Source organism: Diadema antillarum, unplaced genomic scaffold (genome assembly GCF_040938485.1).
Source record: "Diadema antillarum isolate AM-2024a unplaced genomic scaffold, OU_Dant_1.0 scf00000060, whole genome shotgun sequence".
Classification (NCBI taxonomy): Eukaryota; Metazoa; Echinodermata; class Echinoidea; order Diadematoida; family Diadematidae; genus Diadema; species Diadema antillarum.
In genome coordinates this window covers 1-72,089 of record NW_027270949.1, presented here as the reverse complement: position 1 = coordinate 72,089, position 72,089 = coordinate 1, and the positions used below count along the sequence as shown (strand labels likewise).

At 38.9% G+C, this 72,089-nt stretch overlaps 1 protein-coding gene across 1 annotated transcript; it reads left to right on the top strand.

Annotated features, from left to right (window-relative positions):
* The first annotated feature begins 23,604 nt into the window (after positions 1–23,604).
* LOC139716002 (retinol dehydrogenase 10-B-like) lies at positions 23,605–63,637 on the top strand. Its single transcript, XM_071627560.1, has 6 exons — positions 23,605–23,707; positions 41,958–42,364; positions 50,731–50,966; positions 53,571–53,815; positions 61,189–61,314; positions 63,550–63,637. Exons 2-6 carry the CDS (start codon positions 42,136–42,138, stop codon positions 63,635–63,637), a joined length of 924 nt encoding a protein of 307 aa, XP_071483661.1. The 5' UTR covers positions 23,605–23,707; positions 41,958–42,135.
* Positions 63,638–72,089: the final 8,452 nt, after the last annotated feature.

Genomic DNA, 72,089 nt, shown 5'->3' with positions numbered 1-72,089 from the left:
ACAAACAAATCACCAACCGACAACATGCATTATGATAGGCAACCTTGTATGCTGGATACTCGTGGTATTATAGGTGCATATAACTCTCAGCAAATCTCCACGCCCTATATGTGCGTCGGATCGCTCAGCAACTAACCCAAGCCACACACACTATACCATGACTACGTCATAGCTTGTCGCTAAGTATAGATCTCGCAAATCAGCTGGTATTCTCCGCTTGATCACGGCAAAAGCATAAACAACATCACCAACAACTGAAACACTCAGACCTTCACCGTAGGAAGTTAAAGGCGCCATTTTTCCGCCGAAGTCGGTCCGGGAGGATCAGCTATTTTACCATGTATCGATGGTAGACACACCACATACGCACATGTTATTCTTTACAATGTTTGTCGTTCTTCCCGTTGATCATTTCCGCAATCAAATGTCAAAAGACATCGTCGTGGTAATGGCAATTCCTCAGCTACAAACTAAAGTAACGATCATGATATGTTTTTGATTTATTTTATGTAACAAAATAGCGGGGGTAATATCATAGGGAAGTATTGACATTTGGGATAACTGACCTTAAGGGAGAAGTAAAATGTCTAATTGTGTGGTTTGGGTTTTTCGGTTTGTTTGTTTGGTTATTTAAACTTCATATCCACATAGTTGATTGGAGCTTTTGCTCTTGAGAACAAAATAATCAGGTGCTCTTTTTTGCGCTTTATAGCGATACGATTGATAACAAATCGACACAGATTCCAAAGAACACTGCAATGCTCAGATGCTTGGGACGAAAGCTCAAGGAGAGTTAAGTGGCTTTGCACTATCTGATTACAGGTCTAGTATAGGTTTAACTTTTGTCATGCGAAAAAACCCATGAGATGTTTGTAAACAAATACAAAGCTTAGATTTTTCATAGAGAGTGACGAATAAAGTGTGATAGATTTAACAGCTAATCATGTTAAGCTAATCTTGCACTATTTGTCGTTTTTTAATACAAACATTTCCACCAAGGTAGCGACCCCCAGCAAAGTTTCTGCTTGTTCTTATACACCCGACGTAATGTGGATTACTGAGTTTTGTGCGATGATGGAAGTCAACTTTTAAGTAGCCTACGTACACGACCGGTGTAAGAATATTCACAGACAAAGAACGATATCCAAGAACCACACACATGCATAATATCTAACTTCATTTAGGTCTGTGTGTTATGCATCTATCTACACGATTACCTGTATCTATAGGCCTATATCTATCTATCTATCTATCCATTATCTATCTATCTGTCTATCTATCTATCTACCTATCTAGCTTTGTATCTATATTATCTATCCATCTATCTATCTATTTGTCTATCTATCTATCTGTCTATCTATATATCTATATATCTACCTATCTTTCTAGATCTATATCTTTATCTATCTATCTCTCTATCTATCTATCTATCTATCTATCTATTGATCGATCTATCTATCTATCTATCTATCTATCTATCTATCTATCTATCTATATACATGTAATAGGTAGGCCTACATAATTTGTGAATAATGAGCAGCGTGGTAATTTCCAATACATCACACCAGCCAAGGTTTAGATCTGCTCTGTTTCTATAACAATTAATGATTATCTCTATATAAACACAGATGATTCGCCACTGGTTACATTGTAATTGTTGCAGGGAAACTTTCAGATCGATTACATCATCCTATACCATGATATACGTACTATGGCCCGAGAAGTAGGACAAAGATTGAAGGACGAATGCACGCAGTACATTATCTCACAAAATCGTAATGTCTGATAAATACTACAGCAAGTGTGTTCAGTTTGGTTTAATTCTTTGACGTCTATTGGACAGATGCCCAGTATGATTATGTGAAGGTCGCATTTGTGCCCTAAGAATAAATATTTGTACCTGGGAATCCAAGCTTCAGCTTATTTATTATCGGACAGTTTTTTGAACTTTGAATACCTATGCTTATCAACTCGAGATTGGACCGAAATCAAACTAGCAACTTAGGGAAGAAAAGATCAGAGGCCATGTTTAACTCAATCAGAAAATGTCGTCGTTTTGTCGTTCACCTTTCTGAGGCGTTTACTTCCTGACAACAAACTATGTAGCTTGCAATGTATACACACAGTCGTAATACATGAAAATGGCCAAAGTGTTTTCGAAAAAAAATGCCTGGAAAATGACTACATTCTTTTCTCAAACTTGAAATATACTATGAAGACCGTTCAGTACTCGTACTCATGAAAAAGAGTGAATTTCGGTCGCTCTCATCTGCTCAATGCGTAAACATATAGCGTGAGAGTGGGAAAAAAAAAGCAAAATCAGTTGCATGATTTTATATAGGCCTACATCCAGGGTCTAGTCTTGACACCATTTTGAATGTGAAAACTATAATAATAGTTGTTGCCCAACGTCACGTGACGAGCAGTCGCCACCATAGACTGTTTCTGTAATTCATTACAATTTATGGATGTTTCTTCTCCTACAGCCTATTTACAGTAGCGAATCATTTCTTTCACTCGCTCCCTCCATTAAGTTCCTCTGGCAGGAATTTACATAGTTGTTGCTAGTTCGGGCAAGCCTCCGGTAAGCTTTGTGGTTGTCAAGGGCAACTTTGAGAACAGAACATGCATAACATCGAATACATTTAATACAGAACCGATCTAGGTCCTATTGGGTAGCGTCTTCTCCGACATCATTGTCGCTATCAATGTTTTCCTCATGATCAAGTTGTGACTCCTACAATAATAATAATTGCATTTATGTGGCTCTTCATACTGGTGTTCCTAAGCGCACTGGTGCTATTCATACAAAAAAAAACCCTAGAAAACACAATAACATTAGCAAAACTAGCATAGCAGTAACAAACGAAGAAGAGAAAAAGAACATGTAATACAGTAATACAATAATTAATAACATTTTGTCAATGGACAATGCGATTGAATTCCGTGTGTACGTGGCTCTATACTTAGTAACAACGTCAGACATGTTGCATAACGTTATGAGCAAAACATGCTTGTTATGCGGGTATTTGCCAGTATAGTTCAATACACTCGCTTGTCATGGCGACTGGGTTTATTATTCCTGTGTGTAGTATTCCTATTTCCGACACAACCATGGGGTGATCTTGACCTACGAGACTACACTCGGCGGCGACTGTCCTCCAAGTTCTTTGTGACGTCATGATTGTGCAGGGTTCTGCGCAGAATGTGTGAGAGCGTTTGTCACCGGTAACAATAATGACGAAACTTTCCGTTTATCCAGTTTTTATTGCTTTTTTTTTTTTTCATTTCGTTCCGGTTTTTATCTGAGCGGTGACACGCATTGCGGTAGATTTTGTGTACGGCCTGAGACTCATATAGATCCTGAGATAGAATTCCTTCAAGTGTTAACATTCTTGGACTCTCTTAAAATATTTCACATATAAAATTGTATAACAATTCCCTTGACCCAGGCGTAATAAAACGGGTCCCCGCATGACCAAGCAGACTGTGATCAAAATAATAACAACGATTTACAGGACAAAATTGACAAGCACATTACACGCACCGGAAAAGCTTCCCTGGTAGGTTTATAGGACCACACAATAAAACTTTATCACTAGTCATAGTATCACGATTATCCCTATCATGACTGCAACGTGCTCATTACTAATTTTCCGACAAAGTTATGTCCAGGGTTTGAGGATTTGATTATCTATGAAATGGTTCGTCGATGACGTCTCTGACTACTGTCTTTTAGTAGCAGAGTCGTCCTTACGAGTGGTCAAAATGGAACGTAAGCCTTTACGGTACTGCTTTCCTTTGGAAGCAGTGATTTTAAAGATGTTCAAGCTATCAAATGTGATGCACACACAGAGAAATTACGGTTCTAATTTGCACCCTAGAGGGTGCATATCGTTGTAACACCAGCGGCTCCATTTAGGGTTCTATTTTTGGGGGTGCTTATGTAGCACCCTATATTTAACACCATATATGGTGCATATTTGCACCCCTCCATTGGGTTCCCTTTCTGCACCCAATAGGGTTCATATCGTTGTAACACCAGCGGCTCCATTTAGGGTTCTATTTTTTGGGGTGCATATTTGCACCCCTCCATTGGGTTCCCTTTCTGCACCCAATAGGGTTCATATCGTTGTAACACCAGCGGCTCCATTTAGGGTTCTATTTTTTGGGGTGCATATTTGCACCCCTCCATTGGGTTCCCTTTCTGCACCCCTTAGGGTGAACAAAAATTCAGGTGCAAATTTGCACCCTTTCTGGTTCATATCGTTGTAACACCAGCGGCTCCATTTAGGGTTCTATTTTTGGGGGTTCTTATTTAGCACCCTATATTCAACACCCAAAAAGGTGCAAATATAGGCCTCTATACAGGGTTCCTCTTCTGCACCTCATACCTGCACCCATTATGGTTCATATTGTTATTGTTGTAATTTTGCACCCTATGGGGTGATAAAGTCACCGCAATATAGGATGCAATACAATTTGCACACGTCTCTATATAGGGTTACCTTTCTGCACCCCATATGGTGAAAATTATAACCTTTTTGTTAAAACCAAAATAATTATATACTGGATGCCTTCACTAACTTCACAAACAATTACCTAAGGTCTACTGGATGCCTTCACTGACTTCACAATTAACTAAGGTAACACTCCAGACATGAAGCAAAATAGCATGCATACAGTAGATTTACACACAGTTTCTCAGTCAATTAAATCCACAATCTTTCGAAAACTGAAGTCAGAGACTTCAATTCAACAACAAATAGAACATAAACATGATGAATACAGTGCATACTTACATATAGATTATTAACATTTTAATATATGTCTCATGGAAGAGGGACAAGTTAACAGCGATTTTCTTTTTCATGGTTTACTTTAAAGTGAACATGAAATATACATTGTATTTCTACAAATTCTAATACGAGATGCATATTTTGTCATAAAAAGGGCAATGTAAATCAAAAATGTATGAAATTTGGTCAGTGCATTGAATAAGAAAAATAATATTCGTTCTTTCCATCACATGATTACCTTTTCTTCTTTTAAAGGAAGTTACCACATTGACAAAAAGCACTAATTCTTTTTATTCAAAAAATCCCTGAAGCTTGCGCAGAGTAATAGTAAACTATGTGACAAATATCTTTCACATTGTCCTTCTACTTCTAGAATGGATCATAGATATGCACCTTGAATTTACCGGTACATCTTACGGTAATCAAAAGCACCTTTATGACGCTCTTAGACATTAACAGCGATATGTCAACTCTGATTTCTGGTACACAAGTTATTGCCAAAACAATGAAGGGTATGGCAAAGTTCTGTCATATATATTTGAAACTCACTACTTGTACTGACATATTCCATCCAATTCCAAGATTGAGAGCTTGCAAATGTGCCCCATTGTACAATTAGTATATTTCACATTTTGTTTTTCATATATAATTACACCAATGATAAGAAAGGTGAAAAAAGAATAAAAAAATGAAGAATGCACATCTAAATTTGGTTACTTTTTTATGCACACAGCTAAAGATATGTCCCAGTTATAAATCTTGGGCAGAATAGCACATCTGAAAACACTTTTCATTGCATCAAATTAACATTAACAATTCCACAGAAAATGTTAACTCAGAAAGGGAAAATAAGGTTAACCAATCAGTGGTATTACAAACTGGACATAAAGAGGAAGGAATATGTCTTGTGAGACAAGTTTAAAAACAAATTTTTTGATACATTGTGGTTTTTTTTTTTCAAGCGATGGAAACAAGAAGCACATTGTACTCAGTACACCATAAATATAATTACACAATGTATGCAGTTTAGCCCCAACATTCAAAATATTGTAAAGAGCAGTCGATTTTTCACATTCATAAAGCAGGTATTGGTATTGGCACCATCACAAGCATAATGATCAGGAGCAAAATATATTATTATTACTATTATTATTATTATCATCATTATTATCATTATTACTATTACCATTAATATTTTACAGATTTATGATCATGCGTGAGAAATACCTCAAGTGTTGATGTATACAGTCTCACAACTCTTCCAATCATTTTAACACTTAATCTTCACCAAACCTTACACAAATATATCAGCACTTTATACAACCTACTTAAAGAAAGCTTAAAATTATAATCAGAGTTAGAGGGCAAGTCCACCTTCATATAGACCTACATGTGGATTGAGTGAATGCGCTGCAATAAGCCAGTCCGGAGATAGCTCATGTGCACAAAGGTACAAATGACCTTTCATTTTTCTCAGTTGGTTAGGCACTTCACTCAACTCAAAGTGACATAATGCAGCAGCTTGCCCACCATAGCCATTTATGGAACTCATATTCAAAGAAAGAATGAACCTAACCAGTGCAGATGAAGTGACTAGTACGGTTCGTCAATCAACACTTAGGGAATCATCTATTTTATCAAGTGCTGTTTTGAATATGTTAACAAACTTTTTTCGTGTGTTAACATTGCCAAATACCAGGCTTGCTGTCAAGTGGATGTACTGGCAGGCACCATTTATAAGGATTCCATGAATAATCCTAGCATTACAGATGCTTATCTCAGTGAAATTAAAAAAAAACAACCTGTCTCTCGGTACAAATAACCTTTTTTTTTCGCACATGCTCAAACTGGTACCCCGAACTGGCTTATACGATAAGAACACATCAGTAAAAAAATTGAAAAGCGGACATTCAATTCAAAAGTTAATAATCTTTAAATCATTTGTGCAGTCGCATGCGTAGAACAATTCAAGGAAAACCTTAAGAGAATCTCACATTTCTTTTCTCTTAGGAAAAACATGCACATTTCCTCGACAAGTCACTGACGTAAGGGCAATGATAATAGTTTCTGCCTTCTTAAAGAGTGAAGTCCAGTGTTCTTTTATATGCAAAAAAGTAGATATGATATGTTGAGTTTTCTCAGGTTTTGGAACAAACTCTATTTTTCAATCCTTATATTATACATAAAGGGTTTGTGAGAAAATCATGCTTTTGTCAAGTGTCACAAAGCTACTCCACTTATGACATTGCATTGCCAGAGATTGCCCAAAATTGACATACATTGTGTGGCTGTCTACTACAAAAAAACATCAGGCGACTTTTTTTTTTTGTTCTCTATTTAAACAATCAATTCAAAGTCTGCAGGTGTTGTTGAAGCACTGAGGCTATCGATGGTGAAGAAATATCTAAAATATGAATACAAACTAACCCCATGTTGTATAGTATGAAATATAATGGAAAGCATACTTTGAGTATTTTATATCCATTAGCAGATTCATATTTTCATCCATAATCCACCCTCCCCCCCCCCCAAAAAAAGAAGATAAAAGTGAATAGAAGTCAAGTTCTCTTAAGTTCGTTCTCTTGTATTTTTCTATTATATATTTCTTTAGAGTATTCTTGTAAATATTCAAGGCCAGTGCATTCTAAGAAAGGGAATAACCTGACAACAGTTTAAAAGACAGAATAAATAGTTATCATTATCTATGAAATTAAACATTTTCACATATATTTTGCAAAAGAAAAAATGCTAATCTTCATTTCATGGAGTGGCTTCATGCTCACCCTCGGCTAAAAACAGGGAGTTGATTACTTTCTGGATTAAAATGGAAAGATGTTTCTAGAGCCGTGGTGTTTAGCAATTCTAATGGGGGGGGGGGGGGTGGGGAGGGGGGAGATTCAATGTGACCCGTCTCAAATTTTATATGGTTTAAACATACATGACACATTATAGGAGTCTCATTATTATGCCTCCACCCTGAATGGTGCCAGAGGCATATGTTTTCAGGTTGCCTGTCTGTCTCCCGGTCTGTACGGATGTATCTACGGAAAACTTGATGGGCTTTCATCAAACCTGGTTCAGGGATACTACATGATGCTGATGATCTTATTGGCTTTTGGACTATATCTGCTAAAAGTCAAAGGAAATTTGAAAATAACTTTTTTGCTACTTCTCTAGTCAGGGAAATCGGTGTACTCGTGTGTACTGGTTGGTTGGCGCATTCAGTTGGGTACAGCAAGGTTTCATCCTCTGCTTTCACAGGAAAGCCGACTCCCAACTTCTTGTTCTCGTAGTCAAGGTATATCTGCTCCTCTGCTTCAGCAACCTGCAGCTTGGTCTCATAGCTAATCTCATCTTACGCTGCATAAGTCGAAACTCCTCGAGCTCTAGTTTTTGATGCGTTTCTATAGCAGCTGCTTCAGCTGCCAAATAGTATGCCCTTCAGGCCATCACTCTCAGAAGAACTGGCATGGCTTCCACACTGACTCAACGAGGAACCAGGATTGACATCCTGAACATCTTCCATCTCCAGCTCTGGCATCCTATATGGCTCACCAGTCTCTCGAGGTTGACCTGCATCACTCATCCAGAAGACCATTATTGAACTTGATGCATAGTGAACTCGATGATAAATAATCAATCAAACACAGGTCCCTTTGGCCCAGTATGAGACCAAGCTAAAACCATGCATCAGCATGGATCAGCAAGGTTCAACCTGTAATTGAATAAAAAAAAGCTCAACATACAATCAATATTGGAATAGGCCTACATGTATCTACCTGCTAAAGTATGGGATCAAGTGGTTGTACTTCTGAAGTGATTTACCGTTTACATTACATACCTTGTTTGTGTGACTTATTTTATGTCATGTCTAGCACATGCAACTTCTCCAGTGGATATTATCTAAATTCACATATCGTGTATCATTGCTTATGCTCTGTGACTATGGCATTGCTAATTTATAACACACATTCTAGTTTCATTGATAGACAACAAGGAGTTAAGGCCAACCTAAATTTTCTGACTTCAATCTTCATACATGTCTTAAATTCTCCTAAATGAACCAGGAACACTATTTTTCTTCATTAGGCACATCATACATGCATACATCGTTCTTTCTGTCAACTTCACAGAAACCAATATCCAACTGAGCCTCAACTCGGCTCAAACGTAATAATTCCCATTAACGAAAATGATGCGACTATATCCGGTCACCTATTTACGTACATACCTTGGTAACTGCGTCCAGCAGCCCCATACGCATAGCGTAATTACGCTATGCGTATGGGGCTGTTGGTCGTAGTTAGTACCTTGGTTGAGGCTTTCCGTATTACCGTGCACTTTCATTGACTTATTCGCTATGCTTTACTGTAGGTATGATCGCACTTCTGACATGTTAGTACACATGTACCTCGATACAACTCTTTCGCATCAGTTTTCACCACTCAGCACTCTATGAGCATAATTCACACATATCATCATCGATTACTGTGAAATATTTTCAACGGAATTACAGTACAATTATCTACTCACAACGTTTGGCTCATCAAAAAGATTAATTCATCACCCCAACCTCACGGTCGTCTGTCCATTCCAAACGAGGAACTTCAGTAGTATGCACGTACGTATACCGCGCGACCTACGGCGTGGCGTGCGCATGCAATTTTAGCTTTGCCATTGACCAAGTGCTCAACGGTCCACGCGTGCACGCATAATACGTGTACTTGTACTCGTTTGCTTTCTCTCTATGATAACGTCATTGAAATGATATTCTTGATCCCGGTGCTAGAAGAAAAAACAAATGTTTAATTCAAGTAGTAATTTTTTTGAGTTCAGTATTACTGATGACACTGTTACTCTTTAACAACGTGTAGTTATATTTTCAAATAAAAATATACGATAATATCCAAAAATAGTGTGGCATTTTAAGCAAACACCATTCAACACCCACATGTCAGCTTTCGGGAAAGACTATGGAATGGTTCCAAATTCGAACCCTTAAGACTTGGCTCCCTTTAGGGTTCGGATTTGCACCCCTACATCCATCCCGAACCCTATAAGGTGCCACGTAGTTAGATTTGCTCGTAGGGTGAAAATAAGAACCCTAATAGAACCATAATTTCTCTGTGTGCATGGTGTAGGTCAGTTGTATCACAAAACATCCTACCATACAAAAATTTTGCAATAAAGCGTAAAATATGAATAACGAGATATCACTATTTTCTTCACTAAACCATAACTGTGGACGATTTAGTCTAGAGACAATTTTAGTATAACTAGTGTTCACATTTTGTATACTATATCTTATCTAACGACACTTAACATTGATTACACTCATCAGCTTCTCTACACTGGTTGTTTCTATCCCAAACTCACATTTTAGAGCTATTTTGAAGCACTAAAGCTGGGTTTGTGTTTCATCTGAAAATATAATGTCACTGAAGCATTCACTTGTATCACGTTTTTGATAACTTAAATCTATTCATGGCAACGGAAAATTGGTTCGGTCGTCCTGTAGTACATCAAAATAAACGCTTGACGACACTGTTAACTTTAGAAATGGAATACAATAAGCGAAACCTATATATAAAAGTGATACTCAGTAGCTCATTGCACAGTGGTTTGAGAAAGGAATATCCTTGAAATTTCGCGCGCAATCGAATATTGGTTGGAAAAAGTGGAGGGGAAGCGTGAGCTGAGTTGTCAGAAAGGAATTAGCTCATTGTTTGTGAAAAGTACCCAAAGTGTGACGTACATAAGTAGCAGAACAAAAATGTTAATCCTACATTCGAAATATTTCTCTTTGTGATAAAATCGACGTTATCATTGTGGAAGTGTGTAAATCGAAGGTGTAGGAATACCTACCGATAGTCAGTAAAAGACTGCTTGAGAAAAAAAAAAAGTTTTGACAAAGGAAACTTCCTCGATTGACGCTACGAGGTCAGTCTGACAGGTGTACTGGACTAGTTCCCGCCACATGACCGAGAGACACAGCCTTGATGTCGGTTAATCAATTAAATAACAAATGATGAATCTGGCTCGGAGGTTACGAGAGGAGAGTAACGAAAGAGAGAGAGAAAGAGAGATATATATTTATTAGAGGTCTAATAATTTTTTTGAATTCATTCAGTTCATTTGTAGGATTAATGAGCCACCATTCTTGGAAACTCCTACTACACGTTGATTTTTTTTTTTTTTTTTTGGGGGGGGGGGGGTAGATTATGAAACATGCATCGCAGCATGCAGTGTAGTTCACAAGAAATTTGACCAACAGTAAAATATTGTAGGGCTTTTAATTCAACACGTTCTGTTGTTGTTGTTGCTATAATTAGTATTGCTGTCGTTGTCGTTGCTGCTGTTGTTGTCGTTGTTTTTGTTGTTTTTGTTGTTGTTTCAAAAGTCTCAATGAAAGACGCGAAGTGGACACTGCGATAGTATAGCGGTCGCCTCGGTCTGTCATATTGGTTCGTACGCCATGACATAAATTATCACATTTCTATATATGACAAAAATGTTTATCTTCCTCTTTACATTCTCATCATCGCTAATGATTGTCAGGACGTTGAAACAATGAGATGCGAATTGATAATCATAATTTCACTTTCTTAAATAGCTGTTAAACGAAGAAAGTCAGGTGAGTGAATATTGGTATGCACGCGGATTGCAGTTTGTTAATCCGTATTAACACAATCTCGTCTCATTGGCATGCGGGGGTGACGCATATCACTTGTTTCGAGAGACATCCTATGTAAGTGTAACGTCCCATGAATTTCTGTCTTGAAGGGGTTTTTCATATAAATATTAACAATAGTAATATCATGAAAGCAAGAGATTGCAGAGGGATGAAGGCTGAGATGCAAATTTTCTCTTTATTTGTCTCCCTCTACAAATGAAATTTGTAAGATCTGTAATTCAACATTCTCTTGCTTTCATTCATGCCTTGTCCCCCTTGGCCTACTTAACCTAACAATGTTGGAATTTCGAAGATCGGGTATTAGTTCCAAGTTCATCGTGTCACTGCTGCGGGCAACCAGGGATAGCCTGGTGATAGTGTCGCTGCCCGGATAGCAGTAGATGACAGGTTCGAGTCCCGTGGTTCATTCTTTCCGACACGTTTGTTAAATCACAGATCAGCAGTTGCGATCTTACAAATTTCATTTGTAGAGGGAGACAGATTGAAGAAAATCCCACCTCATTCTAGCAATATAAGTACTAGGTTGCCTTTGAGGTGAATATTCAATATCGATTCCGGAGTTCCTGCTTGTCCTCGGTCAGTGCAGTGCACTTTCGTGCTAACCAGACTCTCGTAAGCCGTTTTCTTACGTCATCGAATGAATCATTCAGAGGGTTGCGTTGTCACCTACATTTCACTTTAATTAGGCTTACGTCACTATAATTAGCCCATGAGACAGTAAAAGTGTAGCATGGGTTCATGAATAGAGGATTCCCACTCACGCACTGTCTAGACAAGAGGTATTATAATACACGGTTTTATTTCCTTTTGGTGGATCCGAACCCCAAACGGGAAGAAGAAAATAATTTTTCCTTGCATGTTTGCACAAGACTAGCAAATCAATTCATTCAAATTTTGCGCATGAAGCCTTAACAAAAAAAAGCAAGGCTTTACCCACTATGACAACGCCAGCTTGAGACAAAACAATTCAAGCAAAGGAAGTATATGAGCAGATGGAACATAGAGAAAGAATATCTCATTGGTTGGATCACTGACTTCGAATGCTTTGATAAAGTATTATAAGCTCTTGGCTAAAAAGGTAAGAAGAGCACAACTCCGGTGTTCTCTTTGAGCAAACTTATCGGAGCTCCGATCACATTATGATCAGCAAATATTGCCCCTTTTTAGAAAACAAAGAAGTAAAAATAACGGAAGATTGCAACCACAGACAGTTGGTATACACAGTCGTCACGCTCAGTTTCACAACGAACAGGTGTCCTTTTCGCCCACATCTATAGAGTCAGTCAGAATAGTATCTTAGGAAAGTGTTCACATCTTCACACGGCAGAGCGTCAGCAGGTCGAGATTAAAGAAACAACTTCAAAGATTAATTTGATGGGAATATGATATTATTTGGCTTCACATCTATAGATGTTTTGTATCATATTTACGTAAAGTGGTTACTTATTCTATCTGACGTCATGTCCTGTTATGTAATTATTTAAATGAATAGTATAGTATCGATTGAGGTGAGATTTCAACTTAAACTTTTTGCGAAATACTCAGAAACAACTGTATGACATGTTAAAAGGATACAATTCTAGGAGGAATTCAACGTTTATTTGATGAAAATCGGTTTTAAAATGGCTGAGATATCCAAAAACAAAGTACAACAAAGCGATCCTAATAAAAGATGGGTCCCACCTTTTATTAGGATCGTTTTGTTTTTGATATCTCATCCATCTTCATCACATAAACTGGAATTCCTCTTAGAATTATATGCTCTTTCATATTTCATACGAGGTTTCTCGTTACCTCAAATAATAATCATCCAAAAAAAAAAGTTGGAAACCTCAAGCCCCATCTCAACCAAAACTGGGTATACCATCCCTTTAACCAATATTCGCCAAAAACATGTCGCTGCTCTCTTCAGTCTAAGGCTACGTCCATTCAGGGAGGGGGTTCCACCTCCCTGGTTCATTCTTCATAAGATGTCCTTACATCATGCTCAGAGCAGGGAGGTGTGAGAGAGTAACTTCGTAGACAGTGTAGATATCGGCGTACTTCATAGGGGAGGGGGTCACTAGGCGGAGCTTGAAGAGCAGGGCGCTCTCAAAGTCAATACTCCGGATGATGATTGTTATGTGGCGTGTGATCGAATCGATCCTTCAGCGGGAAAAATATAGTTTGGGTGCGAGATCGACTGGCGGGTCAATACATGGTCCTTTTACAAGAGAGGTGAGACTCACACCTCCCTGCTTGCACAAAGCTCACCCTGAATGAACTTGCAGTATGTACAGCTTGTATCATTTATGGTGTTGTAGTTCAAAGGACTCCCTCTCTAGCTCTCTTTCTTCTTTCCCTGTTTCATTTGTTATGAATGAAATGATATAGGGCCTATAGGCCTACATATATCATATTACTATGTTTTATTATGATGCGTGTATTATATGTTGATAATGACAAGTGTTATTGAACATATAGTAGGCTTATATGTTCGTCTGGGTGCATGTGCATTATGTGTGTTTAATCTTTATGAGACTTTGTCCATATGTCGCTTGTCCCAGTATCAAGATCCAGGTATCCCCAAAGTTTTGTCTACCAATTACGTAACATTACATCACGTAACAAAGAAAACGTGTTACATGAAAAGCATACAGTATGTGATCGTAACAGATGGCCATCATACAACCGTCTACATTAGTCATGTTCACTGATCGAATACAATAACAACGACAAACGTTTACGCATCATTAATTTACGGTCTGTATAGGGCTATTAATGCCCTGGGGTCAATTTACTTTCATAATATTATGTTCATTGCAAAGCGTTTGACACAGATAAGGCACGTTATTGGAGAGATGTAGGTTTAATGTTTTACATTCCGCCTGGTGATGGGTGCACGCTATCACATTTTGGTCAAAGATAATGCGAGGCGCCCTATCCGATGACGTATCAGCGGGTTGGCCTCTCTATCAGAGTGAGTAATAGTGCACAGGGAAAGCACTGCAGCTGGAGTCTGTAGAACCGACAACAACAACAAAATAAAAAAAACTACCCAAAACAGGTGTTTATTAACTACAAGCGATGTTACGTGTCTGTCAGCCTCGTTGGAAGTGCTAAACGGATGCACACCAACAGCTAAAGGTGATAATAACACATCATCATGATCATGTATGAGCATCAGTATGTTATTCGTAATTATTAAGGAGAGTTTCACCTGAATATATATAGAACCACAGTGTCCGTATACACCTAGGCCTACCTGCGATGTCGAATTATTTCAGCTCAGAAACATTCAGCAAAGAAGCTCAGATTACAAGACTGAGCCAGTCACACCTAGCTGTCTGACAGGCCCCTGGTCAACTCCAAACGTTTATAACTTGAGCGCTTGATACCTCGTCTAGAAGCTACACATCATAAAGCAGCTTGATAAAAATAAAAAGTAAATAAAAATAAGTAAAGAAAAATGTTTGAATTCGCGAAAAGCTCAGCTCTTGGCGTGATTCCTACCTTACGTAGTTGTCAGTCATGAAATTCTTTCCGAATCCGAATATGATTTGGAGGATTCTCCCGCCAGAATATAATTCCACCGGCTTGCACTGGGAGCACCGCTCGTATGATCTCGCGGGTTGGTGTGTGCGGCGTGCCTGGCGCGGATTCCAGCGAATAACAAACAGTGTGAACAGTGATGACGTACCGCTGCACCTTGCTCGAGGGAAGTAAGGTCTAGTCAGCTGTAAAAACACATTTTCAAGCGCTCCGCCGGGTGTGAACGCCACGCACAATCGTCTCATACCTCTGCAATTATCCGGGGAGTATGATGCGTCGTTTGGTAGCATTACAAGCTAGATGTTGGAATTACTATTCGAAAAATCCTTCCTTACTTCTTTTGAGATAGGAAAATGCACTCCCACTGAAAAAAGGGAGAAATATCCCGATTTTGAACCATGAAAAGTTCGCAAAGTGTATGAAAGTTCCGTTACGTATGTAGGAAAAAAAAATAGTATTCAGCATATTTGCCTCAGAGGGATTTCATGACTTTTCGTCCTAAGTTGACAAAATAATTATTGTGTTATTCACTGTGTGTGTGTGTGTGTGTGTGTGTGTGTGTGTGTGTGTGTGTCTGTGTGTGTGTGTGTCTGTGTGTGTGTGTGTATCTTCTCATCTCTTCTCTTCTCTCTATCGATTCTAGACGTTTGTCTCATATTGGGAATCGCCAAGTGTTGGAGATGTTGGCATGGAGTATAATGACGTAGTCGTTTCCATAGCGACAGTTAGGGACGGAGCAGCAAGTTATGACGGTGAAGAGGCCTACTCTTCGACGATTTCGACGTGATGTTATAGGGAGCGCACCGCCCCCCCCCCCCTTCATTTTTTTTTTTGTTTAAAAAAAAGAAATAAAAAAGAAAATGATTTTTAATGATCTTTAATTTTGTAAAAGCGCCCCCTCTTTACGGAATTCCTGGATCCGACCCCCCCCCCCGGGCCGGGTATCCACCATCGACGAGCAGTACATCGATGATTGTATCCATCATGGAGTGATGGTTTCATGCATGTCGTGGGGCATAGTGCTGAGGAGTACAGACATAGGCCTAACATCAAAGTGAACAAGATTGGAGGTCGAAATTCACACACATCATTTTTGTTCCTCGTATGCACGGCGCCACTCCTAATAATCACTCACCCTTATTTCTCTGGCATAGACAGACAAATCATGCTAGTGGCCCCTTCCCATACATCTAGCTGTCAGAGCTGGCGCAAAGTTTTAAAAAATGGGGTAATTTTAGGATGCGCTCAGGCGATACATAATAATACAACAGCAACAACAACAACGTGTCAGCTCTTCATCGGTGGGTTGATCCATGCAGAACGACCATTCAATAATCTCATCAGAAATGAAGAGCTTGAAATCCAGCTTCGGAACGCTTTCTTTTTTATTTGTGCAGATATAGATTTAAGTGGATTATAATCGAATTATGTGTAAACAGAGGGGAAATTGTTCGTCTGTGTGACTGGAAAATCGGTTTCATTTCACGGTGACTTCATCCCGTCTGATTTCTGCCGGCTCCGGACATACCATGGGCTATATAACTCGAACCAAGTCCGACAGCAAATAAGTTTTCAACTTTCTTTGGGAATTAACGACAACAATGGCACGACTTGAGGAAGATGAGAGGGAGCGGCTGTGTAATAACATATTTCTGGGACACAGATCACGACCATATAATTTTTCTTTCCCTTTTATGCGCGTGATGCACGTAAACTCGAGTAATGTCTCCCTTGCGTGCTGTTGAAGTTTCACATTCCATCAAAGCATGTACCATGTCTTATGCTGCCTATATAACAACCTACCGTATGGCCGCCCCATCAGTTTCATGTTTTAAAGGGATGGTACAGTGTTGGTGGAGTTGAGAATTGGGCTTTTAACTTTCTGCAAGATATCAAGAAATTACTTATAAAATAACACTTATAAAATAGTAGAGAGCATACCATTCTATGAGGAATTCAAAGTTTATTTGATGACAACCAGTTTTGGAATGGCTGAAAAATCCAAAAACAAAGTAAAACAAAGCGATCGTAATAAAGTGTGGGTCCCACACTTTATTAGAATCGCTCTTTTTGAATATTTCAGCTATTTCAAAACCGGTTTTTATCAAATAAATGTTGATTTCCTCGTAGAATTACATGGTCTTCATATTTCATAAGAGGTTTCTCATTATCTCACCAAAGAAATGTTAGAAACCTGAAATTAGGTTTCAACCAAAACTATACCATCCCTTTAAAGCGAAGCCCTATGCGCACATTGATGTGATTCGATCGAATAGATTTCCAACAGACAGAGCTGTGAATGTGTAATTAAAATTTGACAAGAAGAAAGTTATGAAATGCATAATTTTCAAAACGATACTTCAAGTTGCAGTGATATGATTATCGGTCACATTAGGCAAATCAGATGTGGTGTTTGTGACGTCTATACCGGTATTCTTTCAGTCGCTTGCTTATGCAAATCTACATCATTTATTGGCTAAACAACTCATTTCCTTCGCATTAAATTTGTTATAGACTGGAAACGATTGAGGATAAAGGGAATGTGGTTTCCGGTTTATGAACTACAATTGTAGGAGGGAAAAAAAGCAATTTAATGAATTTTATTTTACAATAAAAAATGACGGAGATTAAAGAAAAGCATGCAATCACCGCATCAAATAATTTGACTTTGTGATTATGACGGATGACCGTTTCGGGAAAACACTCGAACCGTCAAAAAATCCTTAACTATCTCACGTTTTTTGCCAATTTGGAAAGAAAAAAGTGTTCATTCTCTTGTTGTTCCTATTTTTTCACTCTTTATCATATCAAAAGCAACCTCAGATACGGAGTGATGTGTCCCTTTAACACATACACATGTAATGTTGTATCTGTACTTCTCACTATACCAAAGAGGTACAGGTGCTAGGCAAGCATGTACCCCGTATCACCGCCAGCTACCCACGACGACAGCGAGACCGTCTCGCGTTTCAGCCTTGAACGTCCGTCCTTACGCTGGTAGCCTAAAAGGGGTCAAAGTGCAAGTGTACACAAGAATCCGGGGAATGAGCCGACTTTTGACTTACAAAAAGAAGCAAAAAAGAGTTAATCATTTCCAAGCGAAATTTCGCCCAAATGGGCCGGAGCTACGGGGAGTCTCTTACTTTTATTCAACCAGTCTTTCAAATCTTAACAAGGACCGAGGTATCGAATCGCTGCGTCCCTCGGGCGGAGTAATAATGATTTCGGAATCAAGGTGGGCCACACGAACATGTCAAAAATTGCCCCTGTAAGTGCTTTACAGAGCTGGGGAAAATCTTTCATCCGTTCTTAATGACCTATGTCGTTACCATTCAATTTGATTGTGATTTTTTTTCCTTCATTCATTATCCCATCCATTATAGAAAATACATCCGCTTGATGATAGGTTCAATATGATATGAAATATGATTCTATAACCTTATTGAGCATTACCACAAATTCATTTGGCAGCATTATCCCTGCGGCATATAGTGCAGAAAATGGGGAAGTTTGAAACAACAGATTTTTTGTCTCCTTTCAAGTGTGTCAACAAAACTGTCAAATGAGCTTCTTGTGTGTTTGTTAACCCGTTCTATGCAGAATTCTGATAACCCCATTGATTTAATACACACGCCGCCAAGTTCCCGTAGGGAATGGGTTAATAGCAACAAAATGATTTTCCCCTTTACATCCAAAATGAGTGGGGCCTATCCACATCACTGAGAGTCACGACTTTTCTATTCAATGCCTGATGAGATGAAATCAAACTCTCACAAACTTCACGTAATCTGAGTGAAGTGGCAAACTCGGATAAGAATAATGTTGAGAATGACTTCTTCTCTTTATTCGATCAATTCTTATCGGAGATCATGAATAACTATAGGATCAAAGAGGCCTCAAACATTTTTTTTTTTTTTTTTTTTTTTTTTTTGATCGGCGCGGCCATTGCTGGATAACTGAGTGAAAAGAGTGGGCTTTGTGAAGTACAGCGACAGAGGGCGCTAGAGGTAAATACATCACTGCAAAAGTTCCTTGTTGAATGACGGGGGAAACCGATTGGTAAGCCGGTTTGAAGTTGTTGATCATAACGATAGTAATTGGAGAAAATAATGCTAATAACGCCTATTCAGTGTTAGCTCTGCTCTGCAACCCCAGCATTACCAGGTACCAATCAATTCATGCACGGCGGTCGAGAGGGATTCACGGTTGAAAACATGCCGTCCAAAAATGTGAAAGTACTTTGCAGGACTAGAAGTTGGGACATCCGTTTGAAAGTCAAGTCTTATCAACGGACACCACAGATCCCCCATCATCACTAATCCACAAAATATAGATATCAAATATGGAAAATCACCAGGAGTCTGTAATGTTGGATGTAAAGATCATGTCAATTTAAATGCAATCTAATCTAGTCCTGACATCTTTGCGGGCCCAATTTAGACATTCACTTTCATTGGGGCTTCGTTCCGGACCGTCCACACAATGATCTCATACCAACAACTTTAAACCTCCAACTTAAAGGCTCGTATTTGTGTTGTCTTTGACAGCATAATTATCATAGTTATCTGTTAACTGTCATCATCAGGATGTTACGTCATTTTTATTATTGTACTGTAATAGTATTAGTACTAATGATAATAATTATGATGATTTATCATCAGTAGTATTATCATCATCAACATCATTATTATCACCAGTATCATAAATGTTATTAGCATCATCACCCTCATCACCATCACTGTTACTATTATCATAAGTACAAATATCTTTACTTTTTGTATATGATTCCTGATGTTACATCACTCTTCTAGAAGAAGTGCATTGATAACTCCCTTACACAATTCAACGGAAATCAAAACATTACGTCTAGTTCAAAAGACCGTGCAGATATGGATCTGCACGGTAATTAATGTTCATTCGACTCCTAATATTCAAATAATATTCTTTATATATTTATTTCTTTTCTTGATGTCATGGTCTTAATCATAGTTTGTTTTTATTCTTTGTATGTCGTATTGACTGGTTACCGTCTGTTCAATTGAGGTTTTGTCTGTTCGCAGGGTGAAAATCTAGGAAGGAAACAGCCCTGATTCATCCATGAATGTCGACTCTGGAAATAATTCAGACTCCTGAAACCGACCCCACCGCGCATCAAAAAATAAGGAAAGCCTCAGCGGAAGAACGTAAGATCATCGGCAGATCATCCTTGACTTTGTCAAGGTGCACCTTGGCCTTAAACTACCGAGAGAGGGAGGAAGTCCAAGGAAATCGAGACTGGGGAAAAAATTACCCGAGAGGTCAATCCGGGTTGTCGGCAGCATCACTGTTCCCATGGAAACCAGTGGCGGTAACGCGTCGCCAAGGTAAAGTACGCGTCCGCTTTTTATCTTCTCGGCCCCCATAATTCCTATCGAATTACGATGCTATCAAAACCAGTCCTTGGAGGGGGAGGGGTAGCAAGGAGTTAGGAGAGATCGAGAGAAAGAGAAGTTAATGATAGAGGGACGAATGAAGGAGGGGACGGAGGAGGGGATACTGATTCACACCTCACATTGAACGGTTCAGTTTGATTATGTCTGTCCTTTTTTTTCTCTCTCTCTCTCTCTTTTGAGCCGAACTTAATTTCCATAGAGATTTTCTAACATGTTCCTACAAGTCCTGCGTACCTAAAATCCCGTTGAAAAAGAAAAAAAAAACAGAAGAAAGGGAAGAGAAAGAGGAATGACAAACTAAAAAAAAAGAGGAAAAAGAAAGAGGAAAGAGAAGAAAGAGAAAGTTTGTTTGATTGATTGATTGATCGATTGATTGATTGATTGATTGACTGATTGATTGATTGGTTGATTGATGATTGATTGATTGGTTGATTGATTGATTGATTGATTGATTGATTGATTGATTGATTGATTGATTGATTGATTGATTGATTGATTCTATTTCCACAAGACAAAAGTTATTATGTCGGCCTACACTACTCAACGGAGAAGGTTAAGGAGGAGAAAATGTAAAGAAACAAAATATGAGGGACAGTGCAACAAGAGGGGACCGTTTCATGAAAGTTGTCGGCCCTGACAAGTTGTCAGTCTCTGACAATCATCATGGTAACAGTCAGTGACCAGAGCTTCTCAGCCAATCAAATCCACAGATTTTGCTGAAATTGTCAGAGACTCACAACTTGTCAGCGCTGACTAAATTAATGAACACCCCCAGAGCAACTAACATGCAACACAAGTATTTTTCTATAATATACTCGTCTTACTTGGAGCAAACATAGGTTAACACAGGTTAAAAGAGCAAATGATGACTCATCATACCCAGTGTGATGATATATGTCTCCTGGAAGGCCCCCACGCCACCTGCACGTGTAAACCAATTGCTCAGAATACGTCAGGGTTCAGACGACAGCATAAATAAAAGAAATTATGTTATAAAATAATGGCCCCCTTGCAAGTGAGATGAAAGAACCTAAAATAGGGAAGATTAACAGCAGCGTAAAACTAACAGCTATAACGTTCATGAATGTGCGGTATGCCTGCAATATAATTTTATCAATCACAGTTTTCTCTGTGTTATACACATATCATCGAACTGGTGGCATAAATGATTGTATATGTTACTAGTATATAGTAGCGCGAATCATTCAGTTCACCTGTTTACCTTTGAACCAGGGGAATTCAGTTTGCCTGCTGTAACGTTGCAATGTCGGGCAACTTCGAGTGAGCTTTCTAGTTATCAGAAAACCTAGAACAGTATTATAAACATACGAACTTTGCTTTCATTCATTTATTCATTTATTTTCCATTTCCAACAGAAACATATATATATATATATATATATATATATATATATATATATATGAAGAGTTTGTTCGCAAAAACCGATAAGTCCATATTTGCCGAATGGAGATATTTGCGATTAAAGGTCAAGAAAAATAAAGAGAATAATAAGAAAATATTTACTTCTTTTGACCATAACTTCAAAAATGTACCTTTTTATGTAGTGACCAATATGTCATTTAAAAGGTATTATTTGTACTTGATGACAGAGACCGTACTTCAAAATCTTCAAAAATGGACTTATCGGTTTTTGCGAACAAACTCTTCATATATATATATATATATATATATATATATATATATATATACATATATATGTATATATATATATATATATATATATATATATATATATATACATATATATATATGTATATATATATATATATCATAATATATATAAAACATATTATATATATAAAAAGAAAGAGTCTCAAGTATATATATATATATATATATATATATATTATATTAAAGAAGTTGAATGCAGAATTACTTTAGGCCTACAATGCAAGTGGACGAAATGTATAAGTTTGCAAACTATGGGAAGTATACGGAAATACAGATGGAGATTGGAAGGAATGCTGAAAAGAAAAGCTTGTATAGGGTGCGTCCCCCACCCACTTTAAAACGATGTGCTCGAAATGTATGATGTATTCATATTCTATACCCATGCTTGGTTCACAAAATATTGCCGTGACAACCACAAATCTTTCCGAAGGCTTGCCCTGCCTAGCAACAGCTGATAAACGCTATACGGTGATATCTTTCATAAGAAACTTAATTGAGGGGGCAAGTGAATGGACTGGGGGTGGGGCTGGGGGCAGAAGGGGCGGGGCAAAGGATCAATGGTACCTCCTCCTCCCCCCCCCCCCCCCTTCCCACCCACTACTGAGCTGACACGGAACCTTCAGAGAAACTAATGAATATTGTGATTTCTTTGTCAGATTTTCTTTCCAGGATTCTTTTTCTTTCTTTTTTTATAAAAATTAAGCGGAAGGGGGGGGGGGGGGGGCTTAGGCCCCTATCCCCTTGGGTTCCGCGGCCCCTGCTTACTAGGCAATAAAAAGAAGAAACACCATTAATATTACCACATTATACAGAAAAGGTGCATCGATGTAAGCAAACCAGTTTGTATTTTTCGGGTTTGCAGCGATCTCTGTAGAATCCTTTCGCAAAGCAATGATATCATTAATTTTGTGAACAATACTAGTAGACCGTTGTGTAATGGAGGCCTATTAAAATCCACGACGATGTTTCTTTTCCTACAGTCTAGGCCTATATAGTGTGTGTAGGAACGAAGCATTTCATTCACCTGTTACCTTCAGGAATTCAGTCAGTTTGCAAAGCGTTGTTGGCAACTTTTGTGAAGAAAACATTCATAGAATTTGAATAGAAATTACAGAAACAATCTACCGTACTAGTTAGTATTCGCAGGTGAAGATCAGCTAACCACGCCCCTCACCCGTGCTCGCTACCTGCGTTTTGTTGTCCCAACTAACACGGAATTAGCATAATTATCAAGTGCATACCTGATACATCTGTACCAGTTGAATATTTCACAGCAGTTCAGTCAATCAACCTGTAAGCGAATCTTCAATAATAGGGGAGGGGCTGCGAGATCAGAGTACGCACGAGACACACGCATCATCAAAACACACATGTTGACTTGTGTGTGTTTGGTACTTTTGATTGCGTGTATTGCATACCATATGCGGTTACCTCCTCAGCCTCGTTAGCTGCTGAACTTGTGTTCTGATGACAGTTGTGAATCGACACAGCAAGCTGTCTGCTCGCACAACGCATGTGAAGAAGGACCGTACCTCATCAAACATTGAAGCTAAAGCTCTGTGAGTATAAATGAAATGCTTGAAACTTTCTTAAATTTGGACACTAGTGAAAGTTATCGAATTTAGCATCATCATTGTCGTTAATCATTTGCTGCTTTGCTGGTTTCTGCTGAGCTCACTGTTAGGAGTGTTAGGTGTACACGAGCGTGTATTCGCGCCGATCCCTCGGGCTGGGCCCCGTGCGAAAACTTGCCGAAAGTGATTTCCTAACCTTGGGGCGAGCTGGGGGCGCGGGCGAGTGTTCGTCGCCTGGACTGCTGTACCTGTATGTCTTGAGGCCGGGGAAAGCCCCATATGCTGAATTTGATGTATGGTAGGTAGGCAAATCATCTACAATTCGGGGGGATTTGTTTGTATGCTTGTTTAATTCTTTGCTCAGATGCTAGCTTGACCTAGAATCTGTAATCACAATAAGAAAAGTTATACAACCATGCAGTAAATTTGCTATTGCCTTTCCAAGTTATAAACATTGGATACACAATCAAAGTTCAAAATGAATTCAAAATTTCTAATGATGTAAAAAGTCGTAAGTAAGTTTCACATTTTGAGGCAAATGACGTAGTCTAGACTACCTCTAAGTACACACATTGAATTCTATGTTCTTTAAATATAGACTAACTGATCAACCTGTATCACCAAAACTGAGTGAACTACATGACACTGCATCTGCGACTAAAATGCAATTCTGCGGGTTGCACTGTCATGAGTCATTCTGTTTGGACTGTGTATGGTACGAATTGCACATAAATTTAATGCATGTTGAGTGTATCAAAAGGAATGTTACCACTATGGCCATTTTAAGATGCAGGGTAAAACAAAAACAAAACAAAAAATAATTGGATGGACGTTTCACAGTACCTGGCTTGAATGGCTGTGTTAAAATGGGGCTTGTAGTGTACATAAAGCTGATCTTGCCAAGACCTTTCGCTGAAAAGCATGGAGAGTGAACCAAACAGATTCCTCATTAAAGGCTTTGAATTTGTTTCATGGCATTCAAATTTGTTGAATTACATCTCTTTTTCAGAGTCCTGGAAGTGAAGAGAAAGTTCAGCTTAAATCAGACTCATAAACTATCCTTGCATTGCCATTGGCAAAATTATAGTTCCTTTTTTCTTTAAAGTCTGACAATGATTCTGAAGTGAAATGGCTTAATGTGCATTTTCAGACAACATTAAATTACTAGTTAGATTTTGCATTTCACCTATGTTGGGTCTTCACGAAAAAAAAAGAGAAAAAAAAAGGGGAATATTGGGGGATTCCCACTCTGCTTTTTGTTGATTTTGCTTAAAGGTAGGGAATCCCATTTGCACGCCTTAAATGAAGAGCTGTATAAATACAGTGGTATGTTGAAGAGAGTATCATTTTAGAAACTCCCATAAAGTATTGAAAGTGGAAGGTAACATTTAGTACATTTTTTTGACCGTTAGATTTTGAATTGAATTGTTTTCGGGGCTCACCGTAAATTCCAGTACATTACTAGGCTACCTTTGCAGACCCATGTACTGCATGTGTGTCCATCATGTATATTTTGTGAAGAAAGTTCATCAACACTTACAAACATTTCTACATACATTCTTGCCACACACTCTATATGTTATTACTATTTATTATTACATCAGCTCTTGTACTTTTAGATTTGGGTTTATAGATCACAAATACAGAAGAATGCAACAAAAAGGCTGAAGTGTGGCTGACACACAGAACTACTGAGTAGTTGAGCTTTGTGCATTATTCAAATTTTAGATAACTGTTGACTTCCAAATTTCTAAGCAGTGGCCTAAGCAAGTCCCCTGAGGTTCATATTTAATGTTTTGCTGCATTTTGGGAGGTCTGTATAAAAAGGTATCCCCTACCTTTAAATGCATGGTCACATAATTGTATGCAAATTAGGAGATGATGATGTCAACACTTCCAAAGTTTCCCATCTGCCTGAACACAAATCTTCACCATCTATTTTTTTTAATGTAAATGAACCAAACATAATAGCAAAGGGGTGGAGTTGATATTATATCAATTGAACCAAAATCAATTTTTAATGATATTCTGGTATAATGCACATTATGACCAGTTTGGGAAAGTTCTGATTTGAAGACACCATAGCCTCTACCATTGAAACACAGTTGTGACTGATAAATTCTGGATAATATGAAATATTCAGATCACTCTGAATTGGACTACTTTGTATCTTGTAAAGTGTGACAATATTGATGGTTTCCAATTTATAGTCAACTCTTCATTCATGTGTAAAGTATGCATTTATGTTTTTCTTAAGTTTAAGCATTTTAACAGTATCATGGTCCCCAGATATTTTAACCCTTCTTTCGCTCAGTTTGCTTTGTTCTTTGTTGAGATGACTGCAGCTTAAAAAAAGAGAAAAGAACAAAACACACACACACACACACACATACACACACACACACAGACAAAATAAGATGAGAGAAAAGAGAAAGAGCAACAACAGATTATGTAATCTTTTTAATCTCTGGATGTATCACAATGAAGCATTGTTACACCTTGGGCTGTTTGTCTTGAAATAACAAACTGAGCCTGATTCTATCCATCAATTCTCCCTATCGATCGCATATCACATGTAAACATAAATTAGTCGCTAGCTGTAGGGTCCATAAGATGGCTGTATACTACATGCAGATTAATGACGTGATCTTTCGCATCCATGAGCAACATGCGAGGTCAAGCAGAGTTACACTTTCAGTGTTCATTTGTGCCATGCCCTTCTGGCAATATTACATCAGGCATGGGCAGAGCAAATTATATGCTGTAATCGCAGCTAATTTTTCCATATTTATGATGACTAAAACATTGTAAATTCCAACTATGCATTTTCAGAGCTTAACTTGATATTTCTTTTACCAATGTAGCGATTGCATAGAAAATTTACCAAACTATGAAAGTATGGAGATAGAGACTGTGTTCCTTTTTTGTGTGTGTACAGTGAAATAGAGCTTGTACTATACACTGGCACATTGTAGACACATTGTTTAAATAAAGAAATTGATAACGCCGCCACCATTTGACATTTTTGACAATGTGCAAGAGGGAGATTAATTCAATTTTTTTAAATCTAGATTGTGTGTATAAAGTGGGGGAAGGGGTATAAAAGAGATAAGCATAGTATTGTTTCTAAAGGGTACTGATGTGATACAACCGGTATCTAAAAGGATTTGGTACACCTCATGTGGGAGTGGTCGGGGCACGACCGGGGGTAGGCAGTATGTATACTTCAGAAAACACCTCAATCGTAAATATTAACAGAACCCAAACATAGCAGTTCTGGCCCTTGGACACACACAACCAGCTCACAGATTAGTCCATGGCAGTACAATTGCTTATCTTGAAGAATTTATCACAGTATCAAGACGTTTGGCACAATTTACAGTATTTACACTGCAGCTTGACCCACTAGTAGAACTTTTACGTAGCATCAGGTGGTTGAGAGATATTGGATAGTACCAGCAGAAACACTGCTAAAAGAATGAATTGTAGTATTTGTTACAAAGATCTCACATCCGTGTGTCTTGTCACTGTTACTTAGTACCAGTGTAGAACATTAGAATAAAAAAAGACTAAGTGATACACACTCTGTGTTGTGTGTGTTTACAGTTTGTGTTTGGCATTGATCAATTCAATCAAATGATATTGTTTCCGTATTTGTGAATCACAAATTTGCCGGTTTCATACATATGAATACTGTACGTGCTTAATAGTGTCCTTGTGTTACAATGTAAGTACTGGTACATCTTCTAAACGTTGTTGGTTGAGCTACCGTAGAACCAGACTGTTATGTTAGTAGAATCTATTCTTGACCTATTTTTTTTATATCATTGTAAGAACTAAACGCGGTTTTTGTACAAAAAGAATCATTGATATGGCTTTCTATTGAATATAGATGCCGTCATATATTGGCTCCAATCTCATACTGCCCCCCCCCCTTGATATGATTGTATAAATATGACGTTTGCCCTAGGTACAGCATGTATAGCTTGAATGTTTGTCGTTAGTTATGTTCAGACGACAGGCCCTAACCTCGAGGTTAGGAAACCTCGAGGTTAAGCTCTTGCCCCCTAACTACGACGTGCGTCCACACGGCGAATCTTAGCCTCGAGGTTACGAAACCTTGAGGTCAAATTCCTGCCCCTTTGAGTGCATTGATTTTTGTGTCCACACAGTGCTACGAGTGGGGACCCCCCGCGGCTCGTGGTTAGAGCGCTAACCATAAGATTTCTCGTGGCTCTAACATTGAGCAAACCTCGAGGTTAGCTAACTACGAATGCGTCTTCACGGTCCCTAACTACAAGCTCTAACCTCGAGGTTAAGGCTTGTCGTCTGAACATAACTAATGTAACAGCAGTTCTGTCTAGTACCACATAAAGCACATATCATACCTGTAATGTTTTTTGTTGGGTTTTTGTTTTTGTTTTTGTTTTTGTTTTTGTTTTTGTTTTTTACTTTGCAGGGTTGTACATAACTTTTTTTTACCACTTGTCCATTCAGGCAAGCAGTTTCAAAGTGTTGCAGAAGACTTGCCCAAACATAAATTGTATGTTCCTAAAAAGAAAGTCCAAAGTATAAGAAAATAAAGATAGAGAATCACTTCAAAAGTCAAGGCTTATAAAACACAATCATTTGAATAAACAGCACATGTGCGAAGTATTACTGTTAAACATGATATATTCGCGGCATGAATTTTTCGCAAATTGGAGCCGACGGCCTTTTTTGCGGCATGAAATTTTCGCGAACTGCCACTGGCATTCAATGCATATAGTGTAGACAAGAACTTTCGCGTTCCTTTTAATTTCGCGAATCTTGGCGCCTGCGAAATTCGCGAAATTAAAATGCACGCGAAAATTCCTCGTTTTACAGTAAACAAACTTGGTTCAGTAGAGTGTTGGTGTTGGATTGCATCGAGACTTCTCCATGTGTGTGGTGGGAAGTAAAGGTGGCTACAAAACATTTTGCTTGCCCAATTTGGGCAAGCATTTTTTCTCATTGTTCCAAAATGCTTGCCCGATTTTGATTTTTTTTACTTGCCTCGGACAATCGGGCAAGTGCTTATGCACGGCTCCACACTAACTTTTATTTTTGGTGGCCCAAAGGCAAATATCCGACCTTTTTTGGTGGGCCGATCAGGCTACCACATTCTTCATTTCGGAAGTTTTGGTGGCCCGACTTGCATTTTTGGTGGCCCCGGGCCACCGTTAATGTCGAGCCCTGGCTTATGTGGCACCCTGCTTTGGTGTTTATCCCCAAATTGAGCAACAACACTAGGTACAGTATAATGCATCCCTGTGTACATGTACCAAGGATGGGAATGATGTGTGATTCAGCAAACTAGCCAGGAAATCACAAACATGCTCAAATAATATCTTGGCTAAGTTTCACAGAAAGGAGGGAGAGACAAACAGAGAATGGAAAGAGAGAGAGGGAGAGAGAGGGAGAGAGAAGGAGAGAGCACACTGTAGGAGGCCAGGTGCTCCTCATGTGTAGTCTAGTTTCCAGTCGGTTTTGCACTTGGTTCCATTTAATTAACTTGTTGAAGACGAGACCCAAGTATACTTGGGCAGGTATCTATACAATGTATGTTGTACATAGCAAAATCAAACCATCCTGAAAAGGTTAATGTCACTTCAAGGACATATCATTTTTTGTGTGTGCTTATTACCACCTCAAAGCGTAAATTTCAAAGAACAAGGTATGACAGATGACAACAAAATTCTGTTGTAGTGACATTAAAATTTACATAATTTGTAGATTCAAGTTCAACAAAGGAGGACAGTAATATCACCATGTTGTACATGTAGTTGGTTGGGTTGACAAAAAATGCATTTTTTCTCGTGAAAAAGGTGTTATTCTATACTTGTAAAGTAGCACAACAAGACTCATGAAGGGTTTCACCTGTAGATTCTTCCCCTTGAAGGGGGGGGGGGGGGGGTACCCCCCCCCCCCCCAACACACACACACCAATACACATACACACCAATACACATACACTTTCACAAACATTCTGCAGGCTCTAACTTTATGGCTGTGGCACATGTATAGAGTGACTTGCACTTTCTTTTGGTCATGGTGAGTCAATGGTTGAAAGGCTCAAGTTTTGGCTTCAATTCAATGTGATGACAAAAGACCAGACAATATGACAGGTGGCATTCCATCTAGTATCCTGCATGTTCAGAGCATGCTTTTTATGTGTGAAATTAGAACCAGTAGCCCTAACAGGGAATAGCAAACTATACAAGGTACATGTATTTTTCTGATCAGCTTAAGGATTTTTTTTTTTTTTTGGGGGGGGGGGATGGAGAGAGTTGGGCAAAGCTCTCTTACTTCAAGCAGGTAAATGTCCATACCTGTAGGCCATACTTGCCAAAAAGTGGAGTTAAGATACTGTAAAACGAGGAATTTTTGCGTGCACTTTGATTTTGCGAATTTCGCGAGTGCTAAGATTCGCGAAATTAAAATGCACGCGAAAGTTCTTGTTTACACTATATGCTTTAAACGCCAGTGGCACTTCGTGAAAATTTCATGCCACGAAAAAGGCTGTCAGCTCCAATTCGCGAAAATTTCATGCCGCGAATATATCATGTTTTACAGTACCCTGTGCAAGTGGATGAGTGGATTTGTAACACCCTGTCATAACTTTTCAATAACTTCACTGCTCAAAAGACAGAGCTGTTACATTTGTGCTGTCGCTATAAACAATCTTCAATTTGTGTAACCTAGAAACCAGAAAAAAAAAATGTCTGTATACATTTTAATCTTGCTAATTTCATGAGAGCCAAGATTCTTGAAATGAAATGCATGTGAAGGTTCCTTCTACACTATATGTATAGAATGCCAGTGGCAATTCGTGAAAATTTCGTGTTGCAAAAAAAGGCAGTCAGCTCGAATTCGTAAAAATTTCATGTGGAGAAAATGTCTTGCTTTACAGACTGTATTTATTAGTACTGTCAATGAAATGACAGTTTTTTTATTTTTAAAAATTGACCGTGCCACACTTCACACCCCTAGAACTTATCCTCAAAGTGAGGTTATTCTCGGGCAGGTGTCTATGGGAAATGCTTGGTGTAACAAAATCAGTCCATCCTCATCGGGTTTAAAGGGTCACCGTCTGAACGTTAAACTTATGAGGCTTCTGTATGTAAATGATTTGACTTCAAATTTACTGTACATAGCTTGTTTGATTTTACAGTCTTTTTGTCAGTCAGTACCTTGGTTTGTGGTTAATGCCATTTCCTTCCAAAATCATCAGCATTGACTAGACACAAGTAGGCATATAATACACCTGTCATAATTCATGTAGTTGTTTTTGGAGGTTTACCAACAACATAAAGATTAATGAACCCATTGCTATGTATAGTGTCAGCTTCAAGGCCTAGACGACCATTAGAAATGACAGATACCGGAACTGTGTGTACTTGGTGTATTACATTTGCTCCACTTGCACTCATGTATTATTAACAGTGCCCCTGTGTCCTGGCCAGTTTGTAGATACTGGTGTTCATGACACCTGCAATTTTTCTCTAAATTACATTCAAAGTCAGTTCAGTATTGGGCATGGCCTTGAGCAAGGATGCACGTACACAAAAGTGAATTTGCCATATTAATGCTAATGCTAGTCTACCTAGTTAAGCCAGTTTCGGGTTCCACTTTTAACACATGAGCAGAAAAGGGTCCTGTGTGATAACAGGCACGTTGGTTTGGAAATTCACTGGGATAAAAGTTTGTTTTTTTATAACCGACATGTTGGTTTTATAATTCACTGCGATATTAAAGCATCTGTGATGAAAGGATTATTCATGTAACCATGTAATTGTACAATGTACAAGTAGTGTGGTGCTTGCCAGCACATCCACCTGAGAGCAACAAAATGTTCATTGAAGCCTAGTAGGCCTATGTGACAGTATTAAACAATATTTAGAACAAGTTTATTCAGGCATTCAGTTTGAAATAATGAAAAGCATTCTTCCCAAGCGTTGATCATGGGTTATTGCAGTCACCATGGTCTTGCAAATTCATTGTTTGCATGAACAGGAACTCCTGTCACTCTTAATATGTCACTTTGAAAACAAGTGAAATGCCAAATCAACTGGGGAAACACCAAAAGGTTATTTGGAAAATATGTACATGAGCTTTCACTATCGCAAACTAGCTTTGTAGAGATATCGCTCAGTCTCACCTAACCTGCTAAAGAATACTTTCATTTTCCTTGCCTGCGACCACAAAATACTGTAAAACAAGGAATTTTTGCGTGCATTTTAATTTTGCGAATTTCGCGAGTGCCAAGATTTGCGAAATTAAAATGCACGCAAAAGTTCTTATCTACACTATATGCATTGAATGCCAGTGGCAGTTCGCGAAAATTCCATGCCGCAAAAAAGGCCGTTGGCTCCAATTCGCGAAAAATTCATGCCGCGAATATATCATGTTTTACAGTACCCGTAGTCTTTTGGTTGGTCTCTATCTCATAGATATGGATCGTTTCTGTAGGCACCAATTTTGCTGTTATTATGAATTGATCACACTGCCTGATTGAATTGTTTTTTCCATCAGCACAAATTGGTGTACAAAGCATATCAGTAGATACGGTTATCTATATTTAGCCATATTATGTCACAAAAACGACAAAAGTGATACAATATTCTCAACTGTTAAAAAAAAGGGGGAAAAATAGTTCCGACACTCATATATCAGTTCCTGCCTAACCAGTGCAAATTTTGATGTTAGGAGTTGATCCAGAATTTGATCATGGGTTCTATATGATTGGATATGACATCATCAACAAATTGTCGTACACACCTTTCCTCTGTTTTGGTCGTTGTCAAAGAAAATTTCTGGGGTTTTACTGAAGGAGAGGGCTATTTCATCAGACAGTTCGTCTCTCCTGGGATTGTTCATGCGATTGTGTTTCAGGAATCCAGAGAGAACTATGCTCAATCTACTTTTCAGATGACCCCAGTGATAATTCTGTGCTCAGTGTATTGAGCAGGAATAAATTGCAATGTCATTCAAAAATAAACTATTTCCCTTTGTCTTTTCTCCGTCAATAGCATTCTAAGTGATGCTTATAGTTGAGCAGTGGGTGTGATTGATACCCAGAGGCTACCATTATCCTCAAATTTATCATCATAATCATCATCAACATCATCACAAACACCATCATAGAAGAGGTTGTAGTATATCAACAGTTTCAATCTCCTCCCCAGGTCAGAGAGGGAAACACCCCCTTTCAGGATACAGTAGCTATCCAGTAGCAGATTACTCATTGAGGAAAAAACAGATGTTGTGGATTGTGAGATTAGAGAGGAATATATCATATGATATGAATCTGTAAGACAAAAAATTGAAAAAGAGAGTGAACAGAGGCAATGCAATGATCTCCTACAGAGATATTTCTTGTATGTGTAGTGATATGTCAGTCTGTACAAAATAACCAGTCAACCTCGCCTATTAAGGTCTAATCCTATTGAAATTGGCAAAATTAGTAAATAGGTACTTTGACCTTGACAAAATAGAATAAACATACATTAATTTGTATCTGCTATGGGTAAAATTTTCCTTGGACTTACCTAATGTTTTTGACCTGTGCAAGTTTAACTTTTGGGAGGTAATTGACCGTATCATACTACAAAGGTGGAATTTTCCATGCAGATCAGTTTCAATCGCGCATAATCCTAGTATCAAGGTTTAATTTATTCTTTTTAGATGGCTGTCTACAAGCTGTTGAATACGACTGAAAAAAAAAGGAGTAGATTGGATGGTATTTGCATGGCCTGTTGATGTTTTTGGAGTGGCTAAGAGTGGAGTTAGTGTCATGGCGGCCTTTAAGTGTGCATGAACTTTTAATAGCATATAAACTTTATGCACAGCACCCACCACATACCACTTCTGGAGCACTCTAAACATTGATGACCCTTTATACAGGGTTTAGAGTGCTTCAGGAGTGCTCCTGAACCTAGCCTCCAGAGGGGCATAACTTAACCCTTTGAGGACGGGCTGATTTTGCTACAACATACATTTCCAATCTAGACACTTGCGTAAGTATACTTGGGACTCGTCTTCAACGGGCTAAGAGATCTCCAGAGCCTGATTGTCTGTTCACAGATTTTGGAGGGTTTCAGGAATGCTCCTACGTCCTAGAGCACTCTATCTAAATGCCCTGTAAATGCATGTATAAATGAGGTGTGAGGCTTGCCCAACAGAGCAAGAAACGATGCATGCAAACGGGGATCTCGCATACTGGTAATTATTAAAAGTGTTAGGTACATTGTATGTAGTAGTCACATAAGATAGAATTAAATTGAGTGTTGCAAGGTTGATATTTAGGTGATACGCTATCAGCGTATCACCTATTGTGATTGTCAAAATCTCTCTTTATTTCTTTTTTTTATTCTTCTTTCTTTCTGCCACATTTTGTGTCATGTATATCTCAACAATGACATGACGAAATAACATGAAATTTTCAGTCAACATATGTCATGACAATATCTACTCAAAATAAAATTTTCATGACAATGACATATACATCTCTGACGTCATCTAGGCGCCATTTTGTGATTTTCGGACACTCTCACATGATCGTACATAACTTCATAACTAAATGTCATTTTTTCATCATTTTCGGTGGACATAAAGTTCAGGTCACGTTTGATCTTACTTTTTGATGCTAATTACCCAGGTCATCATGCATGCACGTCAAAATTTTAAAAGGCTCAAAACAACTTCCCAATGGGAAATCTCGAAGTTTCAGACAATTTTGAGCGTTTCAAACAATTCCACGCGTACGCGTCCGTCCGCACATTTTTGCGTAAGCAACGTGAAAATGCACTTCTTTCGACTGATTTGTTCCACCGATCCTTAACAGTTTCTACCTTTGACCTCTGATGATCTTCAGAGGTCAATGACCTCAAATTATCAGATTTTGATATTTGGTGCAATTGGTTGATAATAAACATGATAACGATGTCTTAAAAATCATTTGTGTTACAATTGAATTGTTTTCCTATCCATCAGATCAAAGGAAATTATTTACATGTCTCTGCCTTTGACCTCCGAGGACTGTGACAGGTCAATGACCTCAAAATACCAGAATATTGATATTTGACGTATGTGATATTCAATGGTTAACCGTATACTTGGTGTGCAATCATGCATTATGCTATTAGCATTTATGCTACAATAGAAGTGTCTGCTTATCCACAGAACATTGGTCATTACCCTGTGTATATCCGACTTTGACATCTAAGGACAATGTGAGGTCAGACTTTTAGAATATCAAAATTTGTTTAGGATTACAAATATTGATGTTTGGCTTCATTGGTGTAATCCTAAAAGTTGATTAAATCATGTACAAATCACGCCTTGACATTATAATCAAAGCATGTACGTATATTTCCACAGAGCATTGGTTCATAGTAAAAATTCTCAGGAATGTGAGCGGTCAATTACTTCAGAAATGAAGCTTACGTGTCTTCAGTGATGGCAGTGACGTCAAATATAATATTTATGTTTGGGTTAGTAATGCAGCCTAGCTTGCATGAAATTATGTGCAACATTATCTAATTTGCACTGGACAAAATTTGTACGCTTAAACATGGAAGGTGGGGAGAGGAGTACCATATTTTGGGTTGATGCTTAAGAACAGGCATATATATGGCAAAGTCATCCGTAGGCGTTGTGGTATAGAGCGGGATCTGAACATCTCTAACGAAGAGAGACTTCTCTGTTCTTTTCCCACTAACAATGTGAAACAAACTCTTGTTTCTCTTCAAAAGATAGCGTGCCAATTAATCTGTACTTCGGTTGGTGCTCTAAACAAGACATTCCAACCCACCTCAAGCTTTGGTAGGCGTTGTGGTGTAGACTTGGTCAATAGAGCGAGACTTCTCTTTTCTTTTCTTTTCCTCACTAACAAATAAGTTTAGCAAGAAACATAGAAACATTCGCACATACTGTTTACATTTCCCATCACATGCATTTAACATCGGAATTTTTATGTACAAATTTTCCCTGGAATTTTGCCAAAAACTTTTCAACACAATACATGTTCAACAGAAACCATTTGGTTCATACATAATTTGATTATTAAAAGGGTCTACGTATCACCGTCCACGTACTCGATCGAGCAGTTTTCGCTAAAGATACAAGTATGTTTACAAGACTGCAAACAGCAGAATGATTTACCCCTTAACAAATCAGACTACATCTCTTGAAATGTCTTCAAACATAAATTAAAGTCATTCATCTTAAACGATTTCTCTTATATATATATATATATATATATATATATATACATGTAATGATACTTGTAGTCCGCATGTTGGTACCAGTACAGAAAAGATGACGAAGTAGGGTGATAATGCATTTCAGTCCAACAGTGCTGTTTATTCAGACCAAATTTTCGACGAATACATTCGTCTTCCTCAGGGTCGACAATGACAATTGTCATTATATATAGATATATATATGCGGGACCAAGCAAAAAATGGCAAGTATAAAAAGCCCTTTATAGGGATAAATTCTCGCAGGAGGGCGACCTTCCAGCTCAGAAGATCATTTATGTTTGGGGATCAAAGGGTAAAAACTCGCCATCATGTCATTCCCCGTAATTTGGCGCGGGACTTTGGGGATGGATAGCCATTGGAACTGATCACTAGCGGGGAAAGTAGCCAATGTCTAACTTATAAATTCCTATGACCATAGAATACCAAAAGAATATTTTTTTGTTTGTTTTCAAAAACCCCTCTCCAAAGAGGGGTTTTTGACAACAACAACAACAACAAAAGGAAGTAGCTGGAAGGAAGATGAACGTTTTCATTAACTCCAAGAAGGGGAAAATACTGAGCATATTGACGTCACAGGGTGACTAGGAAAACGAATGCAGTGTTCTGTTTTCTTTTACTCTCTATTCTATTCTATTCTATTCTTTATTACAAAACTGGAGGTCATCAGAGGTCAAATCAGACTTACCTCTCGATCTTAAAATGAATATTAATATGGTATTTTACTAACACTTGTGAAAGTTTCATGCTTTTATAGTCAAATTTTGCACAATTCTCATGAATTTGAGGGCTTCACTGCTCTACTACTTTAGGATCAGTTGATACATATTTTGATTTTTCCCATTTGTTGCAAGTACTCATATTGGTCCAATGGTTTTAACTGGAAAGTATTGGTACGTTTATAATCGTTTTAATAAAAAGTGGAATCAACTGGTGAAACTGCCAGCTTTGACGAACTGGCATTAACTTCCTCAGTTTGGTCCATTTATCCCAGCTGGGTTCTACTGTTACGGCCTATACTTTATCGAAGTACAGTTTTAATCTGCATTGCTTTCAATTTGAATAAATCTATCAGTTGTGTCAAGTCAATTGCAACAGGAATAAAAGAGCCTGATTTGATACAGTTGATTCTTCTGAAATCATGGAGTTGAAGTTTTAGTATGCCAGTTTTTACCATTGTTCACACGTAGAAAACTGGTAAATCTGCTAGTTGTGTGCAGTCGATTCAAACTGCACCAAATTGGTCCAATTGTATCGGGGTCATCCAACAATTCATACGGCCCACGAGTTCGACATTTCATCACAGGGCTTATTGTCAAAGTTTTGTGGGCCTTATTTGCCTCATGTCGCAGTCATGGGCCTTGTTCGCTAGGTGTCAAATTCATGGTTTGTTTGATTTTTTGGATGTATGATTCATGGGTGTCGAACTCATTATGTGCACTCTTTGTTTCTACTGGAATCAACTGGTTGTTGTATGCCAGTTTAAAATACAATTTCTTTCAAGTGGATCATCAACTGGAAAATCTGCTTGTTGTGTCCAGTTGATCTCACTTTGTCAAAGGGCATACTTTGGTCTATTTGTTTTGTTTTTTCTACTAGGATCAACCAATATGTTTTAATGTTCAAATTTACACGATAGGCCTATTTTTTTTTTAATCTGTCATTTTCACCAGAACAGTTCAACTGGTAGTTGTATGGCAGGGCCCTGTGGTAGAGCAGTGGCAACTCTGGAGAGGCTTCCCTGGATAAGACATTATTATTATTATTATTATTATTATTATTATTATTATTATTATTATTATTGTTGTTGTTGTTGTTGTTGTTGTTGTTGTTGTTGTTGTTGTTGTTGTTGTTGTTGTTGTTGTTGCTGTTGTTGTTATTATTATTGTATTATTATCACCATTATTATCATTACTATTACGTGTATGATCATCAACTCACTCAGTTTGGTACATTTGTTCAAATTGAAGTCAGCTTGTATGTTTTCTCACTGTACCAGTCCATTCCATCGCTTTCCAGTGGAATCAATGATAATTCTGCCAGTTGCGTCTTGTCAATTTCAATGCCATTGTTAAGGGCCCATTTATGTCTAGCTGTTTCTATACAGGAATCAAGTGTTTGATATTTCAGTATGACACTTTATTCCGTTTCTGGCAATTGGAATCAAGTGGTGAATCTGTCAGTTATGTCAAGGAATTTTAATTGGTATTATAGACACTCGCCTAGTTTATCTTATTTGTTTCAGTTGGAATGAAATGTTAGTTTGAAGTATTTATAAGGTCAGTCAACTTGTCTAAGTGGAGTTAGCTAGTGAATCTGCCAGTTGAGTGGCATGGTTTCCAACTGGTACACATAAAACTTCATACAGTATTCAATTTAGGGCCTATATTCAACTGGAATTGATCAGTGTTTTTAAGAGTGTGCCAGCTCATTCAATTTAGTTTCAATTGGAATGGTGTGAGTTGGTATTAATTTTTGTCCCCGCCGAACGAGTTCGAGCAGGGGACTATGAAACGGGCTCCGTACGTGTGTGTGTCCGTGTGTCCGTCCGTCCGTCGTAGCGTGTGTCCGTCCGTGTGTGCGTCCGTGTGTGATCAAAATCTTCAATTTGCTACTTCTCTGTCATTTATGAGCCAATTTTGATTCTGTTTGCTTTATATGATAGCACTACATGGGAGCTTTGAAACTTCTACACAGAATTTCAGTCGTGACCTTTGACCTTGACCTTTGACCTATATTGTACATTTTGCTACAAAATGCTACTCCTTCGCCATTTCTAACCCGATTTCGATTCCGTTTGCTTTATGTGATGGCACTAGGTGAGGGCTTCAAAACTTCTACACAGAATTTTGACTTTTGACTTCTTTGACCTTTGACCTTGATTTTTGACCTGTATTGTACATTTGGTTACAAAATGCTACTCCTTCGCCATTTCTAACCCGATTTCGATTCCGTTTGCTTTATGTGATGGCACTAGGTGAGGGCTTCAAAACTTCTACACAGAATTTTGACCTTTGACTTCTTTGACCTTTGACCTTGATTTTTTGACCTATATTGTACATTTTGCTACAAAATGCTACTCCTTCGCCATTTCTAACCCGATTTCGATTCCGTTTGCTTTATGTGATGGCACTAGGTGAAGGCTTCAAAACTTCTACACAGAATTTTGACCTTTGACTTCTTTGACCTTTGACCTTGATTTTTTGACCTGTATTGTACATTTTGCTACAAAATGCTACTCCTTCGCCATTTCTAACCCGATTTCGATTCCGTTTGCTTTATGTGATGGCACTAGGTGAGGGCTTCAACACTTCTACACAGAATTTTGACCTTCGACTTCTTTGACCTTTGACCTTGATTTTTTGACCTGTATTGTACATTTTGTTACAAAATGCTACTTCCGGCAGGGACATATATTACGCACCGCGTAATTTCTACTTTTCCTTGTTATCTTTAATTGTTATGGTAAATCACACCATGGTAATGTGAACGAGTATCGACCTACTTCCAGTTTGCAACTAAGTATAACAAGTTGGGTCAAACAGATTGCTAAAATGAGACCATTTTTTCCCATGTGATACCAGTAGAGAATTAACTTTTTTGTTATATGACATTTAAAGGGACTGTTCAGTACTGGTTGAGGTGAGGATTCAGCTTGTAATGTTTTGAGAGATATTTAGAAACCACTCTTTGAAATGATAAAGAGCATACAATATTCTAAGAGGATTCAAACGTTTATTTGATGAAAACAGGCTGTGAAATGACTGAGATATCTAAAAACAAAGTAAAATAAAGATCTTCTAATGAAAGTCAGGGCCTGTCAATTTTATTAGGAATGCTTTTTTTTTTTTTGAAATCTCAGCCATTTCAAGACCAATTTTCATCAATAAATGTTGAATCCTTTTTGAAATTACATGCTCTTTCATATTTTATAAGAGGTTTCTCATCTGACAGAAAAAAAAAATTATAAACCTGAATCCTCATCTCAACCAGTGCCTACTGTACAATAAAACCCTTTAACCTATAAGAATATCGTCGGTCTCATGCCAAAAGGGCCATAACACTGTACAATGTCTATGGTGTTAAGGCCCTTTTGGCATTAGGCCAACGATATCATAATTGATATTCTTGACTGAGATATCTAACAACAAAGTAACATTGTTATCATAATTGATATGTTGCTGTTGAACCACAGTATCACCATGAATATTTTTGTGTACCTACAGAAGTACAGAAGATACCATAAGAACTATGCTGCAGTACAATTAAAGACCCTGTGGTTGTAGTACATGGTATGATGGTTATTACATGCATGGTATCTCCATGGTTATTCTATGGTACAAGTAGTAGTGCCACAGCCGTGCTATAGTATAATGGCTATTACATGGTATATCCATGGTTAATTTATGGTACCTGCAGCGATACCGGGGGTATGCCGTAGATACCATGGTTATTTTATGGTACAAGTGGTTATACTTTGTACCATGGTCGTGCCATGGCCTGATGGTCAAAACATGGCATCACCATAGTTATTTAATTGTACCTGTAGTAATATCAAGGAAATGCAGTAGATGGCATGGTTTTTCAATGGTACAAGTAGTAATACCATGGTCATGCTATGGTATAAAAATTATTAAATACTATTACCATGATTATTTTGTGGCACCTGTAGTAAGACCATGGAAATACCATAGACTTCATGGTTATTCTATGGTAAACGTATCAGTACCATGGTCGGGCCATGGTAATGATAGTTTACCATGGTTTTTCTGTGGTATCACTATGCATCACCGTGGTTTTTCTGTGGTACAAGTACAATGTAGTAATACCATGGATACCATGATTGTCTTATGGCAACTCCGGTTTAACAATGGTTTTTCTGTGGTATCACTATGCATCACCGTGGTTTTTCTGTGGTACAAGTACAATGTAGTAATACCATGGATACCATGATTGTCTTATGGCAACTCCGGTTTTACAATGGTAATACCATAAATTTCATGGCTATTTTTTGGAAGGGCCTGCAGCAGTGGTATGTAATCTTGGTAAGGGGTGATTGTCGAGTGTTTTTTAATCTCTTTTGTGTTCAAGATAAGCTGATGCTTGCAGACAATTATCTAGACTTTAGCCATGTCCCTATCATGACACTGCATCTAGGCTGATATTCAAAGTACTGTTTTGTTTTTTAATCTTAGTAAATCTAACAACTTGCTATAAGCTTTTTCATCAGCATTCAGTATGAAAACCGTTCAATCTTGACCTGGTTATGAATTTGCCACGCCCACTCAGGTGTAGCAATGTGCCTCAGTCCAACAGGAAGGCCATGGTAACACATTAGATGGGTTTCTTTAGGGGATTAGGTAATCTCTATTTTTGGACTTATGTCCCAGTCAGCAAAGAAAGCGCTCCAGTATGCATGCAAGTGCATAAATGAAGTACAGTATAGGGGTTAATGCTGATTACATTTGGGTCTTGTTGTTGTTGTTGTTGTATGGTGTGCTTTTTTTTCTTTCTTTGTAGTCATCACAGGAATGTGTTCAGTTGCAAAGATCATCCGAATGCATGTGACCTTGCATCGCAAAACCACCAAAAAGTCAACAGACGTGGATTTTTCTTTAGAATCCCAAACGTTGGAATTAAATGCAGAAGTTTATTGCTCTTTTAGAAAATGTAAGAAACTAAAGATTGACTGGGTTTACCTATATCCCTATTTTGAGTCCTCATGCAAAATCAGGTTGTATGCCATTTTGTTGGTTTTTTGATACATGGTCACAAATACTCTCTTCACCCATTGAGGACGAGCTGATTTTTCTATAAACACATGTTTCCCATAGGCACCTGCCCGAGTATACTCGGAAATTGTCTTCAACAGGTTAATTATTTATAAGGATTATCCTTGAGTTCAGTGTGATAGCAAGTCATCTCTTTGTTATGTTTTCTAAATTTCATCCCAGCATATTGCTGCCAGCAAGATCCAAAGATAACCACCACCACCTCTACCAACAACATCGCACCTGCAGCAACATCACCAACACCACCAGCAACAGCACCAGAAACATCACCACCACTGCCAATCCACAGCATCACCAATAGCAAGAATATCAACGACCAAGAATCCATTCCGCAGCAGTCATGATCGTGGTTGACTTCATCGTAGACCTGGTGCAGATGATGTACCTGGTCCTGTTCTATGTGGGGGAGGCCCTGTTCCGCCTCGTGGTGCCCGCTTACTTTCGCAAGAAGTCTCTAGAAAGAGAGCTGGTGCTCATCACGGGAGCCGGGAGCGGCATCGGGCGACTCCAGGCCATCCGATTTGCGGCCGCGGGCTGCAACCTGGTCCTTTGGGACATCAACATTCAAGGTAGGGAGTGCACACACATCGTGGTACTCAGTGTATTGCAGGAGGCGTAAAAGTACTGTTTTTCTTCATAAAGTATGTGACCTACTACAACAAAAGGATCCAAAAGTTGGGGGGAGGTCGATTTTCTGAAAATGACATGACATTATTCCCTTTATACTCTTCAGCTTTAATTTCATATGGAACATGACTCATAAAAGTACTCGGTTACTGAGATATCAATGATTTTATGAGAGCATGTCGAGTGTTCTGGGAAATCAGTATTTAGAGAAAACCACCCGAAAAGTTTTCCTTCCAACGCAATCAAGGGAAGGCAGGACAGTTTTCACCTCTTGACAATAGAAGGTATGCTCCTAGCAACCTCCGCAATGTTCATTCAAGCTTAGCCCCAGCGGTCTATGCATGACCAATCAGTAACCAGGATGCCACGTGCTGACCAATAAGATCACTCCCTCATTGCTAGGAGCAGAGTCTATCACAGCACTAAATCCAAATCTTCGGACATGTTTCTGTTCCGTTGAAAGTTGGAAAATCATGGCCCAGAAAAATGCTAATTTCTTTCCTTTCCTTCAATCATTTAGCTTCGAAATTTTGGCAGATGATAGATGATACATTAGACAACAAAATTATGCCAAAATCATGCCAAAAACTGACTTCAAACTCAATTTATTCGTGTCAGCCGTCAGCGAATTTAGGATCCTTTTGTTGTGGTGAGTCACATGTCTTTCAACCCATGGAATACTGCAATGCTGTATACATACATGTTGTAGTGGGCATCCCTGGAAAAGGAAATGAAACAAATGTACATCTGTATGTCTCTTGAGCACTTTTTCCATTATACCACTGCATGCCCCTCCTATTAACTGTCCCTAATTTCCAAATAGCTTCCAAAGATACACTGTAGAAGAACATTTGAAGTGACAAACTTAGTGCTTTCCTTTGACTGTCACTATTTGCTTTCCTTACACACTCCCTATATTGCTTCCCTCCCCCATCCTCATCTTTCTAGGGTCTTCTTGTTCCAAACAACAGTTCTTTCAAGGACTACAAACACATGGTGTTTATTCCGCACAATTTTTTTCTTCAAAACATGACAAATATAGAATGAATGTAATGATCACAACCTAATGATGCAGACACCAGAAATAATAATACCACTCATATTTTTCTCTGCACTACCTCCTCATACCCTGCCCTGTAGTGACTTCCTTCAGAATGAAAAACTTGGTCAGAGTCAATCCTTAGGTTCAAAGGTCAAGGGCATTGAGTGTCAGTCACACATTATGACTAGAATGACTATTAAATGGTATATTTAACAGAATGAAGAGATTGCAAGAGATGCATACATTGTAGTGTGTAATAATACTTTTTATTGTTTTATGCAAATAGTGTATTTGAGCTTGCTGGGTGTTTTTATTTGTTTTTGTTTGTTTGTTTTGGGTTTGTTTTTTGTTGTTGTTGGTGGTGGTGGTATATAATACTTTGTTTATTCCGAAATACAATCATCATCAATTGCTTTTAAAGGTAATTTAAGCTACCAAGAAAGTCATATTCATAAATTCTGATTGATGAAGGTAACTTTCTACAACCCTTGAAGTTTCCTCCATCATAAATTTGGCATTTCAAGGCTCTGCTGGGAGAAAAAAAAAAAAACTATACAAAATACTGCCATCATAAAACATGAGAGATCAAATACATGTACGTTTATATGAGAATATTTATGCACTTGAAACTTTGCATTTATGAGTATTCTGTAATTGAAACGATGCCAACAATGTAGTGTTTTCATATCTCCTTTTACATTAACAGTGTACGTTAATGTTCAACTTGTCACATACAACATGTGAATGTACACATAACTATCTTGATGAATTTATCTCTTTATAGTTTGTTCTTCTATTCATCCCTTGGGTCATGGTGCATTTGCTATTTGAGATTTCAAACATACTTGTAGATAAAGAGAACGAGTAAACTGCATTGAGTGTATGACAGTGAAGAATTTTTATTCTGGATTTTTTTTTTTAATTGCGCTATTGTTGCAGGAAAAAAAAAAAACAAACAAACAAATCTTCCATAGTTTATGTGATTCATCAATATGGCTGATGGACATTGGTACACACATTGGTACGTGTCATGAACACGCATATAAAAGTATACACACACACATACACACAAAAACATGCCTGTACACATGCTTGCGTTATACAGATAAAACCTTTATTGGTTTTTGCTTGTTCCAGTTTGCTAATGAACACATGCAGAATACACACACTCACACAGAAACATAGATGCACACAAGTACAGACATATATTTATAGTTTTCACTGGCTCCAGTCTAATTTTGTGGAACTACCTTGTATAAACTCATCTTTATCAGCCCAAGAGACAAGCAGCCCAGTAAATTAATCTTTGAAATGCATTTGTGATAATTGCTTGACGACTTTCGTTGGGTGCCCGTGCATTGGCCGCTAACGCAATACAATTTGTATTGCGTTAGCGGCCAATGCACGGGCACCCGACGAATTGCAAAGCTTCAAGGATTTCATTTTATTCTGTAAATCTTATGGTATGATCAGAGGGATTTAGTCCAAGTACTTTGTGCTCCAAGTTATGACTTCTTCATGCAAATTATCTGTTGTTGAAGGAGCAGCTGGCGATTATAGTTGGAAAAAGTATTAAAAAGAAAACCACACAGACCTGGGAAAACACAAAGCTAGGTAGTACACGAGATAATGGAGTCTCACCTTCTGCACAAAATTTAATGGCAAAATGAATGATGCCCCATTAGTTCTTTATGCAAAGCAATCATTTCTATGTGCCAATCAAGCGATCACCCCACGGATGGCAACCAGCCAGCATTTCTGGCCGCCAACTCGTGAAGCGGCACATCCCGTCAAACAGGAGCGGACAAAGAGAATCACTGCGGCTTATCCCACTCAAAATAGTGTGCCGCTTCTCCATGCATATCTGCAAGATGAATTAGTGCCACACGACACAGGCTTGCCACACGCTTCGGTGGCCAAGCGCGGCTGCAAATTACAGTCCTCAGAAATCAGTGAACATGACACTAGCCCATCCTTGTCTTGGCTGTGTGTACAAACTACAATGTTACTAAATCACAGCTGTCACAGTGCCAAGTGACACAATGCTGTTAATGTTCTGACAAGTGTGAAGTATGCCTCATACTCGTACATAATGCTTGTTATGTGTAAAGTACAGTCCAACCTCGATTACCCGATCCTCTCTTTCCAAATTTCTCTTATATCTGGACACCTCCAAGTAGTGAAGACAAAAAAAAAAGTGATTTCAACTCAATACCTCCTATCCTCCTACAGAACTCATTCTATTTACCCATTCAATTCCTTACAGAAATGTGTTTTGAATTTTGCAGTAAAATGTTTCAATTTTGTGACTATGATTGTAACCCGTCGAGGTCGAGTCCTGAGTATACTCGGGCAGGTGTCTAGCAAATGCGTGTTGTAAAATCAGGCCGTCCTCAAAGGGTTAAGTATGCAAGCATGAATTACACTGGCACTGGGTCAGCAGCCTATCATTTTTTGTACTCAAATGTAGATTGTTTCTCCTTTACAATATTCAGTCAAATTGCATATAATACTGGACAGGCACCGGTTCTGACATGGCCAGATAACAGGGGTCAGACTGTATTGAGAGGGGTTCTGGGCAAGCTTACTTATAAGGGGGAAGCAAATAGGATGCATTGAGTGTGATATCATTGACCTCATCATTGACAAGAGAAGTTTTCAGAGATTGTTGCGAGATGAAACTGAAGACAATTGACCGATTCTGTGATGCACTATGTGTATTATCGGCATGGGCAGCGCCATTACTGCGGTGTCCCAGCCGACCACCCCCCCTCCCCACTCCCCCACCCCCTCCCTACATTAGCACGCTCGCGGAATGAAAAACTGATGCATCGTTGTTTTTAATAGCCAATAGGCGTCTCGTACTGAGTGCGCGAACGCTTGCTAAATGCGCGAACCTTTGTTACAAGTGCGCGATAAACATGTTGCCCGGGGGTGGGGGAAAGGGGGGGGGGGGGGTGGGTAGGCTGGGACACCGCAATTTGAGCTAATGGCTGTGCCCAGTGCCACAAATTGTCTGCTGCCCTCAACGAACCCGAATCAGTCTGTAGGAAAAGGAGGAGGAGGAAGGGAGGAGGAGGAGGAGGAAGAAGAAGAAGAAGAAGTTTAGAAGAAAAAGAGGAAGAGGGGAGGAGGAGAAGAAGGTGAATATGAACAGCAGATAAGGAGAAGAGTGACAAGAAGAGATGGAAGGAAGAAGAAGGGATAGAGAGGAAATAGGAAAAGAAGACAAAGGAGAGTGGGAAAGGGAAAACGAAAAAGAAATAGGAAGTGTAGAGTACAGTGTAGTAAAGAGGAAAAGGGTAAAAGAAGAAGAAGGAGGAGGAGGAGGAAAAGGAAAAGCAGGGGCGGATCCAGGGAGGACCGCAACCGGCGCATGCCCCCCCCCCCCTTTATTTTTTGTTGAAACAAAAGAAATAAAAAGAAAAAAAATGGGGGAGGGGTACGTGCGCCCCCTTTAATTTTGTAAACGTGCCCCCTCTTTACGGAATTCCTGGATCCGCCCCTAGAAAAGGAAGGCAATGAAAAATTGTAATACAGGATAACTTGTATGCAGTCTTTGTTTACACACACTATGGATTTGAGCATGGTACAACATCATGACAGCACAAATTACTTACACTGTACCCAGCCCACGATGTGTTCAAGTTCTAGCGCCATTTTTCTGTGCAAAAGTCATGCCTTGTTACAATACTGTAGTTCCTGGTCATTTAAAAGAAAAGCAATAACAGATTTGTCATGCAATCTACATCAAAACAAAGCTTGGTATTTTCTCTAAAATTTTGCTCACTACATGTACGTGTCCTTCTAAACAGAAAATTATAAAAAGCTATATGGACTTGAAAAAGAAAATGTTTTCCCAAAGCATGACAATGTTGGTGTCTAAGAATAATGTGGCACACAGGGGGTTTCCACCATGGCACATAAAGAGTTAAATAGGAAACATTGTAGGCAATTGATTATCTGCCAGGTATGAGTGATAATGAAGAGCAATCATTGTTTAACTAGCTCCATTCATTGAGCTATGTTGTCAGAATGTAAATGTAGTCAAGGGATTAGTTATCTGGAGGTATTTATAGTGAGATTATCAAATTATCTTTCTGAAAACTTGGTCTAGGTCCTGTGAAATCCTGATTCTTCTTCCTCTTCCTTCTCTTCCTTCTTCCCTTCTCTTTCTTCTCCTCCTTCTAATCCTCCTTCACCTCCTGTTCTTCATTTTTGTTCTAATCTGTTTGCTGTTCCTTTTTTCATTCCTCCACCTCTGCCTCCTCTTTCTAATCCTCATCCTTCTTTCTTCATCTTCTCTTAAATGTAATATTCAATTTCTCCATCCTTTCCTTCTCTTTCCTACATTCTTCCTCTTTGTTCTGCTTCTCTTTCATCTTCAATCCTCCTCTCTTCCCTTTTTCCTTCTTTTTTTTTTTGGGGGGGGGGGAGATAAGATCTTTGTCTTCCCCCTCCCTTGCTTGAATCTTAGGTGAGTGACATTTAGTTTTGGCATAATCTTTGATTGACCGAGTATGCCCTCATCAATATCATTGAGGAACAAACACAGCGAGGATTAATCAATTTCCCTCTGTCTCGAATCACATCGTTTTCTTCACTTCAGTGGCTTTCCAAGGGTAGCGTGTGAGATTCTCTCTCACGGGATGGCGGCGTATGTCATGTAAATGTCATGTAAAATGTCAACACGAGAGAAGCGTTGCACCGGGTTGGTGACTCATGAATGGAGCACGCAACAGGTTGCCAAAATGGCTGTGGGATAACCTTTGATAGCGGTGTACAGTAGTAGATCAAGGCTAGAAGAGAACAAAAAGGCGGGAGTGGGGGGGGGGGGGGGGGGGTGTTTCAACCATTCTGTCTGGAGATGGATGCATGTTCTTCAAACACTGGGTGACCCGACCATGACATCAGCTTTTTTTTGGGGGGGGGGGGGGGGGAAGAATTGATAATCTTGAAGGTTTTCTGTTTAGCTTTGGGAGAAGTGATTTAAAAATTTTTCAAGATATCACATTTGATGCACATGTGTAGGTCTGTTGTATCACAAAACGTCCTACCAAATAAAAATTTTCGCATTAAAGCCTAAAATATAAGGAGATATCAGTATTTTTCTCAATAAATCATAACTGTAGACGGTTTAGTCTGGAAAAATTTTTATCATACCTATTGTTCACATTTTGTACATTTAACAATACTTTGAACCGATTATACCTAGATTCAAATGTCTACAGTGGTTGTTTCTATCTCTAACTCACATTTTAGAACTATTTTAAAGCACTAATGCTGGATTTTTGTTTCATCTGCAAATGGTACATTATGCCTTTAAATATCAAGTAGTGCTCATCAAACTTATTGTATCATCACCTGGCAATCCATATTGCCAGTCATTCCCCTAAAAGAGAAGAACATAATCAACGTAATTTATTGTAATTTATGTAGATATTCTTCTTCAGTGGAACTCAAAGAGAAGACTATCTAAATTACAATACAGATGTTGATTCATCAAAAGAATATATGCACAGAAAAAAAGAAAGAAACAAAGATGCTTGCAGGTTACATATTGTACCTACAGAACCATGATGTCATTTCCCAATCTCAGTGTGTCAGCTCTGACTTCTCAGTAGTAATGCTGTTGTGAATGGTCTGAATGGGAGAGGGGGATCATGTTGAGTCAGCTTTAAATTGGCAGCTTTAAATTTTCCTACAAATATTATATTGAGAAAATATCATATGTACTTTTTACTTGAATACTAGTAGCTGGTTACAATCATTTTATCTTCACATGATAATAAAAAGTTAATAGACTCTCAATTTGCCAATGAGATGAGAAAGATATAGGAAATCAACAACCCGTTGCAGATTTAGTAATCAAGATGCTTTTTATAAATCTACTCAAAAACAAAAACAACACAACAAGCAATGGCGATATTGATTAAAAAAAAGAGCTCAGATGAAAGATATGTTTTACTCTACACATTGCAATACCACACTAGCAATGAATGAAATACAGTGTTTGTAATATACATAAAACAGAATCAGTACCAAACCATGCCCTTGGATTTGATATTATGTAAAGAGTGCATGCAAAAGCCAGATAATCACAGGTTAAATCACACACCTGCTCTTACCCATACTAAACCACAGGTGAGGCTATCATGACTAGCAATGTATTAAACTTTGTGACAATGGATTATGGTGGGTTATATACCACATTTATCTGATCGATGAAACAAAGGCATTGCTACTACCGTGGCCTGAGTCAGTCAGCTGCACACTTCGGAAAATTGAGAAAATGTAAATCTGTGCAAAAAGAGAGAGGTAGACCCTGAAGATAGAGGGAGAGATGGGGGAGAGGGAGAGAGAGAGAGAGTTACATCTATCATGGGCCAATGGTTCCCACCCATGGTTGAGTGGTAATTGGCTAATTTGTAGGTTAGCTTTCCAGTGTGGTTGGTATAGGCTCCTTAACCCATTGAGGACGGTTTGATTTTGCTACAACATTCATTTCCCATAGACACTTGCTCGAGTATACTCAGGACTCGTCCTCGATGGGTTAAAGGGTGACTAAGTTGATGTATAAGTTGCCTCCAACACAAGGAATTTTCAGTCGCACAAGCAGAACTATGAGAGTTTCATAGAAAAGCAGTAAAATGCTGTGTAATTTACAATTTTCCTCGCAATCATGTATGATACTATATGTGACCCGGTACAACAAAAGGATCCTAAAGTCGCTGACGGGTGAGCCGAGAAAATCGAGTTTGAAGTCAGATCACCAAAATCTGTCAAAACGTTCGGATTTCTGTTTTTACATAATTTTGTAGTCTAATGTATCTTCTATTATCTGCCGAAATTTCGAAGCTAAAGGATCAAAGGAAAGGCCTGAAAATAGAAATTTTCTGGGCCATGCTTGGCTCGCCCGTCAGCGACTTTAGGATCCTTTTGTTGTAGCGGGTCACATATCTGTATGTAATGCAAATTATAATGAGGTAGAGATGACATTAGTGCATAACCCTTGCATTGGATTCCAAGGAGGGACATTTTATTTCTCATACATTTAAAAAAAAAGATAAAAATGAAAATCTCTGATGCTAATTATGAAAGTCCTTACAACTGCTTTGTAGAATGACTGGATGTGAAGAAAATGATGCTGTGCTTTTGATTTTGATAATATCCGTGGGGGAAAAAAGATATTATTTTCAGGTGTCTGTGATGTCACAATGTGTTTTCATTGCCGGTAACATTCTCTTATGACCCTTCCACCTATAGGCATTGAAGAGACTGCCCAGCTGGTCAGGAGAACTGGACAGAAGGCCTGGTACTACGTCTGTGATGTCAGCAAGCGAGAGCAGGTTTACGAGGTAGCCAAGAAGGTCAAGCAGGAGGCCGGAGAGGTCACCATACTGGTCAACAACGCCGGCATCATCGCCGGGAAGAAGTTCATGGACCTGTCAGATGAAGCTATCGTCAAGACGGTTGAAGTCAATTCGCTAGCCCATGCCTGGGTGAGAGCTCAGCATTTCATGTTCTCTCAGTTAAAAAATTAATTGTTTCACAAGTTTAATGGAGCTTTGTCATAGGCCATGACTTTATCACCTCATTTAATTTTCATACAGTGTGTGCATGTGGTTACTTCTAATATCACTGTTTTGTGAAAATGCATGAAACCCCAATATGTCACTTCCTATGATTCTGATGAAACATGTATTATTTCATTCATAATTACAAGCGTATTTCATTCCATTATTAGATGTCAAATCTGTTGTGAAAATGCATTTAGATCATCCTCACAGTGTAGCTCTCAGCAAAACTGGATCGTGCCCACAATTATACACTGTAGGTAGTCATTTTGATTTAGTGGTAGAGGGTAGGGCTCCTGCTTCTATGCCCAAATCTCTCCAGTGCTTTTAACTCTTTATGTGCCACGTTCGCATGCCCGACTCAGTCGACTGCATGCAAACTTCGCATGATTCTGCTCAAACACACAAACCCGCCCAAACTGATCGACAAATCGCCAAATACCACAGTACAATGAAGCCATTTCTCGTTATTCTTCTCTCACATATAGCTTGCATTTTATTTGGTGATTGACTAGCAAGCAGTGTCCCATCTTGGATTTGCATGTAAATTATACGTTTTTGGCACTTATTTTTGTGTAACATTCATGCCTTTTAATACAGTAAAGCTACTGGTCATTTGAAAGAAAAACAAACATAGATTTGTCATACTCTTTACATCAAAGCAAAGCTTGGCATTTTCTCTACATCTTTGCTCATTACATATTCAGCTGAACAGAAATCTATTATGAAGGTTACATTGATTTGAAAAACAGAATGTTTTCCCAAAGCATGACTACGCTGGTGTCTCAGAATAATGTGGCACACAGGGGGTTTCTACTGTGGCACATAAAGAGTTGATATAAATTGTCAAATGTAATCTGTAGGCTTTGTTGTTGGTCTGTTACCTTCACTTGGTTGACGGCAAACCTAAACCACAGACCTAGGATTTCCCCAAGCCTTGAAGCAATCATCTGAGTGTCTACTCCACCATTTCCTTTTAGATACTGATATACCAAAACACAACAATAACAACAACACACAAACAAAATAGAAAGATTGCCACCTGGTAAAACCCCAAGTGGGGTAGTGTAGAATCTACATTGTGTAGAATCTACATTTAGCTACAATGTTTTACATGGAACAAGGTTTGCCATGTACACAAACAATCTCTCTCTATCTTGCCATTGAATGTCCCATGTCCAGTTAATCATATTCTTAAATAAATGATGTTCATTTCTGCAAGTTCTTTTATTGCATCATATGGATATTTGATAGAGTATTTGTGGCTCTTTGGATACCACATGAACTTTCAGTCATGACGTTCCCAGTTTGAGTTTGTCGGTAGCAGTTAGTGGTCACTTGGCAGCATGGCATGATGACATAAACACCAGTTGAAGACTAGTCCTGAGTATAGATGTACAACTGTACATGTACATGTACCTACAATAATACTTTGGCAGATGCCTGTGGGAAATACATGTAAATGGCAGTATCAGCTGCATGTCGACAGGTTAAGAGGTAGTTTTATGAGGGACACGTACATTGATTTGCTAAGACACAATGTTATAAGATAACCTGATTAACAAAACAGTGCACAATTTTGGTTCTCTCTGTATAAGGCGTTGCATCAAAATTATACCTTGCAGGATCCTGTACGATCCTGAAACGAATCAGGATCCTGCAGGATCCTGATTCGTTTCGCACTATGCTGCAATCAGGATCAAGCAGAATCAGGATTCTGCAGGATCCTGCAAAAAAATCAGGATCCTACAGGATCCTGCAAGGTATAATTTTAATGCAACGCCTAAGTGTACATGTATTGTCTGTGCCATACAGTGATAATGCACTATTTGCGAATTGGGCTCAAATTCACAAAATTAACAACTTTAGGAAAATATTACCTGCTGTGTTGCCATTTGCATTTTCTCAAACATGGGAAATCACTAACTTTTTTATTGAATAGGGATGATACTTGTTTCTTAAACCGTTGAGGACGAGTCCGGAGTATACTCGGGCAGGTGTCTGCGGGAAATGTGTGTTGTAGCAAAATCAGTCCGTCCTCGACGGGTTAATCCATTGCTGTGGTTCTCATTCACGAGTTAGTCGACCACTTTCAAAGTAGTCCAACAAGTCCTGATTCATGTATCTTTGAAGGTTTCCTTGATTGGAAAATTCTTTATACGCATGTAGTGATTGATGGTTTCATGGTTCACCGTGTATTCTTTCTTGGGCGTAAACCTAGTCCTGTAATGTTGACGCTTAGGTATCGTGTTCTTACCATTACACTCATGAAGTTTTATGCTCATATTGAAAATATGTTTCCAGTGTACTGTAAAACAAGAAATGTTCATGTGCATGGACCTTTTGCAAATTTTGCGAGGAGCCCAAATTCGAGCAAGTTTTGTCTACACAATGCATTGAATGTCAGTTGCCAATTCACAAAAGTTTCATGTCGCTAAACAGGCCCTCGGCTCCAATTCACGATAGTTTCATGTTGTGAATGTTTCTCTTCTTACAGTTTAAACAGTATTCAAATTTCCAACTTAACAGACTCTCAAGGCTTTCCTGGGAGACATGATGAAAAACAATCACGGCCACGTCGTCACGATTGCCAGCATCATGGGCGAGCTGTCGGCCGCCGGTATGCCGGAGTACTGCATGAGCAAGTTCGCCGCTGTCGGCCTGCACGAGTCGCTGGTGCGGGAGATGAGGGCGGCCGGCAAGGACGGCATCCACTTCACGCTGGTCAATCCCTACATGATCAGCACGGGCATGTTTGAAGGCACTAAGATCAGGTGAGAGGGCGTTATGGTGCAGGGTAGTCCATGATGAGTCTCAGCATGTCGGTGCAACATGCCCAAACTCTTGTGCAACATCCTCAAAAGCCAGCAACATGTTGTGCAACATCCTCAAGAATTTGCAACGAGCTCAAAACAAAATGTAATCAAACATGTGAAAAATATTATGCAAAACAAAGGAAACATCAAACTACCTGGTACTTACTGTAGATGTTTGTGTGCAAAACATGAGAGAGAACATTGAATGTAAGCAGCAAAAAGAGAGATAAGCTGCAAAATATTGCGTACTACATGTATGTACTCGTTAAGTGCGCTCTGTGTATTATTAGAATTTCTGCGATATTCTCAGATTCTGAGCTTGCACCATGCTCAAATTTCAAGTTGTGAACCACCCTGTAGTGCCAGAGAATCTGGACAAAACCTTTGTATTCTCATGGTTGGACATCCGGGTATTTAGCAGCAGCTGGAGTGAAGGCAAACTCCTGATGAATGCTCAATCTGCACATTTTTTAGATGAAATTATCTACTTCTCTTCCATAATTGGCCTTGAAATTCCATGATCCTATCAGATACACTGTAAAGTACATAGCCTACATACATACATTCAGTGCACACATACAACACATTTCTCCATTCTACAGTACTATCCAACAATTACACATTCTTAACCACTCGCAAAACTGTTGAAGTCTTGATTCAAGAAAATTTAGACTTGCTAAATATATGGCATATACAGAATTCTCTGAGGATGAATTGAATGTTCCCATGAAAAAAAAGAAGAGATAAAGATGTCATATGTATGATCTACTATTAACCCGTTGAGGACGAGTCCCGAGGATACTCGGGCAGGTGTCTGTGGGAAATGCGTGTTGTAGCAAAATCAAACCGCCCTCAACTGGTTAGAAGTGGATATCTCATTGGCGACCTGGTGGCGACTTGAGTCTCACTGGTTGTGAAGTGGTCATGGAGACATCTCCTGAAGACTAGTCTGGTCTCCTGGGAGTAGTGAGAGAGTTGAACATGGCTGATTTTTTCAGAGGCTTTTTTTCCAGTCTCCACCTGTTCTAGTAGATGTCTCTGCAACATCTCCTATAAAAGTCACAACATGTTTTAGTTACACTACAGTTGGTTACTGTATAAAAGTGGAAATTTTTGGCGGTGTTGAAATTTTCGCGCATTTCACGCAACCAGAAACTAGTGCGAAAATAAAAGCGTGCGAGTATTTTTCCTTGCCATACATGTATGTTCCCGTAGTTGATGTCTTGATTGCGCAGAATTGAAAACACGAGAAACTCGTCTTGCCTGTGCGTGAAAATATCTACTTTTACAGTAATCTCAAAACAACTGACTTGTAATGAGTTGAGGAGATCATATTGCTTTCTGTCCTTGTAAGATAATATTTTATTGGCATTGTGCAGTTTTGTTTGTTTGTTTGTTTGTTTGTTTGTGTGTGTGTGTGTGTGTGTGTGTGTGTGTTTGCTTTCTTCAGGTTCTTTAATTTTCCGTTCAATTTTCTGCGGAAGGCTGGTTGATTCTGATACGTTTAGTACTTATCAGTCACTTGGAACTCCAGGGTCCAGTTTTATCAAAAGTTGATACAATATTAGCAACTCTTGCTGGAATGGCAATTGTCATGCAAATGACAAGAATCCAGCTTCCTGATTGGCTGTTGCTATTGGAAGTTGCCATTCCAGCAAGAGTTGCTATCCTAACATCTTTTATGAAATGGGACCCAGGACAGCCGAGATGTGGGATGTACCCTTCTAGATTGTTTTAATAAAAACAAAACAAAATAAAAGCTGCCCAAAATCGGAAGAATGACTCAATTTGGCGCACTCTGAGAAACATCTGCAGCTCGTCAGAGCACAACTGATTCAACATTGACGAAGAAAACCACTGCAATTATTATTAGCACATTGTTTGGATAATGTTTGATCTTCCAAATGATAACATTGTGAAAATTTGCTGGTGCAGTCGGCTGCATGATGCATCCTAACCGAAGAATAGCGGTCAAGGGTCCTGGGGGGATGGGGATGCCATTTTATTCAAACTTATGAAATAATTCTATAAATACTTTAAGCTTGTTTGATAAGATGAGAAATATTGTATTCAGAATCATCAGATAATTGATAGACGAAAAATTTGATAATTATGTTATCTTGTGTCTATAAATATATGTAGGTAAATATTTGAATATCGTAAAATCAAACATTTCGTTGTTTGATATATCTTGCTCAAGACAGTGAGAAGTGAAGTTCAAACTCTGGATGATTATCAATGCACGCTCCTCTGCACATGTTTTAAGTGCCTGCCATTACGTGGGTGTAAACCTTGCAGTCATTGAGAGCACGCTCTACATGCATTGTTCTAAAGCCAGATTATGGCCTGGGAAAAACAAGACAAAAGGCACCACCTACGCTCTTCTTTTTTTTTCTCTGTCCTCTTTTCTGTTTAATATTTCCTGTAATATCAAATAACGGCATTTTTATTATCAAAATGGGGGGGGGGGGGCGGAAGGTTCACATAAAATGAGCATTTTGAGACTTCCTACACTTGTTGAGCATTGTCATAAAACAATGGGATCAAATTGCATATGCTTGTAAGGAGGAATATAACAAAAACAAAAACAAAAACTGGAAGTCAGCATTGTAAAATATTGAAGCTGCTGTTGATGCTTTTGTTTTGTAGCACTTGGCAAAAGAAGAGAATCACACTTGTCTTTTATAGTGACTTTTATATGCTGTAAACCACATATGTACTCTTACCAGTATCTGTGCAGGTTTAGTTCATGCATATACATTATGTTCAATGTAAACTGAAATTGGTTGATTTTTAACCTGTTGAGGACGAGTCCCGAGTATACTTGGGCAGGTATATGGGTAATGCGTGTTGTAGCAAAATCAGTCCATCATCAATGGTCAATTACTGTAGTTTAATGATGTATGCCAGTCATCTTTATCCAGAGTAATGTCAGGGCGTGTATACGCCGAGCACTGTACAGGCAACAGTCCGGGTTTTTGCTATGGTGCACCAAAAGGAACCATGTCTTGTTCCGTTCAAAAAGAATCAGTAATTCAGTATAAAATCACCCAAAATTGTTATTTTTATGTCAAAATCAAGAGCAACACAATCAGCAGTAGAAGATTGATTTTGTAACAAAGTTGGAGAATAGCGGGGAAGTGATATTGTAACAGAACCACACATGGTTTCTTTTGGCGCACCATAGCAAAAACCCGACCCATTGGCCATACTGTGCTCGGTGTAAATAGACCTTAAAACAATTGTACAGTTTAGGTTGAGGCCTTACTTCAGAATTCTAACCTTTTTTGGTGAGATAATGAGAAACTTTTTATGAAATCTAAAAGAGTGTCTAATTTCAAGAGGAATTCAGTGTTTATTTGACAAAAATTGGTTTTGAAATGGCTGAGATATCATAAAAAAGAGCGATCCCAATAAAAGATGGGACCCAGCTTTTATTATGATTGCTTTGTTTCACTTTGTTTTGGGATACCTCAGTCATACTAAAACCAATTTTCATCAAATAAACTTTGAATTCCTGTAGAATGGTATCCGCTGTACTAACTAAATTTCATAAGTGGTTTCCTGGTGTCTCAAAAAAAGTTAAGAGCCAAATTCTCATCCCCACCAATACTGAACAGTCCCTTTGACTCTGGGCAATTCCTCTTTCAAGGTCAATAATGCATGGATACATCTTGAAATGCTGTTTAAAAAATCACCAAATTGAGACAGGGGATCCCAGCCTGCTTCCAGCTAACAGTTATCAGCCAGAGGATGTTGGCCACTTACAGTGTAGTTTTTATTTTCAGTCTTCAAATAACAAGACACTCTTGACCATTTATTTGGCTAGCTGTTTAATTACTACGTATGTGTGGCACTGATGGCTGGAGGACATGGATTGCCATGGCAACAGCATCCATGACAACAGCAGCACTTTTCTTTCTGTTTCAATTATCAGAGATTAGAGAAGTAATTCACTGTCAGATTGAGTTAACAAAGACTGTTCCCATTGAAACAGCATCCATGGCAACATCTGCATCTCTTTGGTAGTCCCATATTAAAATGATTATCTATATTGGTGATGGTGGTCATGGAATTTAAATTTTTGATTAGATTAATTAAGACATACTCGTTGCCTATTCCCGATGTATGATGTGAAAAGTGCCTAGTTGATGAATGCTCTATGGTATATTAGATTATATGCAGCATATACATATGCATTGTAATTAGCCCAAGTTCAGTTTAATTTCAGTGTTGTTGAGGTGACAGGGATTCCAGGAGGATTACTTGAATGTTAACATGTGTCGTATAGAATAGTGTATAAAAGAGCATGCAAAAATTCCCATAGTAGATCACATGTGTCTCTAATGTTGTTTTGGTGCACAAGAAATTACCATAATTGTAGTGCAAGGCCATGCACTGTGGGGGGGGGGGGGGGGGGACCATAAGTTTGAATGTCATAAGACCCAATACCAGTATTTGTGGTACAAATACACTGTATGTATTTCTCTATCGTAAAATTTTGTTATAAACCAAGCTAGAAAAAAAAAGCACCGAAATCCCTACAGTGAACTTTGTCATAGTTCTTGAGGCTTTAGTTTTATCTAATTATCAGTGATTTATCACAAGTAAATGCCTTGTGTCAATTTGAATTCTTGCAGAACTTTGTGTGTTAAAGTGCAACTCAAACAAATGCTTGCAACTGGATAAATTTGAGTGCAAATTTGAATGAGCTATAACCACATGCAGCTATTTTCTATTTTTGAATGCAGCCCATAACAATCTGTCCTTAAACTTGAGATTAGGAATTTGTCCTTCCTTTTGAGTTGAAGAGGTTAGAAGAACAGACATAGAGGATGAGAAGCGATTTGTGTGCTCTGTACTGGTTGAACTGTTATACCCTTTGTGTGTTTGGAGTGCTGATTGGCACAGAACCCCCCCCCCCCCCCCCGTCAGTGTTATACACACCTGAGTGCTGATTCTTGCCGCAGAACACCACCCCCCCCCCCCTCAGTGTTATACACACCTGAGTGCTGATTGGCACAGAACACCACCCTCCCCCCCCCCCTCAGTGTTATACACACCTGAGTGCTGATTCTTGCCACAGAGCCCCCACCCCCACCCCCAGTGTTATACACACCTGAGTGCTGATTCTTGCCACAGAACACCACACCCCCCTCCTCAGTGTAATACACACCTGAGTGCTGATTCTTGCAACAGAACACCACCCCCCCCCCCCTCCCCAGTGTTATACACACCTGAGTGCTGATTGGCACAGAACCCCCCCATCCCCTCAGTGTTATACACACGTGAGTGCTGATTCTTGCCAGCAGAACACACCACCCCCCCCCCCAGTGTTATACACACCCCGAGTGCTGATTCTTGCCGCAGAAGACCCCCCCCCCCTCCCAGTGTTATACACACCTGAGTGCTGATTCTTGCCGCAGAAACACCACCCACCCCCCCCCCCCCCCCCCCCTCCCCCGTGTTATACACACCCTGAGTGCTGATTCTTGGCACAGAACTCCCCCACCCACCCACCCCCCCCCACCCACCCAACACAGTGTTATACTCACTGTCTAAAGTCCATTCAAAAGGGTTAAACATGCTTTGATTTTGTCATAGATGACAAAATCTCACCAAAAAGACTTCAGCCCATATGAACTTTTGGTGATTCTTCAGATGGTACAGTATATGTGTGCATACAGGTTTATACAACAATGAAAGAAAACAGCAGATTTGTTTTGTTTTGTTTTGTTTTGTTTTGTTTTGTTTTTGTTTGTTTTTTTCATTTTGATTTCTTGTATAATGTACTGTGTAATTATCTAGTACATAGACCTACACCTTTAATACTTCCTTGACACATTTGATACTGCACTTAAATTGCTGATTGGCATCTAAAAATCTATTATTGAAACTAGAATGCTTTCTTCTCTGATTGGCTCAGATGTCTGGAAAGTATTAAAATTGCCACTGAAGAGAGATTTCCCAATCCCCATAACCCTTATTGTGTCACCATGGCCTTCCTGTTGGAGTGACTTGGCACATTGTTAGGCCTGAGTGGGATGACTTTTGAAAAATACAGTTTATGATAGGTACAATTTGGAGGAATTCAAAGAGAATGTTGAGAGAAAAGCATGGCAAGGTACTATGTACAGCCTGGGCACTTAAAGGGTTAAAACATATGTGACCTGCTACAACAAAAGGATCCAAAAGTCGGGGGGGGGGGGGGGTTGATTTTCTGAAAATGACATGACATTATTCCCTTACTCTTCCCCTTTAATTTCATATATAACACGACTCATGAAAGTACTCGGTTGCGGGGATATCAATGATTTTATTAGAGCATATCGAGTGGTCTGGGAAATCAACGTTCGAGAAAATCACCTTCAAAGTCACTTCCGACGCTATCGTGATCAAGGGGAGGCAAGACAGTTTTATACCTCTTGACAATAGAAGGTACATGTATGCTTCTAGCAACCTTCGCGATGTTCATTCAAGCTTAGCCCCGGCGGTCTATGCACGACCAGTCAGTAACTAGAATGCCACGCACTGACCAATAAGATCACTCCCTTTTTTTGCTGGGGCGGAGTCTATCTGCAGCGCTATAAATCCAAATTTTGGGACACGTTTCTATTTCATTGAAAGTCTGAAAATCATGGCCGAGAAAAATGCTGATTTCTTTCCTTTCTTTTGATTATTTAGCTTCTAAATTTCAGCTGATGATAGATGAAACATCAGACTCCAAAATTATGTCAAAAACAGAAATTTGATGATTTTGATCGATTTTGATGATCTGACTGCAAACACGATTTTCTCGGCTCAGCCGCCAGCGACTTTAGGATCCTTTTGTTGTTGTGGTGGGTCACATATTGTTGATCTTTCATGTAATCAGATGATTGTTTATCAGGTATTTGTGTTTAACAACAGATGCATACCACATACTACAAACTTTTGTTTGTTGCAGGTACAGTTTGTATTTTCTTTTTGAGACATCACACAAAGATGCTAATCAATAACCAGATCCATAATTTCTTTATTTGTTTAAATCTATCTTTTTCTTTTTCTGTGTCAGTTCAGTAACTTTAAACTCAATTCCATTTAAGTAATGGAGAGTAATAGAAACAAGGAAAACCTCTGAAACAGTGCTCCCTCTGTACAAAAAAAAAGGGGGGGAAATCCCCATCATTCTTCTGAGACCAAAGTTATTGGTTTAACTATGAACCTGGTAATTGCCTTACAAAACCAATAAAAAACCAATTTGAAAGTCGTTGCAATGACTTCATTTCGTGCTTCATACGTCCATCAATTCAATATTTCATGTCGCCTTTTACACCCCATGTGTGCTGCAGGTATGATATGATAGTGCCGACGTTAGAACCGGACTACGTTGCGGCCAAAGTGGTGGAAGCGGTGCAGACGGAGACCGCCCTCGTGAGAACACCAGCTCTTCTTCACTTCTTGATACTCCTCAAAGAGTGAGTTTGTCTCCCGACAATCCTCTTGGTTTTTTTTTCTTTTAATCCATTCTGTCTTCTTAACAGTCGCTGTATACTCTTCCAGTAGATTTGTATGTGGGAAGTTATTGGGTGTTGTTGTTTTTTTCAACCATTTGAACATGCCCTGAATACATGTACATAAACTGTACATCTTTGCCAGCAAAGATGTACATAAACTGTACATCTTTGCCAGCAAAGTCCAAAGAGATTGTTTAATTTTGCTACCATGATGCAAGATGATTAGTTTGACATTCTGTTTTGATTTGAAATGTTCTCTCTTTGTAGTTTTGCAACGCATTGTCAAGTACCTGTTAACCCGTTGAGGACGAGTCCCGAGTATACTCGGGCAAGCATCTATGGGAAATGTGTACTGTAGCAAAATCAAACGGTCCTCGGAGGGTCAATAGTGATACCTCATTTTTTTTTTCTCTCTCTTGAGTGTCATCATTGAGTTGTTGCAGTTTTACAGTGTATGTTGTTTACATTATGTGCCTTGTGTGAGATGATACTGTATACAAGGGTCTTCAAGGAAACACAAGTGCATTATATTGATACCTCTGAATTTGGGCATTCCCCCATTACTGTCATATTTCTGTATTCACATTTTCTGTGTCAGCTTTGTTTGATGTACGTGTTTTGGAAATGAGAAGAAATAATTAAATGATCAAATGAAAATGGTGTCTTCAGTGTTGGAGATGATGGGCAATGTATTCGGTGTTTAAAAAAAAAAAAATGTTTCATGTTGAACATTTATGAAGAAATTACGGCTCTTGCATGAGTGAGCTGAATGTGAAGTGGGTTTGGTGATCTTAAGATCTTAAAGGTCGCAATTAAAAGAGATGTGTGATGAATTCAACAAGTTTGATCTTTACATTGTGGATTTCATGATGTCTCATACATTACCAAGATATGCAACTGTAGCTGTACTTTCTGTGAAGTATGATACAGACCTCCCAGCCATTCTGAATTTTAATAGAGGAAAGAATATAATTTTTGACCATTCCCAGCTCTTGTTTCAATAGGAGTTTCCTATAATTGTGCTTGATAATTTTACCACACACTCCTAGGGGAACTGCTCATTCTTTCCTGCTTTTGAGCCAAATCATCCCCTGTTTTTTCAGTCAGAAAGATTGGGAGGTCTGTATGATATAATAGTTCCCACAAACAATTCAAGGCAAGCTGGCTTGATATTATAAAACCAAAAAAAGGGAACTCAGACTCTACATTGCTTCAGTTTTTCCCAAGAAGTTTAGTCATCATCATCCTATATTTTTAGCATGTGGAGGAAAGGTCTATAGCCTCCAAAGGCTCCCTCGAGTGGGCCTGGCATCTCACTTTTGCTCCTCCAAGGGGCTGTGACTGCACCCCTGTCTCGGTGTGTGTCACATCCCCTCGGCCTGCAGGCTCCACTCCGGTGAGGAAGTTTGAGGGATCACCATCAATTTGATCTTGTCTCTCACTTTCCTTCTGCTTTGCTCCTCTTCTCCTTCTTCTCTTTCATTTTTATCATCATCTTCTTCTTCCTCATCTTCTTCTGCATTGTCTTCTTCTTCTTCTTCTTTTTCTGCATTCTCTTTTTGTTCTTCTTGTTTTTCTTTTTCTTGTTGTTGTTCTTCATTTTCTTCTTCATTTTCATTTTCTTCTTTTTTTATTTTTCTTCTTTATCTTCTTCTTTCTTTCCTTTTCTTCATTTAATTTTTCTTTTTCTTGTTCTTTTTCCTTTTCTTCCTTTTCTTCTTGTTTTTGTTCTTTTTCTTTTTTTTCTTGTTTCACTTTCTTTCTTGCTGTCATTGTCCTTCTTTTCCTTCCTTTGTGCTTATTATTCTCTTTACGAATAATTCTTCTTTGTTCTTGTTTTTATTCTTCTCCTTTTCTATCCTTCCTATCCTCTATCTCTCTCTTTTTTGTCTTCAGTATTTATCTCTTTCTTTTCTTTTCATTTTTCCTCTTCTCTGTATCTCTTTTTTTTCTCTTACTATTTGCCTTCTTCTCTCTTCCCCTTTTTCAAACTTTTCTTCTTCTTCACCCACTTTTGGAGAGAGCAAACCAGTTTGTAGATTTGCTGATCACCAATCACCAAGAGAAAAAAAAATGTTGGACATTCAGTGTAGGTGAAATAGGTGATCAGAAGTAATATCTGCTATGCAATGATAATTAATCCATCTCTCCCTCCCCCCTCTCTTTCTATTTTTCTTTCTCTCTCTCTATCTACAGCATTCTGCCACAGAAAGCTCTCTTCTCCATGGAAGACTTCTTTGAGACGTCCAAGGCGATGGACACGTTTGTCGGGCGAAAGCAGTGATGAGGCCATCAGTCGCCTGCCGACCCATTGTCGACGACCGACACCCACACTGCTGTCTGGATTGATTGCCAGACCCCCCTCTCCACCCACCAGTGGAGCTGGGATGTGATGCATTGTGGGAAGGAATAGCTGCAGCGATGATCGATTGCTGGAATGATAGAATCATGTGACCATGGAAGCACTGGCCTCTGAACGTCCTGTGTTGCACCTACAGTCGATTTCCCCTGTGGCGTCGAGAGCAAAAAATCATGCCGCAGTTTAGCACTCAGTCCACGTCATCATTTATCCATCACTCACTCGTAGTAATTGTTGACAAGCACCCTTCATTTATTCGTGTCTGTGTGAGAGGGATTTCAAATCTTCAGCTCTAATTTTGTGACTGTATGTGTTCGTGAAATCTGTTGTGTGTTCATACATTATCAAGGTACACAGTAATAGGCAGACATCTGACAACTCTGAAATTTGCACAACTTTCATGTTTTGAGATTGTCTCATTGAACAAGATTAAGATTTCAGTGTGAATCGGGCCTGTAGATTTATGATTCAGAAGACAGGAAGGCGGTCAGACTTTCAGGTAGAGAAGATTTGATGATTCCATGTTGTTGAATAATGCTTGCACCTCTTGCCACGTAATGATGGTCAATTTCTAGCTAAAAGTGGGACACCCGGACTGTGATGCCAGGAATGGTGATACAAGGTCACAGCCTGATGGCGAAGTTAGCAGCCGATTATGTGAGTGGAGACAGACCATAGTATTTGGGTATTAGGTCATGTCAAATCTTGGTAATGGAGGGATATTGTTGAACTAATTTGAGTATGTTAATAGGTGTAATTTCAGAAGTATCATTGCTGGTTGAGGGTTTGAGAGATTGACAGTTATCATTAATGCAATAGTCAAGAGAACAGCTCAAATGTCTTGCAAGTCAACTGAAATCAGTTACAAAATGGATACAGTGGTTTGAAGTTGTAGGGTATGTTTTGTGGTTTGTTTCTTCTTCTCGTTTTTTGTTTTTTTTTTCAAGTGGCATTGTCCATATTAGCTCTCACTGCTGTAACAGAATCATTGTAGATTTTGTAGATAGTGTTTCTTCCTCTTTGTTATCAAGAAACCGCTGTGAAAAGGTCTGCACTATGTGAAATAGACCGCAGTCGCTGCTACTAAACCCCAAAACCACAAGTTCAAGATTTGTGAAAAAGATTCATGGCAGAGTGAAGGTGAGGTTATATTATTGACGATGTGTTGGCCAGCACCACACATGTCAAGAAAAGTTGGAAGTTATTGAACTTTTGGCAGTATTGACCCGTTGAAGACTAATGCCGAGTATTCTCAGGCTTTATGAGTGAATGGGAAATGTGTGTTCTAGGAAAATCAGCCCTTCTTCAACAGATTTATAAATAAGCAATATTGATGACCTAAATGCGCATTTCTAGTGATGCGCTTGAGATACATACAGATGTATCTCTGAAAATCAGCCATCAGCTGTGACGAAATGAAGATATGGATGACCGGTCATGTAGCGCCTGGTTTTCTTTGTTCAATATTTTAATATTTTAAGAAGACGTACAGTGTATGAATGTCTGGATAATGAATCATGCAGAGGGGCTAACAAAGAATATCGAGATGAAAAGAAAATAGTCATGTATGCCATGTGACTTTGTACCACCTCATATGGCATCATATGAAATATGAATATACCTAATCCCTTTACCACTATGGATCTGCTCTGAAGTTCTCTTGGGACAAGTGCATGATGGAACAAAACGGTGCTCGATGTTTGACGTGATTCATTCCTGTTTATAGCAGCTACGTAGTAAAAATCTATACCTGGATGGTTTTGCTCAGTGCTAGTGGGGTGCTGTGGTGTTAAATGTACCATTAAAACTGTAATCTACTAAACCAGGGATGCCATAAAGAAGCAAGACCAGACTCCAGCTGTTGGATTTACCATTCCAGCTGTTGAATTTACATGGTAGAGATAAAACACAAGGAGGGGGGTGCTGAATTGTTCTGCTAGAATCATGGGGAGCAGCCTCCTTGGAAGCTGTCAGTCTGTCCGTGTGTCCAATCACGTTAGAGATGGTGTTAGATTAAATGAAATGTTTCTCGCATTTTGGCAAGAATTACAATTTAGAGCTATCTGTAGTAGCCCTTTGATGTATGTGGCATACTTGAGATCACAATATTTCAATATTTTATTCAGGTGTTTACTACAGATGTCAATCATTTTATTTCGTGAGTGTACGCAAGAACTCACAAGATCACAATACTTCAATATTTTATTTAGGCGTTTACTATGTCAATCATTAACTGATGTTCTCATCACTATTACAGCACAGGGGCCAGATGAGATTTTGATTATATTGATATGTGATGTAAATTCTTTGTCTTGTGCAATTACAATTGTACATGGCATTATACTGTTGTATTTCAAAAATGAAATCTATCGTAGGTCAACTCATACATGAATTAATGATGAAAGGCAGCTTTGGATATTGCTCTTATACCTGTGGTGGCAACCGTCCTGTGAATAGTGAGTTATCATACCTACATGTGCTTTCCAACTGTCACAAATGTGATCCTAATATCATATCTATGATGTCAGTGTGTGTATGTGCATTGTGTCGTGTGTGTGCTCATTTGAGATATGAATGTCTGTCATCAGTAAGACATGTGCAGTCTTCGAGATCTAAAGGTCATTGTTGTAATTCAAGTGGCCTTATACTGGCCAATCATGGCTCTTGTTTTGTTTCTGCTCTGTTTTGTTTCCACATCTGCTTGTGAGAGTGGTATAGACAGAATAAACATGTCACGTGATCTCGCTCCAATCAAAATCTTGATGGGTATATTATGTGTACATATTATGATGTGTTCCAAATGCCACTATACACATTACATGTAGAGTCAGCTTGTTACCCTCATAAAGCACTAAGTACAGCTGTATTGAGTTAACAGATCCTTGGGTGTACTCACATTCTGTTCCTCAATATCTACTAGCAGTGAATCATGATTGTTTATAGGCAAGTAGTATACGATGAGAATACCATATTTTATGGTGTATTTAATGACTGCACTTTTTTGTAGACCTCTAGGAAGGCATTATCAATATTGGATAGGGATAAAACAGAGTACCGAGTACTCTATCGCCATACATTATTTTTTACCAAGTCTAATTTTTGTCTCGCCCACCGAAGGTGAAGGCGAGACTAAGGGATCCAAATGGCGTCCGTCCGTCGTCCGTCCGTCGTCCGTCCGTCGTCCGTCCGTCGTCCGTCGTCCGTCACAAATGTTAAAGTTTACCTGCAAGACTCTCTTATGATGCATAACTTGGCAGCTGTTACAGCAATGGCAGCCACACTTGGGTGATAGAAGCACTAGGGGTATCTTCATGTTATGGTGTTGTCAGAGGTCATGTGATGATGTCAAAGGTCATTTGAGGTCATATATTAAAGAGTATGTGCAAGACTCTTTTCTATGTTAAAGTTTACCTGCAAGACTAGCTCTCTTTTGACAAATAACTTCACATAAGTTGCTTGGATTACAACCTAACTTGGGTCATAGATGCACTGGGGGTACCTTCATGTTATGGTGCCGTTGGAGGTCACAGGATAAGGTCAAAGGTCATTTGAGGGCATACGTTAAAGTTTACTTGCAAGACTCTCTTATCACATGTAACTCGACACATGTTGCTACAATGGCAATCAAACTTGGGTGATGGATGCACTGGAGGTACCTTCATGTTATGGTGCCGTAAGAGGTCACATGATAAGGTCAAAGGTCATTTGAGGTCATACGTTAAAGTTTACTTGCAAGACTCTCTTATCACATGTAACTCAGCACATATTGCTACAATGGCAATCAAACTTGGGTGATGGTAGATGTCTCTTGGGAAGTTGACGGTAACCACAAGGTCAAAGGTTACAGACAGGGGTCAACGAACTTTTAGGGCCCAATGTTAAGTTTTTAGGGCGCATTTCGTTTATGGCTCATAACTTTTGATCCCTTTGTTCGTTTGTGACCAAACTTGGATGGAAGATGTCCCTTGGGGAGGTGAAGGTCGTCACAAGGTCAAAGGTCACAGACAGGGGTCAACAAACTTTTAGGGCCCAATGTTATGTTTTTAGGGCGCGTTTTGATTGTGGCTCATAACTTTTGATCCCTATGTCCGTTTGTGACCAAACTTGGATGGTAAATGTCCCCTAGGGTGTTGAAGGTCACCACAAGGTCAAAGGTCATAAGCAGGTCAATTAACTTCTGGGAGTTATAAAAAATATTAATTCCTTGTACGCGAATGGGCGAGACACAATTTGGCGATTGCCTTGTTTTGTGCTAATCGGGACTTCATGACAATTCTGTGAGTGGTTAAATTTGTGAGCTGTGAAGATCAGTGAAGAGGTTTACGAGAAAAGGATGACTTTTTGGTTTTTTTTTTTTAAAATATGCACACTTGTTACTGCAGTTATTTGATGCAGATTTTCCTGTCTTCTTTTGAAAGAGAAACTTGCTGTAAGATCATTGCAATAGATACAGCAAATGTGAACCAGACTTTTTAGCATGTACAATTTAGGTCGCTTTTCAAAAACCATTCGTAGCTGTTTGCCTTTAATCCTGAACAAAACAATGGTAGCCTTCGCCTGTGGGAAAGAGGTGGTAACCTTATGCCGGAGAACTCTTCAATTGTATCACAGATTAGATAAAGGTATCAATGAACAGTCACTGTAGACCTTGTACTAAATTACCCGATACTGATACCGCCCCAGCGTCCACAGTCTGACGCACTTGTGCCAGTTGGCTTCTTCTCTTTCTCTCTGTTTTTCTTTTGCTCTTGTATCAGGTTGTATTTGTCTTGCACTCTGAGAAGCGGTTTTCTATTCCTGGATAAATGTCTGTCTTTGTCTCCCAGTGTGAATTTGTTTGCTCGTGATTAGTCTTGACGATCTGCGGCAGCAAATTTGCTTGCGAGTGATTCTAATCTTTGACCCGGTTTACAAAGGTGAAAACAGATAATTGTGGCGTCAGACAAGGCAGAAACGAAGATGAAAAACATTTCGCAGGAACATGAAAAAAATGAAAGAAATTACAAGCTGAGTGCTAAATTTTTTACATGTTTATAAAAGAAAATCTGTGAATCAACTTGCAGATGTTCATGATTTGGCTGACTGATCTCAAGCATTGTTGCAGGCACCTGTTTAAAGCAAACCGTCGACCCTCAAGATTAAAATTAATCATATCATTGATTGGAACAGCACGTCATAGTCACATACATAATGTACTACTATCTCAAGGCACTTGGTTCATTGCTTTGCCGTGACTTGTGGGAATTGTGAGACTACACTGTCCTTTATTGTTGCATCTATTCAATTGTAGCAGATGTCAGGAGAATGCCTGATTAACTCCTTGTGTACTTTGACTGCCAATTAACACAGAAGACCCCATAGCACTGTACTCATCATCTAAAGTCTCTAGCACAGTAAGGGTTACACAGATGAGCTAGGATATTGCCCCAGAACTTCACTGGATATGTATTAATAGATCTACTGAATCAATTGTTTGAGTTTATAACCCTACAACATAAAAGAGTCAGGCACTTATCATTATGTGATATTGCCCAAGAGAGATGTTGGTCAGTTTGTTTGTTTCATTTTCCAACTGAGAAGGTGGCTGGATAGCCCATACTCAGCTGTACTAGCTGGTCTTCCATGGGGTCCCGTTGAATGTGAGGCCGGACCACTTCACCACTTCACCCTGCTCTTTGCGATGAATGAATGAAGCAGGATTTTTTGATGTGCATGAGTTGTGACTCTCTCATGCATAGGTGCATAGGTATTTCACACAGGAAGGGTTGTTATACTATACATGTGTACAGTCGTAAGCATTAGTTTATTAGTATTCACGCAATTGTGAACGATTTTAAGTGGTCACTGCCAGAAATACGTACATCGTAGATGAAGTGGAAGCCACTGAGACTACGATTGCTTCTAAAAATTGACGGAGGTGGCCCAGAGTGAGATTTCACCATAATTTGCCGCATTCATGACTATACCCAGTGGGACTCACATCCAAACAGAGCTCTTTATTATTCATGTTGACTTCCGATTATAGCTCACAGCAGAATGTCACATTCAAGTTTTTCTCAGGATGAGCACAAGAGTTTTCATTCATGCATGCTGATCTTAGCTGATTGTAGGGCCTACCCTATATGCATGACTGGTTTCACATTGTCTCAGCGCATTTCCTGTCCCTGGGAATCACTTTATTGCAGCCTGCCTGCCTTCCGTAGTCTTTTGATAGAGTTAAATAGTGTGATTTCATCTTTTGTTTCCAGCGATTTAAAGAAGGAGTGAGAGGGGTTAGTCAGCAACTTGGTGGCAGTTAGAATATCAACAGGTACACTAAAGGGTTCATGTACATGTATGATGAGTTCGGATCCTGTTATATTGTACCTGTACAACTGTTCTTCTCTGTCAGTGTGTATCAAATACAATGGACTGGCAACTGCTATAGAATCCCCCCACCCCCTTCCTCTATCTGTGTCTCCCCCCCCCCCCCCACTCCTTTTTCTTCTTCCTCTCTTTTCATTTTTCCTCCCCCTCCCCCTTGTTTTTCCTTGTCCTACCACCCCCACCCCATTATTCCACCCCTCAACACATACCCTTCCCTTCCCCTTCATCCTGATCAGTAGCTCCCCCCCCCCCCCCATAAGCTCTCTTCCTCCTGTTATCTATTAGTCCCTCCCACTTTTCAAACCCATTGAGTGGCAGATCCAGAGGGGGCGCCCCAGGTGCCCCCCTTCATTTTTTTTTTTGAACAAATGAAATAACAAGAAAAAAAGGGGGCGCACATGCATCCCCCCTTTAATCTTGTAAAGGCGCCACTCCTTTACGGAATCCCTGGATCCGCCCCTGCCCATCTACTTGCTAAGCTTGCTTTCCTTTGTCAACTTCCTATCTGCTGAAGAGGTACAAAGTGTGTGAACGTGAGAGCAGGCCTCAAATGCTCTTTGCTTGTTTGTTCACTTAGCTTGTCTCAAATCCATGATATGTTGTACAGTATCCATTTGCAATACACATGTACCTACACGTGTAGGTACGAATGTGTAGCTATTGTTGAACTTCAAAGAGAAGTACGATGGTAACCATTATGACAGCCATTTTGTTATGTCATGCTTGTTACAGTTACACATTTTGGGTAGAAAAGGCCTCTCTGTGCTAAATTGCATCTTGCCTATCAGCAATAATCCAGTTTAATTTGTACATTGTACATGTATGTGAAAATGTGTAGTTCCATTATCATGATATTTTTCTTCCTCAGATGAGGCCAAACTATTGTAGTAAGCAAGCTATTTCTTCCTCTACCTTATTTGAATACACACTTGATGCATTTCAATAACTGGTATAAAGCAGTTTGCATGCATTACTTGTTGCTATGTCAGACAAGACTTGGGGAAGTCTCAGGCTAGCTTTCTTGTAGTCAGGAACAAGCTTTGGTATACAGGTGTGCATAAATATTCAATGTGTTAAATAGTAAAATCAAATGGTCTATAGGATAGACATGACTTTTAATCAACTTTCAGATTCTACTGTAGGCCTACATGTACATGTATGTGGTGTATAAAATGCATATAATGTGCAAGTTGGTCAATGGGTCATCTTTGTCTGGGAGAATAATGCCATAGGAGTGAATTCATCTCCTTGGAGTACAGAAATGATTGATGTGTTTGGAGGTTATAATGGCTGGGATGAATGAAGAATCATTCAGTTGATTAAGTCTAGCACTACTTCGAGCAACCTTACTGTGCATATGGAGTCAATTTCTTTCTAATTTGATTTTCTGAGAGAGTAATAGTGGTGTGGTATTTGAAACGAGTGTCACTGTAGAGGTCTTTTGTCTGACCATGGAATTCTTATCATAGCCTCTATATCATGCTTGTGCTTGTGTACAGCTCGTGTATTCATCTTGAATAGCCTGGCTTCAAGACTTTATCATATTTTTTCCCGATAGAGTTGCATAGTGCACATCAGTTTAGAATTTTGAGATGTGACCCCCACCCCACCCCACTTTTCTGTTCATCCCCTTGACTACCAACACATGATAGACATGTATGGGGTGGGATGATTAAAAAGTCAACATTCTGAACAGCTTTCTAGTCATTCAATCGTCATTTTTGTATTTTTTTAAAACTAGAATTCACTATATCGATGTTCCAACATCTGCTTGCAATCTATGTCCACATTTTACACTAAGAGATATCTGTTTAATGTGAGGAAAGCAAATCTTATAGACATAAAATAATGGAGAAGTGTTCACTGCATGATACAGATTTCTTTGAATACTGCCTTTTACTCATCATGTGTCGCTGAAATGCTGTAATGGTCGGTCATATTCTTTTGCCTGTTTTTACAGTTTGGCCGATTTATTTGAATTCTTCAAATGTGACATCAAAAGTAACTTGTC

Coding starts and splice junctions, on each gene's coding strand:
- LOC139716002 (XM_071627560.1), top strand. CDS start 42,136: ATGATCGTGGTTGACTTCATCGTAGACCTGGTGCAGATGATGTACCTG. Junction 42,365..50,730: donor TTGGGACATCAACATTCAAG/GTAGGGAGTGCA, acceptor TTCCACCTATAG/GCATTGAAGAGACTGCCCAG. Junction 53,816..61,188: donor TTTGAAGGCACTAAGATCAG/GTGAGAGGGCGT, acceptor TGTGTGCTGCAG/GTATGATATGATAGTGCCGA.